This window comes from Haemorhous mexicanus, chromosome 12 (assembly GCF_027477595.1).
Source record: "Haemorhous mexicanus isolate bHaeMex1 chromosome 12, bHaeMex1.pri, whole genome shotgun sequence".
NCBI lineage: Eukaryota > Metazoa > Chordata > Aves > Passeriformes > Fringillidae > Haemorhous > Haemorhous mexicanus.
The window spans coordinates 13,821,618-13,882,565 of NC_082352.1; the positions used below are offsets into that span (position 1 = coordinate 13,821,618).

Genomic DNA, 60,948 nt, shown 5'->3' on the forward strand with positions numbered 1-60,948 from the left:
TAGCAGCTAATTAAAAATATTTAAATTGCAATGTTTTTGCATACTGATTTTTGCTGAGGTCACAAAGCAGCAAAGTGATATTCATGGTAACTGCACTTATATAATGTCCCAATGAGGTTTCCTTCCTTTCAGGCCACAGCTACAAAAGAAATGTTCAGCACAGCTGCAAGTGCACTTTGTCAGTGTTAATAATTAACATTCAAAAAGCAGCTATAGCAAGAACTCAGCCAGAAAGGTAACTAAATCTATTACTGTTAGTTATGTGGAAGTATAAAATGGATTAATATATGTTGCAGTGACATTTTAAAAGCTGGTCTGCTACTGCATAGAAACTTAGCAAACCAAAAATATGCAGTTTGTGGTTTATATCTACTGGGTGCAGCTATGTATACTGGGGACTTAGAAATTAAAATTTAAAAGTAACTGAGATACTAATGCATCTGAGTCTTGTCAACCAGTGGCTCCTTCTGGGAGGGTTTTTGAGGTGGCAGCTAAAGCCACCTACCACATATTGAAACCTTTCCATTGAAGCAGGCTCAATGAAGCTGTTCTTAACATCTGCAAGCATCATGTTAATGAGGCTGAAGTATAGAAAGGTGGATGAGAGCAGAAAATCTAATTAGGAGTTGCTGCATAACAGCTGTTACATCAAAACATAGCACAGATACAGGAAAAATACGCAGATGAAAGACACTAATTTTGTATGGTAAATGTATATTTTGTGTGTGATGCACATAATAGCCTGTCTTGGATATATGTCTGATACAGTCTGTCTTGGATTGCCTCATTTGCATAGTAAACTACTTCCCTGTGACTCCATATGAAGAAGGAATTCCTTGAGCAATTGAGCCTCACCCCTTATTTGTCTATAAAATTTGACTGTGAAAGCCCTGGGAGTTGTAACTCTGACTTAACAAAGATTTTCATAGCCTCAATCCTTTCTTGTAAAACCTTATGAGTTAATTAAGCTGAGGAAAAGGGTCTGGAGTTATAAGTTACTAAAACTTACTCTTTTCATGTTTTTAAAAAAATCCCTTGACCAGATTATATTTTTCAGGTTGTAGCCTGTAGGGGTTGAGCATTGATCATGGTATAAAAGTGATGAACTTTTCCCTTGAAAATATCCATAATCATGTATCAACCCAGCAGAATTTTTCTTTTAAGCAAAAAAACCTTTATCTCTTGTCTTACATCCTCAGTTTTGGATTTCTGTGGGTCTTTTAGAAAATGAATTGCATAATGCCAAATTCTCCAGTTGGAACTGAAGTGAAACTCCTGTTGCCACACAGAATGACCACTTGACACTGTTCTTGAATGCCTGCTGATACCATATTAAAAAGAACTCTGTTATATTAGTGATCCAGCTGGAGGAAAACTGTTTTTTCACAAAAACATTCACTTGCTTGTATTAGCAAATGAACTAAGTAGGCCTCAAATGTAACACACTTGTAAAACAATATGTATAAATTAACTTCCTGAAGAAAGTAATGCCACTTTTGCAGCTATGTTAATGGGAAGAGCCAGGAAACAATGGGACATTGCAGCTACACGAGTCCTGAAATTAAACTGAAATTTTTAGTTAGTCCCTAACTAGTGGTTAAAGCAAAGGGTTTTGATTGTAAATCACAGAAAATCAGCTCACAGAGGATACTTCAATCATGCATTGTCAGGCAGAGCACTTGGAATCATGATTTAAGTGGTAACTCTAAGTATGGCATCTACCTACCTTGCACTGCACAGGAAATGACCTTGGTATGCTGATGCATAAGTGAGGCCACGTCTCTGGATTAAACCCATCAGCCTGTCTGAATGAGGAAGTTACCCACCTGACTGGAAGTGTGCCTCATGAATATTAACTCTCACTGCATTGGGAAAATACAGAGCAGATTACAACATCGAGTAAATAAACAGATGCCTTCTCTTTAGCATGTGTTACCCCTTATCCACTCCCCTTTTTTCAGGAATGTTTTCACAAGATTGGCACTTGGCTTCTCCTGTGGTGGATTAGTTTGTCAAACAAAGAGCAGAAGCCTGGGGTTTGCAGCTTGGTGGTGGCTGTGGTCGTGTGCTATCTTCATCTGCTTTCTGCAGCCTTCAGTCCTGGAAGGTGGCCTTCAAATGGAGACTGTTTGTCCCCAAATGAGCCTTGATTTGCAGAGTGAAAGGAAAAATCACAGTCAGAGTGGGCTAAAAAGGAGCTGTGCACAGTTGATCCTAATCCAGGGCTGGCAGCAGAGATTGTAGTAAAAATATTACCAGCTGTATGACACTGGCAGTGGGGGTCTCTCCCAGGAATCTCTTTGAATATTTAGTCAGTGCAGCAGAGTTGTGTGATCAGGAGTTCCCAAGATGGTAACGAAGTCTGTTGAGTATCCCCATACAATTCTAAAATCTGCGAATAAACTTGGCCTTGCTTAATTACTGCCCAAGCAAAAAAAAGCTAGAGTTGAACTATATAGCTGAGAAAAAAATATTAAGATCTCTATAATATGCTTGTAATTCTGATATTATGGGAAAATGATTCTGAGTTTTCCTCTGATGCTGCTTGACAGGGATCAGTGCTGCTTGCTTCTTTGCTTTTGCTTTTAGGAAAGCTGTTTGGGTCATCCCTCTTAGCAGATCTTGACAAAAATTAAAAATTCCCCCAACTGAATATCTTATGTTGATGTTGGTACTGGTAAGGAGGTAGCTGTACTTAATGAAGCACCAAACTCTTCAAATTATTTATTGTTTCCTTTTGAGAGGCATTGTCTTAGTGCCAGTGCTTAAAGTTTCCTTTTGTTAATGTTGGTTGTCAGAGTACTTGGAAATTTTATGTAATTGTCACTCTTTAATGCTGTTGAATGTGAAGAGTGTAGTGACTGAATTAAAAAATTTAAATCATGGTAATGCAGCTCATCCTGAAAAAAGTGATATACAACAGTCTCCACATAACCCGTTGGCACATGGGGTAGGTTTGGTCCCAACATACAAGTATTTCAGTGTGTTTGATAGTGATAGAATTGTTTATAATGTAAATTTATTAAACTGGAGCTTTATATAGCAACCTATCAAAATATACATCAATAGCTAAATTAAATATGAATTACTGTAGTGGAGAAAGAGAGAAGAAAATAAATAATGAAAAAATAGTGAGAGTAAAAGCAATGTTAAATTTGGATGCGAGAGCTGATGAGTTAAGAGAATGCAGAACACAAAGTGATTAAGGTAAGGAGAGGAGCAGTTCAAGTGCAATCACATACAGTGTCTCTGCCATAAAAAGAATGACAAATAAGAAATGTTTTCAGACATTCTCTGCTTTGTTTAGGGATTTTCTAAAACACTTTGGCATGAATGCACAGAAAGTGGAAGTGACCTTTGCAAAAAAAAAAAAAATAAGAGCAACAACATTTCATCTGAAAACTCTTCTCAGAAGGTTTTGTGTCGGTGTCTGTTATGGTGTGAACTACCAAGGAGAGCTTCTGCTGAGGGGTTTTTCTCCTTTATGTTACAGATTTTTTCTTATATTCTTGTTTTCTTTTCCCTGAAGCTTATGCTGTGCAAGTGTTTGCAGGCACAGATTGGCAGCCAGGCATGCAAGGTTCAGTAATAACAAATAATAATGGCATTTGACCTCTTTTGTCTGTACTGAGATAGCAACTTGTATTCCATTAGCACTCTGATTGCAGTGCTCTTGTCAAGATTCCTGGTTTTTGCTGCTGGATTCTAAAAGCACTTGATCAGTTGATCTTGGAAAGTGCTGAGCTTTTTCCCAAGGTCTTTCATACTTGTTTATAATCAGGTGAAATTTTTAGCAATTTAATTCTATCTGTAAGTAGAGATGAATGAATCAATAAATGTTTAATGATTTTCATTGAACTAGAGAATCAGGAATACATATGTAAGAGAAATTTCCTCTTTCTGCAGTATTTTTTTGTAAAATTAGATGAATAATACAAGGATCTCAATAGGACACTGGGAGCTTTCCTTGCAGTTACTAACTAAAAGTATATTTTTTTACTTTCTGGAGAACTTCCTGTACTCTATGCCCTGCACTTACTCAATTTTTAAACTTGTATGGATGGGAGGCTTGTACTGTGTGAGTCACAGGTTGTTTATTTCTTTGTATTTTAACAGTGTGCATTTTAAATCTGTTTGTAATAGCACATTTTTTCATATATAAACACGTGCCTAATTCTACTTATAGCATCACCATAATATAAAATATTGAAAAGGGGAACAAATATGATAGGAAAAGCCAGTGAATTTTTGAACTTTCCAAAATGTGAAAGCCTATCAGTACATGGTGTGAGATCCTAGTTCAAATCTAGAGTTGCAATGTGACAGTTCCAATCTTTGCAGCTGGTGCTTATCTGTGCGTCTGACAGAGCAAAGCTTGGACTTCAATAACACACACACCCTAACAATTCAAGTGTTATTTAGTTTATAGATGCATTAACAAAGACCCTTTGCAGTTGGAGTCATTACTTTGCAATCCTTTTAAGGAGAACTGTGAACTTGCTGGTTCTCAGATCTTTATCCTATCCCAGCCTAATAGGGTAAGAGTAGTTGGGTAAATGACAGCAAAAGCCTGCTAGCAGCCTTAAATAAGAATCAGTCCAGATATGAACAAAGAAAAAAATTAGAGAAAAGCTGTGACATGTATTTTGGAGAACCTGTTGTTACACCTTTGTTCAGTTTTCTGTAGTTTGGGGCTAGGAAGCAGGGACCTCCCCTCTCTGTAAGTGCCGCTGCTTTAGTAAACTCCTCTATCCAAAGTAGGGGATTTTGCTTCCTCCTTGCCTGTTTCTCTGAGTGGTTTTACTGTCTTCTGCTGCATTTTGGAATTGTTTAGACTAATATTCTCGGGCAGTGCTGTATACTGAAGAGGTTTGGGTTAAAATTTCCTTGATCTTCTAAAGGACAAAAAGCTAACTGACCATGTTGATAGATCAGTGGGGGAAGTAGGGAAAGCAAACAAATCATTAAATAAATTACTGTTGTGGGCTGATACAAGAGGATTTAAATAAGAGATGCTTAGAAGAGATCGTTTGAAAAGACAATGATGCAAGCTCTGTGAACCCTGCAAAGCAAAGATGGAGACTTATTTAAGCTACTGACTTCTAAGGAGATGAGAAAATCCCACCTTCAGTGCTTTGTGTGGGGGGAATTCTTAATTACAAGAAACTTGTTGCTCTTTCTGTAGAGGAGAAACAAAGGGCTGACTTGTAGGGTTGGAAAAGTCAGAGCTGTAACACTAACTCACTTCCCTGGTGGCTTTCTATCAAAGACATTTTTAAAGGCATTTGGGAACCAAGCTGTTCTTTGTGCCTTTGAAAAATCCCTTGTGTGAAAGCAAGGGTGATTTAGAAAGGTTTATCATTTGGAAAACCTTTGATAACACCTCATACTGGTTTCACAAGTTCAGAACAAACAATCTTAATTAATTCTTAATAGGAACCTGCTTACAAACTCACGCCTGCTCTCTCAAATGCATTCTTAGTAAAGAGATGGTCAATGTCTGGACACCTGATGTGGGTCCCTGAAGAGGAGGAGATGTGAGCAGTGTACCCTGAAAGAAGTGCCTGACACAGAGCAGTGCTTCAGATCCTTCTTGACTGTTGCACAAATGTGTATTAAATGTTCCAGACTGCATCTCCATATTTAATGCAAACTGGATTTGCTGCTGGTGCTTTCCTTCATGTTTCCTTCCTAGCTTATTCCTAGCTTCTAAACCATGCTGCCTTGGATCCTTGCTGAAGTCATTTATTTCCTTGGCATCACATCTTAGTGCTGGTTTGGTGTAGTCAGGGTTGTCTGTCAGGTTGAAAGTTCTTATCAGTCTTGAGCTGCATTTCACCACATAGCTTCCATGAAGGTTATTCCATGGAATATGCACAGGAACAAACGCTGCTCCTGAGCTACAAACTGAGTTTCCTAGCAGAAAATCAGCTGTGCTGTTTCCTCATGCTGGATCCATGAGGGGGGTCCCTGTGAGGCCAATCCCTGACTGCCACCCTGATGGGGCAGTAAGAGAGTTTCTGCAAAAAGGTGTAAAGCCTTTGAAGACAAGATGTAGATCATATCAACAGTGATGGGAAGTGCTCTTCATGTACTTGTCAAATACCCATCTCCACACAAAAATACATCTTGGTGACTATTTTTAGGACCATCACATCCAGTAAAATTACAGGTTTTTCTGTATTTCATTTATTTTCAAAATCCTACTTCTGCTGCTGCAGATCTGAGGGAGAGATGCTGCATTTATACCTTTGCTTAATGATAAAACTAGCTTAATTTTCTGATTTCAGACCGTGTTAACACAAACTGCATTTGAAAATGGTAATTTTCCTTTAGTGAAATGGCATTAATGGGGCTAAACTTGCTTGGTAGCTGCATGACATTTTAAAGAATTTTGTGATTTTTGTGTGCCATGTGGCATCAGTTTACAGTACTCAGTGTCCTTTTTAAGGAATGCAAGACTAGAAGGTACCATCTGGGTTATCAAACACAAAGCCTCACAATTTCAGGCAGAGAGAAACAGACCTGGTGCAGAAAGGCCCACTGAGTAGTTTTCTTTCAAGTATCCTCCCTTGCCAAATACAATAAAACCTTACAACAAAGTAAAAAATATTTTTAATTAAGGAGAAAGAAAACTATTGTGTCAGGTTTTATCAAGGCCAAGAAGAAAAGCTGAAGTGTAATGAATTGCATACAAGTTGGGAGAAAAGAAAGAGCACTTACAATTAACTGAGAACAGGATTCAGAAGAGTCGCATTTTTTTCCAGTTTACTTATTGCCAAGGGCATTTCTAAAACCAAAAATGGGCCCTGCTTGGCACACAGGTTGTGTATAAACCTCTTACCAATTTGGAAGGGACACCAAAGCTATTGAAGAATGTTTGTCCAAAGCACAAGGAACTATGATTCTGAGATACAAGGAACATTTCATTTTATGGTATAAATTATCTTTATCTTTGAGAGAAATATAAACTAACAATTATGAATAGATAGTCTAGCAATGCAGCTATTCATTGTAAGCAATTTTTAGTGGGTTGATTTAAAGTTAATTTTGAAAACCAGCATCTTTTGTTCAGGGAAAGGAACTGCATGTGTTACCATAACATTATGCAGATCAGCTGCCATTACAGGAGCATTTATTTTAATAGGAGGAGGTTTTCCTGCTGTGAGGGGGACAGGCAGTTTTTTAGTTCCTTCTTGAGTACAATTCTTTTTTCTGTCCTAGTGTCTCTTGGAAGAGATATCCTTTTTTCCATATCTGTGAGACAGTGAACAGGTGTATGTACACTTAATATATCTGGAGTTTCTTAATCCACGGGGACATGTACTATATTGAATTAATCTCCAGAAGAGAATATACAAGGGAAATTCCTCTTCCCTGTCCCTTTCTCCTTCTCTGTACACAGAAGAGAGAGATATTCCTAGAAGAGAGAGATATTCCTACTGAGGATTAAGTATTTTTTATTCCTTGCATGTTATCTGTGATTACTTTAAATTCTTTTTTGTTGCTTTTAGGAAGATTTTGTATCATAAAAAAAAAATAATACTGTGAACTGGCAGTGTTGAACATGCACCACAGTGAATCCACCAGTTCTTCCCTACAGCTTTTACAGGAGTGATGATAAAATAGCTTAACAGTTCTGCTTATCAATATTAATATATGCAAATACATCCAGGAATGTTGGTGAAGACCTACATGCTCATCAGTTCTTAGAGAACAAGTCTTGGATGAGTAAAGTCAGGAGCGTGGTTAGCATGGTACAGAGTAAGTTCCCTCTTGAGGATGAATTTTCCAGTGCTCCTGGCTGGTTTTTGACAGGTGTCCCAGCTCTGCCTGTGACCAGCTCCTCTAGCTCTTATTTAGATATAGTTTAGGTAAAACTTTACTGATTTGATTAGAAATTTTGCCTAGCAGAGATTGAAAGATTTGTTTCTCTGTGTCGTGATTACTTTATATAGTACCAATACTTAATTCAATTTACAATATTAACAAATTACCTAAAAACTTTAAAAATGCTGCCCTACAATTAGAGCAGCAGGAAGGAAAGTTATTTAATAACTTTCTAGATGGAAACAGAAATTTTAATTAAAATAATTAATTAAGGGGGTTATACCTAATGTTTCCGTAAAGCCAAGGCACAATATAGGAAGTACAGAACACTAGATAATACATTCCAGAATGTTAAGAGGTAGAAATTAAAAAAAATATCAGAATAAATAACAAAAATTAAAAAAAAAATCCCTCTGTATTTCTCCAGTGTTTGTGGAGCTCTGATTTTTTTTCTTCTTAGAGCCAAATGTTTCTGCCAAGGCAGGTTCTTTCCAAACCCATGCAAAGAAATAGATTTAGATTCTGTTTCATCTCTCATGCACTGTGTAACTTCAATACCGATAGGGTTTTTTTGCCTGTTACTATCTACATCTGGTTTAAAAACTGTTCTGTGGGAGAAAAAATTCTCGTTAGCATTTCCAGCACAAACACATAAAACAAAAAATCTGATAAACAATGCACACTATTGAACATTTTAAAAAATGCTGAAGAACATTTAACACAGAATTTCTGAGTGGTATTGTAACAGCATTATTCCTGTGAAAGGCAGCAATATCCTGCTGGTTAAATAAGCAATATTACTGCTTTGTTGGGAGCTTCTTGCATTATTTTTATGAATATAATATTGCTTGGGTTTTTTTTTCTTGTTTCTCATTGTTTCATGTTGCTTTGCTATTTGCATGCCAAGGGTTATCTCTTGCTAAGTTCCCCTCTTCTGTCTGCAGGAGACAAGGAGCAGCTTTCAAGAATCCCTTTGACATCATTTAGTAGATTGTACTGAGTGATAATGGTGCTTTAAATTTTATCTTCTGTATCTCAGGGTGTGATACTAAATAAGAGCTGAAGAGTTTCAGCACACTCAGACTGAACAAACCTTCTCTGGTTAAAATGAAAACCCCAGAAGTGACTGAGAAGCACCTTTGAGCAGACAGAGCCCTCTGCCTAGCAGATAACAGGGCTGGGTTGAGTTGACTCTAACATTTCTGTTTTCCCTCAGTAAGATAAAGAATTTGGAAGAATTAATTTCTTTTAATTCCTTCTTCTATTTACTATATTCCCATGTGCAATTAGATAGAATTAATTTTGAAAGAGTCATTCTGGATCTCTGCTTTTGCTCAATGGTCTCTGTGCTCCTTTGGTAGCTGAACTGTCAGCTGGCTGCTTTTGCTGAGAAGCTGGTGAAAGAGGCTTCAGTTACCAGGGACATTATCAATCAAGGGATGATGCAATTCTACCTCAAGGGTCTGATCTTTCTGGGAATGCATTTCTAGGAAGGCCTCAAAATTTCAGGCTGAAAGGTGAAGATTGCCCTACAAGAGACAAAGCCTAGCTGAAGGAATATGAGAAATAATTGTAGCCCTTACACAGCAGCAGGTAGCTGCTGCATGAATCTTTCCCTTAGCCCTTAGGTCATGGCAAGAGAAGCTCTTCAATCTGTTTCTAATGACAATTCACTGGAGGATTCCTGTGTGGGTCTTTACAGTGAAAAATATGAATATGCTGAACACTTCCAAATGGTTCTTTGGGGTATGTGTACTTATTTGCTTTGTCAGAATTTGTTTTGAAGGGTGGGACTGGGAAGCTGAAACCAATGCAAAATAAAGTAGATAACAGTGTATGTCTTTAATGTGAAATATTATGGCTGCTGTGAGCTGCTGCTCTTGGTATGAGCCTTCTCTATGATCCAAGCATAGCATCTGTCTTCCCTGTATTCTGCATTTGCACTGACATAATGATTCTGAACTTAGGATCAATAAGCTGAGAGAATTAGTCATTATATATGAGTACTGTGTTTTTTTCCCTGGGAATTTAATCAGTAACACCATACACAATTAATTTGAACAAATCTCAGCAGGGTACAATGGGATCAGGAGCAAGAATATATTCTTAAGAGCTAGGCAACACCTACAGTAACTGCTCAGATTAAAATTAGAATTTGAATTAAAATTCAAGTGATAGCCATTTGCCTTTAACGAATTTCTTGGAAATAATCACTGCTGAAGTACATCTTAAGCCCTTTCATTAACCTCAGAAAGAATGCCTCTAAGTGTTGCTCCTTGGCTGAGATCTTAATATGCTAGTCATGCTGATGACCTGTTCACAAAAACTGAATTACCAGCTGCATTTGCATTGATCTACAGATGCTATTTCAGAGCTGTGGTGTTCTCCAGCTACAACTGTATACAATTATTTTAGTGATCATACAACAAACATTAATTATGTTGATGAAAATGCATCCATTTTTAATATGATGAGTATGAAATATATGATTTTATATATTTGATGGGAAATCTTATACAATGAATAATAATTTTTTCATCAAAGGCACTAAAATAGACAGTTACTGCACTCATAAAAGGTTATAGTGAAGGGGTGAGACACAGGGCAAGAAATTGACTGATCTCAGTGGGGAGAGTAGCTTGAGTAGCACTGCACAGCTGATTGTTGCCTCAGAAAATAAAATTGCCTATTTTCAGAGGACAGCTTCTCTTCTGATGTGCTGACTAGCTGAGGTTCACAGCTCATAGGGTCCTGACCAGGGAGGTGCCTCCCTAGCAAACTGTGCCTAAATCTGAGGTCTGTCACAGCACAGAGCTCAGCAGGGCTGGCAGAGGGGGCAGAGAGTGAGCAGGGGCACACAGAGGCTCAAAAGCTCCTGGAGGGGCAGGTGGCAGATGCAGGAGCAGAACTTCCCTCTGCTGTGTCTTGCCCCAGCTCCTGCTGCTGGCTGGGAAGTTTCTGGATCACTGTGTGTGCTCGTGGTGTGCAGTGGGCAAGGGGGCAAAGGCAGGGTCTGAGCTGGCACTGTGGGTGACACAGATGTCAGAAATGGTGAAGCACATCTCCAGGTTTCTGAATCAGTGCTTTGTCCTGTACTGGCTGCCATAACCTGGTCATTGCTCTGGCCATGACTTTTATCCTCCTGAAACAATAGAAGAAAATAATGCAAATTATGTAAAGTTACAGTGTTGGGTTACTGTGGAGAGGTCACCCTTTGTTCTGGATGGCAGTCCAATTAATAGCAATGATGGAATTAACTGTCTCTGAGAGATGAAAGCTAGTGATGAGACACATCTCTGGTGCTTTCCTGTAATATTTCTCTTTAATTTAGCATATTTTGAAGGTAGAGTTTTAAGCCTAAAAGGAGGTAGAAGTGATATGTTGAAAGCAGACATATGCTGAATAAAGACAAATAAGTAGAAACCAGGTGTATTAACAGTACTCATATCTTTGAGTGCATTAAAAGAAAACCATGAAACAGAAAATGTTAGGCAGAGTGAAAAAGACAGGCATCTTGTAAGATTTGGGCTTCCTTCTGCATGAATGGCAAAGTATTTTGTTGGTGATTAGTTTTTCCTTGTGTAGTTATACCTAACGTGTTCCTGTTGGGGGAATTTTCCTCAAGTAATAGTAATAATAATAATAATAATTCAGTTATATACCCCAAATATGAAGAAATAGAAATAATTCAAAGGATTTTTATAATGAAAAAAGGATGTGGTCACAGCCCATAGGGGAAAAGAAATGGGGACAAATATGTTTAATACCTAGTAAATCACTAAAAACTGGGGCCAACATGTTTGTATCATACAGCAAAATAGTTGAGTCACATATCTTGTGTTGTGATTGCTTTTAGTATTTGATGGGAAAGTTTCCCAAATTATCTATTTATAAGTAAGTTTTTTTCCATTGAATTAGAGTATAAAGTCTGTCCTAGCCTCACCATATGAAACTGAAATGGCAGAAGTTAACCCTCAACAGCTTCTAGCCTCCTTGTACGAGGCACTGTATCAAATAATCTGCAACTGTTCCTTGTTCAGTATTAAAGTCCTTTACTCTGAGATTTATCTTAAAATATGGCACTGCAACTGATGAGTGTTAATCTGCTTTTTCAAACATTTTTCAAAACATATCCCAAGATTACAAAAGAAGGTTGTCTTCTGGGCCCCAGGGGGGAGGTTGCTCAGAAGATCCATGCATAGGTAGAAAAAAGAAAAAAAATTATTAAAATTAAAAATTACTTTTAGAAAATTCCCCTCAGAAAGCCAATAAACCTTTGAATTATTTCAAATTTTCAAATATTATACTTAGCACAACATAGTAGAGAAATGGTTTGGGCTGAGCTCTGTCCTATAAAATAATCACTGTCTGTGCTGCCTGGAGTATTTTGGAGTTTGAGGTTCCTGATCTTTTTTCCTCTACCAAGTCAAGTTTTCCTTTGAAGTTCTTCTTTCACATGGCTATTGCCACAAATAGATAGTATGAGTTTCTTCAAAGACTGACACTGATTGTAGCTGATTTTGGCATTCTTGAAAAGCCCCAGCTACAATCTGAGAAAGGGTTAGGCCTGGCTGAATTGCTTGTTGCAAATCTGTTGTGTGGATTTGTGGGTATGAGCCATTGTAGGTGGACTTGGTGAAGAACTTTCAAAATAGGCTCCTAACTTAACATACACTGGGAACTGTGAAGTATTTTACATAAAAAGTCATGCATAAATATGTGTTACATAACCACAGCAAGCAGCTGCAATGGAGCAGGACAGGCAGCAGCCCCCAGCCTGCTGGAGAGATCAGTGTAAATTACAAAAGCAGTTGGTTCCTCAAAACTTGTTTGCCAGCGTTCTTGCAATTGAAAAGAGGGATGAATGTGATAAAACAAGGCAGCTATTTGGTTTCCAGGAAATATTCACAAACATAGAATTAGTGCTTTTATTTGTTGTTGCTCTGCTTTGTTTTCAGATAATGCTGCAGCACAGAAAATACTGGGTTGTAGAAAATGGAAAATCATTTAAGATTTTATTTTATGTAAAAGATGGAAAATTATTTAACCTGCATTTAAGTTACAGTTGACTTCAAAGAACACCTCTGATTCTGGAGGAGTGGGTTTGAAACTGAAGTGAATTTGCTTTGAATTTACTTCTATTCATGCCTTCCTTTATTCTGTTAGTTGCTTATAATTTCATTGATGTATCTACCAGTGGTGTATATAAAAACATGGTATGCTAATGACATAATTAATATGCCAAGCAGCACATGAAGGCACCTTGACAGGTTTGTGGTTTACCAGCACTGTTTTACAAGATTGGGCTGGAGCTCTCCAGCTGTCTGACTTGAGTTGTTTGCTCAGTCTCTCCTAAAGCTGAAAATCAAGTTGTTATCAGCTGAGTGAGCAGTAAAGTGTTGCCATCTTCAGTGCTTACCAGTTGGGCTTCTTTGCCTTGGTGAGCCAGTCATAATTTTCAATTAGTTTAAGGATAATAAATTCAGAGAGCAATTTTGATCTCAGCTACAAAATTACTTGTTTAAATGCTTAAGACAGTTGGAGGTACAAAGGAAAAATTATTCATACATAGAAAAAAAAAGCCCAGAACAAACTTTTTAAAATTTAGTAGAAGAGCTTTTTGTCTTTGGAAGATTGAAATGACTGTATCTTGCATGTAATGGCCTTACAGCTTTTGGCCAATAGTCCAGTCCATCCCAACAGATCAATAATCCTTTGAAGCAGAGTGAGCAGAGTAACCAGCTGGTGGTACCTGTGCTCAATGTTCTGTGCCAGCTCAGTGACCTCAGCCCTGAGCAGCCTGATAACCCTTCCTACAAAATGCAGCAGCAATATTTCAGGACTTTGTGGTGGTTTTAGCTGTAGGGCCCGAGGGTGAATTAATGTGGCATGTAAATGAAAGCCTTTTGTTCCCTAGCAGAAGGAGATTCATGTTAGAGTGGCTGTGTGCAGTGTGCTGTTCCCCAGGTGTCCCTGTGGTAGCACTCTGCTTCTCACAGCTAAGGCAGCTCTGTCTGCTGATCAGATTGCAAGTTGTTGTCCTTTTGGTGTGAAAGGTTTGCTGTTTAATTGCACAGACAGAAGTGATTTCTTGTCACCTGTAGCCAAGGCACAGTGGAATTGGAAGTTCTGCTGTGTTTGCTGTACAATATAATTTTATGTCACTTACACAAGGTCTCAAGTCCCCTGATTTAGAATCTTAACACCTGTCGGATTCATAGAACAAAGTCAGAATAAAAATTAATGTTCTCTTTTGTGAATTCCCGTCACTAGAGGTAATCCAAAGGCTTTATTTCTTCAGTTTTGCTGGTGCATTTACTGCACATAACAATAATTATCTGAGATAAAAATCTACTGTACTTTGACTCCCGTTGATAGTGAAGCTCATTACACCCCCATCATAATTATTACCCTCTTTATGTATACCTTGTTAAACACTTCAAAAGCTGGCATCCAGGGGATGCTGTTTTAAGAAACTATTTAAGTGATCAGGATGAATTATGTAAGATATTAACAGCATGTTCCTTCTACATCACTTCAAATCTTACAAAATTTGGGGTGCATAATAATCAGAATTATACAAATAATATTATTCTGTCTAACAGTTCTCTGACACTTTCCCAATATGCATTTGTTTCACTAATGCAAATTTATCTCTGGAAGCAGTCCTACTAAAGACAATATAGGAGTAAAAGCCATGGCTAATAAACAAAGGGTATCTCTGCCTGCATTACTCAAATAAATGTACGTCCTGAAAAGTGTAGCATAGGCTAGGGGCAGCCAGCAGAAATAGAAATGCAACTAATAGCTAATAAGGATAATTACAAAAACCCAAACCCCCAAACATTTTTGTTTTATCAGTGAAGCTGAACCATCCAAGACATGGACTCCTGGCTCTTGGTATGTGACAACTTCAGCTGTGTAGTGGGGATCAGTGAACCCAAAGCCACAGAGATTACCACTATCAGAAATGTTGCTTTTCACAATTTGCACCTTTTTCCTTGGCATTTCTTTGGCAACTGTTCTGTGACATGCAGGAGATAATGCAAACTTAGACTGAAATATGATTTTCATTTCAGTGCTGAAGAGCTTCACTTCCAAGAACACAGCATTCAATATATGAAAGCCTGCTTTTCTATTAAAGACAATTGAATTTTTAGAAATGTATTTCTGCTCTGCAAAATGACTCTTAAAAATTGAATTCTGAAGTGAATCATAGGGCAAAATGAGTTTACTTAATAGCAGGACAAGACTATGCTGGTTTGGAAAATGTAGCAAGAGTCTCTACAGTGCAGACATTGCTATTGACAGTTCTTCTGTGTGGATGCTGGACTGTTTAGCACTTTCATGAACCTAAAAATTTACACAGATATTTTACATGCCTGAGGATGCTCTTTGTAAATAATGGACTGCACAGTTAGTCCAAAGAATGAAACAAACTTGACAAATACATCAATGCAGGTCTTGTAAAACCAAACCCGTATTTAACTCACTGTGGTAGAATTGGTTGTGCAGAGTTAAAGTAAAACCAACCTTTTAAAAATAGTTTGTTTGTACTGTGAATATGCATCAGAGGTATGGTTAAAAAAAAAGGCAATTTAAAAATTTTTCTGACCATATTTGGACCAAATTTTAATGCACTTCATTTTTTACCCCCCTGGAATAGCCGTATATATCCCTAGTATATTTTTGCTGAACAATTGGAACAGTAAAGCTTACCTGAGTGAGTAAAAGCAGCAGTAAGATCTAGGATGTTTGCTTTGCATCCTGAAACTAATATTGAGATCAAGCTATTTTAGTTCAGGTAGGCCCAGTCTAATTTGGACTCATCACTTCTGATTCTCTACAGTTTTGTTATTTGGACTGAGGTCTTATTTAACTTGTCTTATATTCAAGTGTATGAAAAGATCCTGCATGGAATGCCATGCATGAAAATCTAATCTGCAAATACCACGCGTTCGTGCTCTCAGCTTCTGGTTATTTATTAAGGAGCAGCTGCTTCAATTAAACATTTTACTTTTGGTCACAATAAAAAAACAGTAATAGTTTGACTCAGTGCTGACATTTTTAAAGGCATATTAAATATTTAAACAATTTTTTTTTTTTTTTGCTGATGGCTGAGAGAAGCGTCTAGTTACTTCATTTGTGGGTGATCACATAAGAACACTGCAGAAGGTATTTTTAGATGGAAGCAAACACTCTGTCCCTCTTGCTTCTTCTGGATATAGGAAACTTTCTGATTTCATTCTAGTTCCAAGAATAAATAAAAAATGGTGTGTAAAATGAAATATCTTTATATAACCCTGATCTTTAAAAATGTATTTAATAACAGAAAAAACTGCAAACATTTGCTGTATTTTTAAGGAAATACAAGTCCACAGAATAGTGAGATGAACTTTGTATCCATATTTGCATACCCTACTAAAGTAGCTGCTCATTTGCACTCATTTAATGTTTTTATTCTTTTAGATTTTTGCCAGATTCTGTTACTGGGTTATGCTACTCTCTTGATTCAGAAGTGGTAGAATGTTGGGTATTTAGTATAGCTTCTTTTGTTTCTTTTCTAAATATGGACCACTTTGATTAACAGCAGTACAATTTTGGTATTTCAGGTGTGTTTTGGGTTAAACATACATTTTGTATACTACAAAAAATGAGATTACCATTTATTCTTGTTTTTCCACAGAGATACAAAAGCTTCTGGCTCAGAAATAAGATTTCCCTCTCCCTATCCCACCTCAAATTTTGTGTTCACTTTTTTCTACCAAGTCCTTTCCAAACTCATGCAAAAAAGTAGTGATGTCTGAAGAGTAGCAATCTCTGAAACCTGGAACCTGAAATGCTGAAAGTGTCAAGGCAGGAGCCAGGATCTGTTCTGCCAGCAGAAAATATGGGAGACTCTTGGGCAATTTAATGTACAATGCCAGAAACCTGGTTCTTATCAGGCAATGTCAGAAGACTTCAAAGGCTGCTTTGTGGCTGAACATTTCTTCCTGTGCTGTAACTGTGAGGCGTCCAGAATAGACTGAGCATGTGCTCGGTTTGTCAGGATGTCTTGGGAGGCAAAAAGGAAGGATCAGCATTTTCTGTGTTATGCAATGGTTAATAAAAAGTGAAGGAAGTTTTAGGACAAGTGGAAAACATATTGCAGTCCTTCTGGTTTGCATTCTTGTGAGAATCAAAAAGATTTTTTTCAAGAGTGCCATTTTGGTGGCAAACACATTTCCAAAAAACATTGCAGGGGAAGGGAAGCACCCAAGATTTGTATATGTCCATGGCTGAAAAGGAACCACAAATGTCAGAGGCTTTTAAAAAGACAGTTTTATTGGTAAATTATACACTTGGCATGGAAATTGGTATGTTAGTCCCTTATCTTCCTGTGTAAACACACTGGTGGATTCTGAATAAAGGGTAGAGTGGAAGAGAGAGGGAGAGACAGAAAGATCACCAGTGCTGGCTCCAGCATTGATCCAGCATCCTGGGATGTGCACACTGGGGCTTTGTGGAGGTAGGTTTTTATAGATAAGTTTTCCTTTCCCTGGAGGTAACTTTCCCACTTTCTATGCAAGCTTTACAATGTGCACTTCATTCTTCTTGTCTGGAAATGGGTCAGAGACCTTTGGGGGTCAGAGGTGGTCTTGTTTTCCCCCGCTGAGCTGGCCTTTGGTCCATGTCTGCTTCCTGTCCCCAACCCCATGGCTGTGCTATGCTGTGCTTATTCCCAGGACCCAGAACAAGGACATTTGTCCCAGAAAAGTACTGCCCTCCCTCCCCTGTGGCCCCTTCTCCAGCCCCATCCCACTGTTCTCACAGCATGTCCTTGCCAGCCACCCTTGTTGGCTCTGTGGCCATCGGTGTTTGAGACCTACAGTCAGCCCCTTGTCCCTGGCCTTCTGCAGGGGTGTCTGTACAGATGTGTAGCAGCAGAATGTGAAGTCAGCCAGAAGATTCTTGACATGGGTCTTTTTTAGAAATTCCTGCTCCCCCAGAGCTGCCCAGCCTAACAAGGAGGAGTGTATTACTGTGCAGTATCCAGCAAAGGCTTGGAGTTAGAACAAGCCATGAGGCTTCCTGGAATAAACCTGCACAACATCTTCTCTCTGCTTTCTCAGGGGTGGTTTTAAGACAAGTCACCACACAGATCTTGTGGTTTTAAATAATTCATTCTTGAGTATTTGAGAGATTAGTAGCTTTGTAATATCTGAGCTAAATTTAGCTATGCTTTATGTGAAGATGGCAACAAGTGGTCTTTTAGAGTGCTAAGTGATTGGATGGGATAATTAAAAAAATCACATATTGCTTTCTGTCTACTTTTATGTGTTACTCAGTAAGAAGAAAATATGAGAGGATTGGCACACTTTAGTCTACCAGTGTATTGCAGTGACATGAATTTACAAATAAGTAAATGTAATATTTTTGCTTGAATTTCCTATCACATTTGAAAATCTGCAAGTGTCAAGTGCTCTGGGTTGGTTTTTTTTTTTTTTTTTTTTTAATGACAATTTTAATAGATGTGTGTTTGGCTGTATGAAAATATGCAACAAAGGTACTCAGCCCATCTTGGAGCAATTTGATTGTAAAAAGCTTGATTTTGAATTCTTGCATTTTTGTCAGAGTGGCTTGAGATAGAAGCAAGTTTTGGGGGAAGGACTTGGTATTTATGTGTTGAGTTTTGAGCAATGCTGGGTTACCAGCATACAATTAGAGCTCTGGGTCCTGGGGAAATACCCCTTTGTCAGTAGAGCTGGAAACTGTGAGTTAAGGAGTCTAGTTTTGGGGTTTCCATGAAAACTTACCCAAATTACAAAGGCTCTGCTTTTCCAATTTTCAATAAGTGGAAAATGAATAAATGTACTTTAATTTTCTTTATAAGGGTAGCTGTGTTTTAATTCAGTTGCATTGTATTTTAATTTCCTTTATAAAGTATTTTAAGAATTGTAGGTAGGCATTTTTTATAGAGGAACAGATATTTATTGGCCGGAATTTGTCTTGGATTTGCTGTAGGTTAAGATAGCTTTTCTTTGGCATCTTTAAGAACAATTTCAACAGTATAAAAATATCCACTCTGGGGAAAAATGATTACTTTATACTTCTATTGAGCTGTCATGGAGTAACCAGAAGCCTGGAGGCTCAAAGTGCTGTTTGAGAAAGTACAGCTTTTCATTTTACAGGGAGTCTGTGCCCCTGCTAATTTATGGGCAAGGCATGGCTGTAGTCAGACCTCTATAGGATTTAGATGGTGAAAGATGAGTAGGGAAAATTTTATCTCCACTTCTGTCTCGTGCACCTAAAGCCAATATTGTTCCATCTCACTGGGTTTTGTTAAACAAACCATCTACAAGGATCAGATTTATTTAGCCATTATTGAATTACTCCAGCTCCTGTAAAATACGAGGTTAAAGCACACTAAAAGGTGATTTTGTAAATAAAGCCCATTCTGTTTCTCTTGTATAAACAGAGCTTAGTGTCACAGATTCATACTTTTGTAGGCTGCAGTTGTCTCACTACTGAAGTTCACCAAATAAGGTCTCAAAACAGAGAGTGTTTAGCTTTCCAGGTGCTGAGTGAGATCACCAAGTGGTCAGATTAACTTTTTTTTGTCTAAATCCTGCCTGATAGCAAAGCTTTTCTGAAACTTAGAGCTCTCTGTATTTGCAGTTATTTTCATCTATCAATATGCTATTGATTCTACTTCTTACCAGTTCCCAAGGCCATAAATAGGAATTGATAATCTGGAAATATGTGATTGTCCCCTGTACAAGAAGAGACAGTTTTGCTCATTAGGATTTTTTGGGTATTAATTCTGAAGTAGTTACTTTAACAATGCAGTCAAATTTATGTTTTAAAGTAATGTCCTTGCAGATCAGAACTGACATTGGTTGCTGTTACTTAGTTTGCATAACCATGATATTTTTAGAGGCATTCGTGGCATTGGCCCCTCTAAAATACAACAGAAACTGTCAGTCTGCTTCTATTTCCACTGAAATAAAAATAATTGAAGAAAGTTTATGGAGTCCAGATTTTCAGATGAGTCTTCATGCTCTCCAGTGAAGTACAACTAAATGCCCTTGTAAAAAGTTCCCACATGATTTGTATTTGATTAGTTAGCTGATGTTCACAGGCTGGTACTGGTGCACTTACAGAATGCACAGAGCTTTGGAGGTGTATTTCAGAATTTGGAGCTGTACTGGTGAAGTTTTCTGGGTTTGGGTCAGGCCTCCAGGGAGCAATTAGTAGAGCTGGTGTGTAAACACAGCATTCATTGTTGGAGTGCAGTTTGTATGTGTGAAGTAAAGAATAAACCTCTCGTGGGCTTGAGAGATGTGATGTGTCCCTTCTGCATTTATGACTCTGCATGTAAGGTTTGAGCAAGTATAATCTCTTGTGTCAGGGTAGAATCAGTGTTGCTGGCAGGAATATGAAAGATGACTGTTTTCTGCAATAATGCATTCAGCTTCAATTTTTCATCTATTTTGGAAGTAAAAAGGGACAGAACTGACATGTTTTTATTGCTTTTCAATGGGTTATAATTGTAAAGATCTTTTTTTAACCTGTGTTTCCACACATTAACATAATTGAATTTATATATTTTTTATTAAGTTTAAAACATAACCCAATTTATTTAGGTAGCAGAAGGTGTGGGGGTATGGTTTTTGGCCTAGGAATATGATCTGGGACTACCAAATTCAGATGATTTGCTTTTGGAAATGAGAATCTGCTGCCATGGCCCACTTAACTGTAAAGCTCAGAGCAAGTATTTCAGGGTGATCACAAACAACTTTTCAGCACTTTGAAAGAAAAGCTCCCATTTGGGGTGAGGAGGTACACAGGGCACCAGGCCAGCCCGGTTTCTCTGCAGCTGCAGCCAATCTTTTGTCAGATAAAGGAGGTGACTCCCACTCCCACTGTCCTTTGAGTAACCACAGGTACCTTGGGCACTGCTGATGCAGCTCCAGCACTGTGACCAATGGGCTCCAGCCCTAGTTCAGCTCCCTTCACCTGTGCTTAATAACAGCACCAAATCTCCTTCAGTCTACAGCTTTGGAGACATTCAGACAGAGGCATCACTGAGATTCCAAGCACTCCTAAAGAAAATTTAGCACCTCCTTGCTTCAAACACAGATTTCATCATCGCAAATCTACTCCCTGAATATGCCAGAGGCTTGAGCAGCTCCCTGGACTTGTGGGGGTGCTTTGGGGTTTTTTTACTGCAGACATGTGCTTAACTGCTGACATCTCTGCTATTCAGGGAGACTTGTAAATTCACACTTCTTAGTATTTTCTCTTTTACAGGTTAACTCAATTAAGTTAGACATCTTGTTTATACTGATTCGTGCCTGTTGGCTGCCCATGGACAAAGAGACAAGGTGCAGAGCAGCCTGGCAGGGTTTGATGACCTTCTTTTCAAAGGAGGGAGAGAGTTTAGGCAGAAACTGGTAAATGGATGTTACAATGGCAAGTCTGCAAAAACATTGTCCTCCTTCCCTTCTCCTCCTGCCAAATCCTTAGTCTGCTTTATTCATCAGTACCAGTGATTCACCACATTCAGCTTCTCATACCAAAGAGGATCCATGTTTTCCCTAAGTTTTTACAAAGATTTTCCTAAGCTGTAAATTGTTATTGATTTAAGTGGAAGTTAAGGTGAGCCAGTAAGTTCTGCTTAAATTCCCTTAGCCTGCATTGTGAACTCCTTCATGGACTGAGTCCCAACCAGGATGAAAGGATTTCAGTTAGAACATCAGGCTGTGAAGTGATCACAGGGGAACAAGGAAACATCTTCATTAGAGCCACTGATCCCTTGAGATGGCTGCATCTCTCTAATTACAGCCATGTAATCAAGCATGGAAAGCAGTTCATGTGGTTTTGGCCTTTTGGAGTGGGCTTTTTCCAGAAGGTTAGTTAGCTGTTGAACTAGACTCCAATTAAAAGCATGTATAAGAATAATCAGGGGAACAACACTGAATAAAGGAAGAATTTTATGAAGTGTGTCTGGGAGGAAAACCAGATGAGAACAATGAGGAAAGCAAAAATTATGTTGTGGTTTGTCTAATAAGCCTCAATGACGTGAGAGCCTGAGTGAGAATTCCCTCAGTTTCCTCAGATCTTCATTTCACCTGTGCTCAGTTACAAACACAAATTTTTGTGGTTTCACATGGTCTAGTGGGATCAGTTTTGTAAGACTGTTTTTTCTTTGATTGAAATTACAATGACAAGAAGGAAATCAAGGTAAAACCACAGCCTAAATAAACTGCTTTTCTAGAATTCATTTTTAGATAAATATTGCTAAAATCTTCACTGGGAACCAACTGTCAGGATTCAAGAAACACTAGTTTTAATGAATATATGTAAATTATGATGTGAAGTTATCCATAGGGTAATTTTCCAAATCAGTTAGCCACTTCAGCAGTTTTATTCTGTTTTTAAATAAATAACTGTTGTGCCAGTGATTTACTCATAGTTTTAAAGACACAGTTTACTGTAATTTTACCGTATATAGGTGATATCATTATCATTTTTGAAGAAAGTTTAGTTGTCTGAATTTGAAAGTGTATTTTAGTTTCTAAGCAAAAGGAAGTTGAAACTTTTCTGACCATTTCTAGACTGTTCTCATAACATGATTATTCTAAGATTTGTTATTTTTCTTCTGTTTCTCCTATCACTTGTTGACTTGTATTGTCCTTTATTTAGTTTGCAAGCAATGCTGGAGCTAGAAACATCTATTTTGATCTATGATGTCTCCACCATACTTCTGGGCATAATTATGATCATAAAAATCTTTGAAACCTTTCTGCCTGATGCCGTGTTATCACTAAAGTTGAGATGTTCTATACTGCCACCATAAAAAAAATTAAATAAAGTCTATTTTTAGCCTTCAAACACTCACAGAGTAATAAAAACCACCAAACAACACTGCCATTTACGTCTTTGTAGCATACAAAAATATCTGTTTCATTGCAATATCTTAAATTCTCCCTTAATCTCCCAAACCCCCATGAATAAAGCATTGGATTACCAAGTAATACCCTTCATCACAAGGAATTAGGCACTTTAGCTTTAGGCTCCATCTAAACCGTTGCATTAGGAGAGATGTGACTGACGTCATGTTTTCCAAGTTCCTGTTGGCTCACATGGTGCCTTCCCTCACCCCTTAAGATCTTGTTGAGATAAAATCTGTCTCTCATGACCCTCTTAATTCTCTTTTTTGGGGTGGCTTTGAGGCACTAGCATGCATAGGATTTTCTAGTAAGGAGTAGGAAACTTAGTTCCTGTTTGTGTGTGTGCCAGTGAGTCTGTGACAGAGCCTTGGCAAGTTCTGTGATTGCTTTCATCTGGAAGTTTAGTAAGTCAGGATAATCATTTCCTTGCAAGAAGAGGGTTTTTAATTAGGACCTTGACTTGTCTGTGTCTTCCGTCTGCAATATGCAAAACTTTAAAGGACATCCAGCTCTTCCCTTTATACCCTCTTCCCTTTTTTCCAATTATATTTTAAAGCTTGCTGTGGTACCAGGGTTTTTGTGCTTCTGTGTCATGAGTTGTGGAAATTCTATTAGAATTCATGGAATAAAATGCATGGAATACAAGTGTGTACTCAAATCCTTATTGCCTCCTCACTTCAGTAGGCTGGTAGTGAGAAATGCAGCTGGCACCTGGTCAAAAACCGTGCTGATTTTGAAAGATACTCTCCCTTTTTAAGGCAGAGGAAGTGTAGGAGTCACCAATGTGGCCTTGAACCATCATACAGCCTTTAATGTTTACAGAGAATCACGTTCTTGCTGAAAGTTGTTAAAGCAAGCCTCAGTCCAAACCAATCTGCTTGGGCTGTGCAATCTTATCCCATGGAAAGATTTGTGATTGCATTAATTTTTCTTTCATTTTTACAAATACACAATAGTATGTTGGATCTGCAGTAAGCATGAATTTTCGTTTACACAGTATGTCTCCACAATCTGGATAATGGCTTTTGTGAAGCTGTTTCAGTTGGGTGTTTCATGGTTTGCTGGACAGTTTTATCTTGTAGATTTATCTTGTAGATTATCGATACTGCAGTCCATATTAGAACTGGCAACAGTTGTATTGAATTGATTTTTTTTTTTTTTTTTTTTTTTTTTACTTCAGCACATCCCCAAGCAGGCATTGACTGCTCTATCTACAAAACTGTCCCTTGGTTTCATGGTCCCCAGGGAGTTGTAACATCCTGTCATCATATGCTCAAGGAAACACCTATTGAAGACCTAATTAGGCAATTTTTTTATGGATCCATTGAGTTTTGCATTTTCTTTTGGTCCGTTATTTTAAAATAGTAAAAGTCAAATTGACCTTATATTCTGCAACACTGCTACACCTTTCACCAGGAAGGCTGTCAGCCTGAAAGTTGGAATATAAGGCTTGCAGTCTGTCCTCACTTCACAGATCCCAAACACAACGTTCTGTTTACCCTTGGCACTGCTGTAAACAGGAATCTTTCTGGTCTGCTGAGTGATTATGTAAATAGGGCTTTAATAAAGCATTTTAGAACAGAATAACTTCTTTAGAGATTTTTCTTTTCTAATGGTAATTACATAATTGGATAGGTTTTAGGTTATTTTTTTCCTATCTGACGTGTAGATGCCAGAGTCACTTTTGAGCATTTTTACTAAAGAATCCAAAAATCATCCAGAAAAACAAATCTGCCAGGCTCCCCCCTATTATCAACATCCCAAAATGCCTTTGGCACTGAGTAAATGCCAAGCATTTGTTATTTGGCACTTGACTTGTCCCTTATTTCTTTGAACTCAAACATGTTGCATAAGATTGGTGAAGTAATGCTGAGCTAATAATTGAAACAAAACAAAAAACTCCCAAATCCTCCCTTGATCCTACCTTTCCAATTTCCATCTAAATACACTGTATGTAATAAGTCTTTAATTGTTGTGAGAAAAACTCAATCTGCTTTAAACTTCCAATAAGTGTTACTTAAACTTCCAATATGTTTTGTTTTTTGTTTCTGCAGGTTTCTGTTTTGCCTCTGGAGAATTTCATTATGGCAGCCCCCAGTGAACAATGACATCCTTTGACAAATACAGATGCCAAAAAGCCAGACGAAAACAGTGGCCTTGTTTCATTTTTACTCCAACACAGTGAAATGGTGCTCTTAAAGTTTTGTTATTGAATCTCACTGGGAAAAAACCCAACAATCTCCTGACCAGATCTTTTTTCCCCATCCCTCTCCCAGTGTTCTTATGGATGTTTGACACAGTGACATCATGTAGTAGGCCCTGAAGTGTTGTCATAACTGAGTTGCAATGGTTTTATACACTTCTCCATTTCCCAACAGCTTTCTGTCAGTTCTGCATTCTTTTTCCTGGGGCCTGATTTTCCCATGTTACTGGCTAGCAGACAGGCTCGTGGGCTCTTTTGTTCCAACCACCTATGAAAAACGTCAAAGAGCAGATGACCCATGCTATTTTCACGCACTCTGCATCATTATTACCACTCCCATCTACCTGGCACTCTTGGTGGCCTCTCTTCCTTTCGCTCTGATTGGCTTCTTGCTCTGGTCCCCGCTGCAGTCAGCCAGAAGGCCCTATATCTACTCCAGGCTGAAAGACAAGAACCACGCCAATGGAGCCACACTGCTCACTGAATGGAAGGCAGCAGGGAGTGGGAAAAGCTTCTGCTTCGGCAGTGCCAATGTTTGCCTGCTGCCCGATTCCCTGGCAAGATTTAATAACGTTTTCAACACGCAGGCCAGGGCTAAGGAGATTGGCCGGAGGATCCGAAATGGAGCAAGCAGGCCACAGATTAAAATATACATAGATTCTCCTACCAACACATCCATCAGTGCAGCGAGTTTCAGCAGCCTGGTCTCCCCCCAGGCTGGAGATAACCGCACTGTTAATGCTGGCATCAAAAGGACAACATCAATGGAGTACAAAGGAGACAACTGTGGCTCAAACAACGGCGAGGAGAGCAGAGAAGATAAAGGTGGAAGTGGAGAGCCACACGAGGGAGAAGAAAACACTTGCATTGTCCGTATCAATGGAGAGGAGAATGGCCACATGTCAGACACAGAAGCAGACCCCGTCAACGGCCACGCTCGTGCCAGTGGCCCAGCAGAGCCCTCACCGGAAGGTGATGCAGAGGTGTCAAAAACACCAAACCACAAACAGAAGGAAGGAGATTCTGGGAGTTTAGACAGCTGCTCTGCCTCACGAGAGTCCCTAGTCAAAGTCCGTGTTGGAGATGGTACAGTGGACCAAAGCACTGTCAACAACAAGCTCCTCTACAAAGCTTCAATCATGAAGAAGACTTCAGTGCGGAAAAAGAAACACACAGATGAGACCTTTGATCATGAGATCTCTGCTTTCTTCCCTGCCAACCTGGACTTCCTGTGCTTGCAGGAAGTGTTTGACAAAAGAGCTGCGGAGAAATTGAAAGAGCAGCTCCATCACTATTTTGAATACATCGTCTATGATGTTGGGGTCTACAGCTGCCACAGCTGCTGTAGCTTTAAGTTTGTGAACAGTGGTCTACTTTTTGCCAGCCGCTATCCTGTTATGGATGCTGCCTATCACTGTTACCCCAATGGAAGAGGAATGGATTCCTTGGCTTCCAAGGGAGCCTTGTTTCTCAAGGTAAGAGCCTTTTTGAAGCTGTATGTATTGACTCTGTATATGTGGCAAGTTATAAAGTTACATTATTTCCACATTTCTTTAGACCACAACAGAGGCAACATTAGGATTTAGATTTCCTGATATAACCTAATGGGTTATAGATATAATCTTTATGGGATTTGTAGCCTGAATACTGTGTTAAAATGAAGGATGTGTCTGAAACAATGAGGGACTTTTGGAGGTAGAACTCAAGTATAATTTCAAGACTCAAAATTTGAAGTGATTTTCACGATATTTTAATCTCTTTCTTTACAGAAATCTCTGTAAGAAAATGCATAAATTCTAAGCCTCATAACATGAGTACAGTACAATGAGCATCACTGTTGGAAACCAGCTTGTGCTCATTGTGTGTTTGTCTGGCAATCAAAAGACAATCAAATGTCTAAATGTCAGTATAATAAAACTGAAAGAATTGCAGTGAAAGGTATGGCTACTCTGCTCTTTTGCTTGCTAAAGAATTAGTAAGGAGAGATATGAAGAAGAATAAACAAGACAAACATGCCTGGGACATTGGGGAGCGCAGAGCTTTTTTGCGCTGTTAACACAGTTTACACAAATTAACTAATGGTAGAGAGAACAGGAAGCCTGGGGTTGTATGTCTGTAAATCATGAAAAGCAGAAAGTCTGCATTTGCTTTTCCAAGACCTAGTGGCTGTTCAGGCTTAACTCTTGGGAGTATCCAGCTGTGCTGTTTCTAACCTGGAAAGTGGGCTTTTCTAATTTGTGATTAATCAAGAATAAAAAATTTTTGCCCGAGATCCAAGTCCGTAGATCCTAACCTAGAAAGATCTGAAAATGTCCAAAATACTGAATTTCAGATTTTGTGATTTAGTCACAGTTTGGAATGGATTTCACTAACTAAATCCTGAACTTCTTTTCTAACATTGGCAAAGTACATCAGATGCTCAAATTATATGTATTTTCTAGTCACAAATCCTCAACAAAAGCTATTAACAGCCATTAAGAATATGGATTGTGAATAAGGATCAGTGGGAGGCTTTGTAGTTTTTAACCAAAGCAAAATCTTTTGGTACTTTGAGTTGTGTAAGAAACCCCCCAAATATTAGAATTTTGGTTCTGAAAATAGTTCAGTATTTCATGTACATTGACATAAACAAAAGCCAATCCCTATCTGAATACAGGTTTCCAAAAACTGGGTCTAAGCTCTCTATGTTGCACTCTTGTGTGTTAATAAACAGCAACAATTTATTTTTTTCATCACAAATTGCTGCAAGCAAAAAATAAACATAGATCTTGGGCAGTATAAATATTTCTGGGGTCACAAAGACTACCCTTGAACATATGCTTATATTGGGGATTAAGAGATTAAAACCAATCTGTAACTGCCCATTGCTGAGTCATTGATTTGCCACCCTGCTAGGCAGGCTGCAATGTCTCCATTTCTCTTGCAGAAAATTAAGCCTCTTTTCAAGATTCCACTGGGAAGATGAACTTAATTATGGAACCAAGTTGTTAAATAATGTTACAGTTGAGCAGGGAATAGAGGCCAATTATTATAAAGTTCCAAAGATGACTCCATTCTTTTGAATATAATAGAGTTCTGCCCAGCCATAGGAGCCATGTTTTTCCTCCTGTGTCATTCTGATATACTTTTTTGCATGCCTAAAATATCTTTCATTCTAAGTCTATCTTAACATGAATTTACTTTCTCTCTTTAATTGTATATTAAATAACCAATTGTGCACATTTAATTTCTTTGATGCCAGCACCAACATAGAGTAGGAATAATCATTTCATATTGTCTTTGAAATAAAGTCGTTTTAGAGGCTGTTTTTCTTGATGTGGTGCTTAGTCAGCAACTGGATGGGTGTGGACTCCAGAGACAAAAACTACATGCAGTAAGTGAAAGCCTGGTTTGTTTGTGAAGTCAGCAGGAATCAGTGCAGTAAGTTCAGAAGCCTCGAGCTGTTCCACCAGGCAGCAGGTGCTGGCAGAGGGTACCAGAGCTCTGGGTGGCAGGTGCTGTTCTGGCCAGCACTCTGCCATCCCAAGGGACAGCTCATCTCCCTGCAGCCAGGTGGGACTTTTTCTGGCCCTTACAGAATTCTGAATGCCCATAATACCAGCCAGTCCTACACAGAGTTTCTCTGGTTTCAAGGAAAGTAAGAGAGCCTTGCAGAACAGGAGTGGCCTAACTGCTTCCCTCTCCACAGGGGCATGGAGCTGAGCCTCTGTCCTGTGCAAACCCTGAGTTTTTAAGTTCCTGACTCCTGTGTAATGCAGTGTTCCCATTTCTGAAGTAGAAAAGGCATCAGCTGAGGTTTGTTTTGGAAAGATACTTGTGAAGACTGTTCCCCTTGCACAGCTTCCATCTCTGAGTAAAGGAGCAGTTGCTCTCTGTGTTGGTTAGAAGCCAAAAGTTGTGCAAAGCAATTGAGGGGAGAAGGCTCATATGTTTGAAAATATGGATAAAGCCAGTTACTGTTTCCACTCATGGAGAGAATGAAGCCTTTCTTCCAATTATTCTGAACCTTAAGAAACACCCAACATCTAATTTCAGAAAAACGTTCAGAGAAAGAGTCTGATTGTTTTTTAGTAAGTAGGATTGTCTCCTTACTACAAATAGAGCTGTTAGGGAGATAAATTAAAGGTCTCAGAACTAAATATTTAAAGAAAGTTGAAATAATTTGAAAATGACAAAACTGCTTTGGGGGACTCTGACATAAAACAGATCCCTACTGCCCTGGTACAAGTGTTTTGCACATTTTTTCATTTTAGAACGGGTTCTGTTTCCCATGAATAAGAAATTATTTTCCATTGCCTTTGTCTTCCCTGCCCTGTCTTCACTATCTAGATTGTAAAGTTCAGGTAGAGATTTGGAAGGATTTGGGAGATTTGCTTAGTCATACAAAATTATTTTACCTGAGAGACTTACAGAGCTCAAGGATTATTATTAGTAGCTGTAATAACAATCAGCTCTTACCCACTGCTTTTCATTGCTATGTCTCAGAGTGCTTAATGAAGAAAGGTCAATATCTGCTTCATAGAAGGAGAAACTAAAGTACAGGAAGGTAAAGTGATTTGATTGTGGCTTAACACCTAGGGTGTCACAACCAAGGAGCCAAGTTGGAAGTAAATTACAGAGGCTTTTAGCACAGTTTCATGCTACCTAACAGCTATCTGGAGACCTGTGCAAAGGAAGTCTGCTTCTGCTCTCCTCCTAAGGATGTCTGCCACAAAAGGTGCTACTGCTGGCATTTTCCTGACAGAGACCAGACTGGCTTTTCCATCTCTGGTGGCTGCTGCTTTCCAGGGCAGGATGGAGACACAAGGATGACGTAGTTGTGAGGAGCCCTTGTGTGGAGCCCATTTTCTGCAAAGAGGACTAATTTGCATTTGGCACTTGGAACTCTTCAAACTCTACCAGTGCTTTTGTCCCCAGTCTGAGGGTCTCATTGGCATGTAAGAAAAACATGAAAAAAATAGCAAATATGAAGGGGGAAAATGTCACAGCCAAGTGATAGTTTCATGTCTGAAGTGTTAAACCATTGTTCCTAGTTGCCATAAAGACTCAGAGGAGAAGTTAGCAAATACATAAATCAGCCAATCCATTTTCATACTTTGACAGTCTGGGCCCTTGGGAGACTCTGCTGAGACTCTCTGTTCCAGCATGGCATTTCACATTCATTTAAAATGCTGAAGAGAAGAGCCCTGGAGTCACTTTGTAGATTTTATAACTTCCATTGTCTCTGCTGCTGCTCAGCTGCAGACAGGTGGGAAGGGGGCCTGGCACAGCCCCTGTGCTGGTGACTGGCACTGAAAAGCTGGCTTGGACAGGTCTGTCTGGAGCATGGTGCAGATTACAGCAGTCTCAGCTCCTCTGCAGCTGCAACTTTGGCTCACACGTGATGTTAATGCACTGTAGTTTTGATGGATTTAAAGGGAATTATAAAATATACATCCTTTTCAGAAACTGGATGCTGATTTTACAAATCAATATTGTTAAATCAAGTTTAAAAGGTGTCAGTGAGTGCTTTTGTCCATATTTTTCCAGTGTAGCAATCTAATAAAAACTCACTTTTGCTGACAAATTTCATCTCTCTTATCCTAAATTGTAATATTTGTAGCAATAATGTAAATCTAAGCTAGATTGTAGATGCACAGTCAGAGTAGGGAGGTGAGTGAAAGAGGCATCATTCTCAAAATGGCTGTTGACTGAGAGAGAGGTTTTTGGAGGCTTCTTGCTCCCAATGGGACTGGGAGATACAGATGGTGTGTAGAAGGCTGTGCTTCCTACTGTTCCTAGCAGGAGACTATTCTGGGTTTTGGCATCTGCCAAAGGAATCAATTTTAGCAAAAATAAGAATTCTAAGTTATAACAGAGTAAGTGAGCAAAATGCAAAACTGCAGTCTGATGTGGGAAGTTTGAACAGTTAATAGTATTCATCAAAATCAAAAGGAAAAAGAATGTCTTGTGGATTTTGCTAGATTTCTGGAAGAAGTTGTAGTTAATTAATATTAATTCCTAAGGTTATTAACAGATTTACTTTTCAAATTCTCTGAAAATGATGGCTGTTCTCAGGGAGTACAGTAATTGTGCAGAGAACATGTTATTATTCATTGCTTAAAGGAAACCTAGCAACCTTTGCTCTGAGTGCAAAGCTCAACTTGTTTTTCAAAGAGCTGACATGGTGGTAACAGATGGTTGAAGGAGCAGCAGCTCTGATTGCAAAACTGTTTCGAAGCACAATTTTTACTGTTTTCTCCTCTCAAGGAGCCTGCTTTGTGTGAGAAAATGAGGGTTCCCTAAATTCACCTCTGTGAGTCTCCTTTTTGATATTTCTGATGCAGATGCATTTCACCTGGGTAATTTAAGCTGCCTTTGCTGTCCAAGCCAGCCCATGTGAGCTGTGCCTGGAGTGCAGGGGCAGCTGCTGCAATTCCACACTGGGTTGAGGGGAACATTTTGGACCTCAGGATTGCACAGAAAAGGGGAATGGCTCCTTTCTGCCCCCAGCCAAAGAACATCTAGTTTCCAGTGCATAGATTTTCTTGTCCTTGATCAGTTGGCCAGTACCTACAGTTATCCCAAGATGTATAAAAGTGCTGCTCATGAATTTGTTTAGATGACTCTAAAGCTGTGCCATTTAAGGCAGGAGGGTAACCTAAACATTTTCCACATGCTGAGTTTCTGCTGTAAAATGTTAATGCAGGAATTGGATGGAGTCCAATAAACTGAGACTTTCTTAAAAAAAGAACAAAAAATCCCGACTCTACCATAGCACTGTACCATGTTCCTTCACTTCGATGTAATTAATGTTATTAATCATGGTCCTTTTCCCTTTCATTAATGGGGATAAATAAAAACTGTTGTGCAGAATGAAATACAGATTTGAGAAAATGTGAGTCGTGGGCTTTCCTCTTCAGAAGAGGAAGAGCCCTTCATTAGTGGCACCAATTTACTGCCACTTTCCCTCATATATATGTTTAATGAAGCTTTGCCAAATAACAAATTCTCTGAGTTCATGGAACAGTAATTGTTGCACATGGCAGGTGGGAAAAAATTTAGAAATATTCTGGATTCTGAAATAATCAAGTGCAAGTGTAGGTAGAAAGAATTGCAGAGCACCACACAATTTTGAGCTGACTTCGATAACATTTTAAACTTCTTTAATATACTTAAAAACATGTTTATAATAATAAAATTATTATAATAAGAAGACATAACTAATGTGTCTTCTTTAGAAGCTGCAACATATTTCTGAAGGCAAAAGGCAGAGCTGGTAAAGGACAGAAAATAAGCTACATCTTTTTGCACCATGTCTCAGCTAACCAAAAATACACCTTTCTTGGGAGTTATGACTAATCTAAGTCATCTCTGTGGGACAGGAATGTTTGAAGTGGGAATGGGAGGAGCTGCAAGTTCTCCTTGGCATCTTCTCCTAGCAGTAACAGGAATGAGGACTGGGACAGTTTGGCTGTCCCAGTTAGGTTCTTAATGCTGCCTCTCCTGCTTGTATTGGAAATTTGCTGAAATGGGAAAAAACTCCAGGAGAGGTTGATACAATTTGGAAGATTACAGAAATGTTGTACTGGAAAGAAAACAAATTATGTTTTCCATTTCTTTCTTTTCCCTTCCTCACTGCTAACTCATTATAATTGCATTGGGTTACATAATGACATCCCCACTGCAGTGGAAGAGGGAGCACAGAGCACATCTCAGGGCACCAACCCTGCAGTGTGTGTGGAAGTGCCACTCTCTGTGCATGTGCACCTGCTTTATCCACAACAATCCTCTTGAATCTCAGGCTCTTTTTAAGGGAGCTTCCCCTGAACTCAGACAATATTGGCTACATATGGTAAGATGAATATTTCTGGGGGAGTAAGTCACTGTCACATCGACTGTAAATTCTGTTTCCGTGCCCTGCCCTCACTCTCTCTCTGAGGTGTTTTATTTTCAACACAAAGAGTTACTCAAGGCCCCTGTGTAGATGATGTTCTTTACAAATGCCATGTTCATACTTCTGCTTTTAGAGAGAGAGGGGTTTTTTCCCTCCCCAGAGCATGCAGAGGTTCTTTCAGCCTGGTTAGTTTATCTTCATAGCATGACCATCATTAGTGTGGTTCCTGCCATGACTGTGAATTCATCTCCTGGAGAGTTCTGTACTTTGGTGACTTATCCTCTTCAGAAGAGCAATGCAGGGAGCAGCACTATGGTTACATTTATTTCAGTGGCAAAATTGACACCTCCATGGTCACCTAAGTGGATGAAATGGAAGGTTTTGCTCATTTACAGCCCAAGATGAGATTAAGCTATACTGGTTGAGGCTGGAGCTAGGCTGTGGAGATCCCAATTTACCTGAAGAAGTCTCAGTGCTACAGGCAGTTTATTTACCTTTCCCAGCCCTGGCTTTGTTGGCCACATGGAGATTGTGGGGTAAAAGACTTTGTGAAGAACTTTTTCCATGAGTATGCCAAAACTTTAGCTCTCATCTGGTATGCATACCAGGATTTGCTTCCCCTGAAGGGAGAGGCAACCACATGTGCTTGGACTTGTATGTTAATAACTCCTTTGTTTTGGAGGGTACACATTTAAGAAACTATTTTATTTTTGAATGGCTCCCTCCTGGCAAAGTGAAGCTTCTAGAAAATGTCACTAAAGATTAAGTTCTCCTCATAACAAATGTTTTGCTTTTGTGTACAGTATTTGAAACTCTAGATTGGGTCTTTAATCAAGTGAGATTTCTCATGCACAATTCAAATTTTTAATCATTAAAGAGCATTTTCTTCAGAGCACTTGATGATTTGCTAACACAGCAATGACCTGTCTGAAGCTGTTTTTCAAGGTAGTAAAGAAATGCCCCAGTACTGAAGTAGCATTCTCATGGGTTTTGTTTAAGTATCTGTTGATGCTTTTCTTGACATCTATCATCCAGATGTGACAGAATTGTTTTGCACTGCTGGAACAGATGTGTGTAAATATAAACTCTTAAGAGACAAGGTATTTGTCAAGTTTGCAGCTTTGTATACTTACTGTGCCAGCATATGGGAAACATGAGATGTGCAAAATTTTCCAGGTAGCCCAAGAAATTCCCATGATAGCAAGCAGTGTGATTAAATTTCAAGTTATTTTCCCTTTCTGTAGCTCTAAAATTTCAGTTCTTGCTACTCATTAGGTTTTTTTCCTGTCAACAGGAATCTTTCTGCCATGACCTTGTTGCCTTGATTTCTTTCATGAGCCATTTCTTACCTGATACCACTCTCAGTGGAGGACAGACCACTCCTCAGTCATGTAGAACAAACTTTTGCAAAACAATTCTAGGAATAGTCCCAGTCTTGCACAGTGCAGTCCCAGTGTGGTGTCTCCAACAGATTGTAGTAATGTGCTGTGGCATTGAGATGAAATCTTTTAATAAAATGTACTTGATGTCAAGTACTTTTGTAGTGCAGCCAGTACTTGGAAAACAAAAATTCAGAGCGGTCAGTTTTGCACTTTCTTATTTCATTTGCTGGTAGGAGGCAAATGTAAACATGCAGCAGAAGAAAATGGCATTTTGGATTCCAAACACACCCTTAGCAGGATTTACCCCTTAAGGGAAAAGTCTCTTTCCTGTCTGTAATGAGATTTTTATGGCCCCCTCCCAAGAGCAAACAAAATGTAATGGTCAGTGGAGTAATAGGGATCTGAATCCACTTTTAACTTCTCAATGTTTGACTAATTTGATTATTCCAAATTTAGTGAGAATTGGAATAAAGTTTGCATATTTCAGCATAATTGTGAAAAAGGCTAATTTTTAATGTGCAAATTATAGAACTGGACATTTTATTAAACCACAAATAGGTTCAGTCAGTTTTAATTTTACTCTAGAGTTTAACAGGTTATCACATACCTTTTTCCTCCTGTGATCATTAAAAAATAAATATTTTAAAACATTGGGACCTTATATTTAGATATTTTCTCCCTGTACATTTCCATTCACAAAGAGGAATGGTTCGTGGCACAATCAAGACTGTATGATGATTTTTAGAAAGCAGTGCCTGGAGTAGGTCCCTGCAGAAGGGTGATTCAATAAATGTCTTCTTGACACACAGCTACCAATGTAGAGCAGCTGAGGTGAGCTTAAGTCAGGCTTATGGTGACAGAGCCACTCTGGCTTATTTATTTACATCTATTTCCTTTGTAAATGTGACTGTAGATGTTTTTTCTGTGTTAAGCAGCTAAAATTATATTTGTGAAGTGCTGATTTGGTGTGGTGGAAGCAGAGCCCTCCTGCCAAGGTCCACGTTGGAGGCTGAGCTGGAGACTCAGCCTTGTCCTCCTGCCACGTCAGCAGCATCCAGCACAGCCTGGAAAATGCAACATCTGAAATAGCTCCTTGGCCACACAAAAGAATGCTTTCATGTAGAATTATAGGGCATGTAATATTTCAGAGGTCAAGTAGGTTTCCTGTCTGCACAACCCACAGTCCTTGTCCATCTGTGAAATACCAAATTAGTCTGAATAAACAGACTTTTCTTACTATTTTCCTTCAGATTTAATACAGTAATGCCTCTACTGTAGCTGGGAACTGACTAGGAAGATGCAAAGGTATTTTATTTACTCCTCTAGTAGTTGTCACAAATATTTGCCTCCATTATGATTATATACCAAATATACTCAGTTTAGTGGTTGCCATCAGTACTCCCTCTCAAAAGAAACTGCAAGCCCCTAAAAGTCAAAAAAGCTGGAGGAAATGTGAAATCTGGGAGACAAGCTGCTTTGGATGTACTTCCATGCTGGAATTTTCCAAGGGAATTCTAATTATGATAATATCTTTAGCTCTTGTTTTTGAGCTTTATTTTTTAATCAGAGAATGTTTATGAAAACCCCTCTCCTCTGCCCCTGGGACTGTGTGTTCCAGCAGAGCCCTGGGGCACCTTCCCTGTGGGCATTTACTGTGCTCAGCCCCTCCACAGAGCACAGCCAGGCTTCATCCTGGGCCATTTCTTACAATTCTTTGAGAGCAAAAGATCCTGAGTCCATCTGAGCACAGATGAGCCCACTGAACAGCACACATTTATTCATGATTCGTGGAAATCAGTATGGTCCTATGCACAAGTTGGTTGAGGAGTACAGGGCCTTGTCAGGCACTCCACCAAGGCTGCACAGGAAATTCTAAAGCCAGTTTGAGCTGACTCTTTTTCTCAGTTGGGCTATAATTTATGTTTGGATGTTCAGCTTTTACAATTAAATCTTTTCTGGTTTTTGAATAGAAACACTGGCATGATTCCATCTGCTTTGGTCAATAAGGGGATCATAAGGAGCACATTCCTGCTCTAAGGCAAAACTCTTTATGTGCAGTGTTCTCCTTCCAGAGTGGTGACATTGAAAGGTGTGTGACATCCACACTTGTCCTCTACTGCAAGAAACACTGCACATTTGCAAACAAGTGGAGTTTATAGTTTAGGGGTTTTTTTAATAGCATTGAAGAGAAACCCAGATTTTGAGTTACAAAGTTTGGAAGAGATGGTTCATTCACATGCCTGTCCTAGACAGCACAGGAAATGAACTGTTTTCCACTTTTCTACTGGAATGGCTTATGTTGCATAAAAAAGTTGGAGAGAAAGCTCCTTATGGTTCAGCAGTGACCCTGAGATGTCCAGGCAGGAGGGAGAGGTGTGTGCAGTGCAGCTCCTGCAGCAGTCCCTGACAGCCATCCAGCACAGCTGCCCATCCTCAGGCTGCTGCACTCTTGGGAGCTCAGGAGAATCTCCTCCTCTGGGGGTGGAAGCAGCAGTGATTGCCTGTGTTTGCTTTGGCTCCCTCTGCCTCCCTGGAGCAGGTTAGCTGAGTGGGAACAGCAATAAGAACAGCATCAATATCCATTTGTAAAACTGTCTGAAAAAGGACTGAACAGACTGAGGACAGAATAATGCCAGTTGTTTATTACCTACTCCCCTGGCTGGCACAAACCCTCAAAGTTAACAAGGCATTGTTAAGTACAAATGACTTCTAAATTCACTTACTGCAAAGCTGCCTTTTCAGTTATAAAATATATCAGCTGGTTCTTGAATAGCTGAAAAACAAGAAAACCAACCAAGCTGACAAAATTGTGTCCACATGAAATGAAGCTCTGCTTGTTATTTAGAGGTGTCAGATAAAATTTGAGCCTAGCCTTGTGAAGTAGAGTCGTTTGTGGTGGTGTTTTCTGAGCTCTGGGTACAACTTTCCTCTGTGGGCATTTTCTTTAATTCATGCAGTGCTGCCACAGAAACTGTTAACAAGAAAACCATAGACTCAAACTAGTTTCTTGCCACAACACAAAACTTGTCCATTTTTCATTTGGAATTTTGATTTGCAGCCAAGTCCTGAACTGCCAAATTTACCAATAGAGTTGAAATCCTAAACCAGAAGTTGATTAAAAAAAAATCAGAAATTTATTCTAAACCAGAAATTTATTTTAATTTGCTTGTGTGTCTACCTGCAAGTACATTTTAAAGGATTGTAGCTTAAGCTATAGATGAGGAATTATATTACATTCCAGTTTCCCTGGAAGCTCTTCCTCTTCTGTGTGTAAGAACAGGGTCCCATACTGTGTTTTTTGTCTGCTTGACAGGCATGGGGGCTGCTGCTGTGAGCTGAAGGCTGCAAACACTGCTGAGCCACACCAAGGCCCCCAACACCTTTGCAGAAGAATGTAAAAAATCCATCAAAATCCAAAACTTACTGTGGAATGGAGAAAACATGATCAAACTCAATATCTGTTTAATATTTCATCCTTTTTCCTGGCATTTTTCCTTTTGCGTTCTAGTCATACACAGGCAGCAAGAACCAGGCTGCTGGTAATACTGGTTTATAAGGCACTTGAGTGGTGGGCCTGAACTGTACATGGGAATGAGAGCTGGGCCAGGGAGCCAGTGGGACAGCAAAAACAGGAGAAAGGAACATTTTTTATGTGTGCAGATCAAAATCAAAACAATGAACATGGTGATGTGCAAAGGGTCAGTGTGCTGGCCACAAGCCCCAGTAAGATCAGGGAGCCTCAGTGTGTGTCTCTGGCAGTTTTTTCTGGTTTCAAATTGGAACTGGCTGGAAAGAATGGTAAAAAAGGCTGCACAGATGGGCTTGGAAGTAGAGTTGTATGAGCTCTTCCATTAATCACCTTTTTATTTCTTCCCTTCCAGGTGCAAGTGGGAAGTACACCTCAGGACCAAAGAATTGTGGGATACATTTCCTGCACTCACTTGCAAGCTATTGCAGGTACTGTCCTAAGATTCAGATCTTTGTTTGTCACTGTTTCCAGGGGTGGTAATTTTATGCACAAGAGCAATAGTGCAAAGAAGGGTAGACAGGTATCCCCAACCCTTCACATCTTCAGTCTCAGTGTAATTATTATGGGGCACAAACAAAAACTACCCCTTCGTAATTCTCTTTGCTCCATCTTAACCAAATACCGGTATTTTAGAAATACATTACTATCATTGTTACTCAACAGCATTTAACAACCCATACCGTGACTATCAGCATATAAACAAAATTTTATTTGTACATAACTGGGGATAATCAGAAGTTACATGAGACAGTAATTTTAGCTGCTGATTTCTGGTGGAAAAAGCCAAAATTCTCTGGCTTTTGACCTGCAAATTTCATCCATAAATGACCAGAAAGTTAATATACTCCTGGTATATTCTTGGAAAATTCTCCTGGTCATATGTTTTAAAGTTCTGAATTTAGAGTAGGTGTAGTTATAAAAACCAAATCTACAGACCTTTACTTGGAGTATGATCAGCATTTTATTTAGCCAGAGGGTTGGATACCCTTCCTTCATTAGACATGGCTGTGATTCTTGTGCTGCTGGCAGCAGGACAGCCCTGGCAGAGTGGCTGCTGCCAGCCCATGTGCTGGGACCTGGGCGAGCCAGGGCTGCAAACCCCTGTGTGAGCATTGGGGCTGCTGCAGCCTGCCTCAACCACACACGGACCTGCCAGCAAAACTGCCAGTCCCTCAAGTCCATTAGAGACACTGCATGGCTCTAAAAAAGATTAATGAATATTTCAGCTACTTTTTAACAATGTAACATCCTTCTCTACTTTTCTTTTTTTAACTTACGGTAATGTACTGTGAGATTGCTGAGATTTATTGCTGTTCCAGTTTAGTTTAGTTTTTTGGTTTTGTTTCTAGTTTTCAGTCCTGTTCCTTTCTACTACCTAGTTCTGTATTCTCAGTTAGTACTTGTTAACCACATTATGAAATCCCTAAAATATTAAAGAGGAAGAGGGGGGAGGGAAGAAGAAAGGGGAAGTAATGTTCTCTATTCGAAGTCAATCTAAAGCTTGTTCAAGGGTAAAACACAACCTTTTATTTTCCTGCTTTGTATTTTTAGGCTTATCTGGTTCAAACTACATTCAACTAGAGCAGACAACGATTTAAGAGTCTGTCCCTAGATATATTTATTTATGTAGTGAAATGGAAAACTAAAGTTCGTAAGTTCGGCAGAGCTGTGCTTTCTGATTTGCATCATTTGATTCGTAACATTCATGCATTAAACAAATTATCCAAAACCCCAGTTTAATGATGTAAAGATGTGTATCTATAAGAGCAAGCAGTGTGTAAAAGGTCAGCCATTTAAATAATCTTGTCACACATGGCTGAGTACAACCTGGTTTCCCTTCTAGGATACGTAAACTTACACTTGACAGTTCTGATACTTACATAAGTATAAAGTGAAATGATCCAACTGCTTAAGATCAGGGACCAGCTGCTAATGCTTTTCTCAAGGTATATGCTGGCTCAACTCTGTTCTGAGCAATTACTATTTGTTCAGACCTGACCCTCAACTTTTCCAAGAAACCTTAGAATTAGATGTAGCTTTTCCTCTCAGATCTCTGCCTGGTTGCTGCTATGAAGAAGCTCTTTATTTCCATTGTGGAAATAGCTGCATTTCAGTGACAAATGAAGGGATCCTTTAATGAGATTTGATGTAATTATTTTGCAGGGCTGTTAATTTTACATGGTTCTTTTATGTCTGTTGATTAGTCAGTGATTAATGTTCTGGCCAGGTTTTGCTGCCTTGAATCCACCCACATCCTGAGTGCCGTTGTGTCACGGCTCTCAGACACCCCACCAAGGCATCAGCCCCAGCTGAGGGGATGTAGCCTGCTGGATGCTATCTCAAACCTGCTCACATCCCTGTTCTGCAGTTAGTGTGAATGTAGCCATTGGCAGCCCAGCGGCTGGAACCCACACTTCTCCAGCCCCAGTTTCAGGCTCCCAAGCCTGCCCAGAGCTGAAGCAGAACTGAGAAAGCTCTCTCAGTGTTTGAAGCTGTGGTGGTGCAATCAGGAGTAGCTCCAGTGCTGAGTAGATTCAGGCAGTGATCCCACAGATGTTCCTGAAGGAGCAGAGCCTGAGTGTCCCCAGAAGGGCAGCCTGTCCTTGCCCTCCTCTCAGCTGTGCCACCCCAGCTGTTGTAGGCTGTGCTGCACTTGGCTGGGGACCTGACCCAGCTGAGAAGGAGCCCAGCAGAATAAAAGGGCACTTTGTTCCTTTGGGTTTTAGGTGGTGTGTTCTTACTTTGGTTTATTCTATTTCCTCAGTCTACCCTGGATTAAGTGTTAGAAGTACAGGGGTCTGCACGCAGTCAGGTGTGACTTAGCCTGTCTTGCAGTGAACTGAAGCCTTTGGTTTGTGACTAGGAAACAATTTTTCCTTGTGATTAGGCTTCACATCCTACACTTTGCAAGTTTTTTTTGCTCTTCTTCCGCAGGTTCCCTGCCAATATATCCCATTCTGCACTGCCTCCACTAGATTTTTTAATTTCCTGTGACTAGGCCTGTATGTGCTTTGTCCTACAACCACAGTGCTCCTTCCAATGTCTTTCAGAATAGGATAGAACAGTCAGTGTATAATTCTTGCCTAAGTTCTAACTGCAGCCAGGGTTTCACTCAAAGTGAATGGAAAGGGCAAGTATGATTATTCTACAATGAACAAAGGTGAAGTATTTATTTATGCTGGCTGAAGTTTCCCATATTACCCTTTCATCCTTCTACAGAATTTGAAGCTGAAAGGAGCTTTCAGAGAATTCAGAAATGCTGACTGCAGGAACCCGTCACGACACAATTATGTGCATTTTTCCAGGCCAGTTACTGAAGAAAAGAGTGCAGAGCAATTAGCACAAATCTGTATTCTTTGGCTAATCCCTGGTGGCAGAGAGATCACTGATTCTATCTGAACATTTAAGAAGTTGAACCTTTGCTGGGAGTTACTACCTAGTTCTCTTCTGTCACTGTCTGTTTCCCTGAGTGCTGGATGCAACTTTGGCTTCTCTCCTACTTGGGTGTCTGATGAGTTTACTTATCTTCATCTCCAAAGTTATTGATCATTGGGAGATGCTGAGACTGGGGTCTGAGTAGTACCTTTTGCATGTGGATACGTGCAGTACCTGCTGAGAGCTGCAGTGAGCTGGAGAATATTAATCTTAGAAAACAATTACATTCAAGTCATTCATTAGAGGGATTCATTAGAGAGATCCCATCTTGTGTCCTGGAAATGGAGCTATGTGCCCCTGCTCCCAGGAGTGCCCTGAAGAGCAATTACTTCTATGACCTCTAGTGGGGATAGCCAGGGATGCTGGGCTGTCATAAGTGCACACTTGGCTAAAGACAGATGGAAGTCATGTTCCCAGAGCTCCAAGGTTTACCTTTTCAAGCCCTGAGGTTAAAAGCTGTGCAGGGCTGTTACCAAGGCTCAGCATCCTCAGAGAGAGGTGTATGTCACAATGTAGTTAATGCTTTTCTAGTAACAGCAATGCATCTTATCAGACACAACATCATTTTGCCTGTGTCTCTTGTTATTCTCAAGATTTTTCTGTTGGAGAACTTTACCTTTTTGTGTTTCAGTTAAGTGGGTTTGCTGTATTTTTCATGCTGATCAGGGACAGGTTGCTGCCTGAGTTTTATGCCCATGTGGTAATGGGCTTGTTATTTTATTTCTCATTTGGTGAAGCCATGCCAGATGGATAATTCACAGAAAATGAGTGAAGCATCCTTGGCCATTCAGGAATGTAAAAGCACTTCTTAGAAAATGAAGCAATTTATGTAAATGGGACTTTGTGGGGAATGAGATTTTATTGCATTCTTGTCAACAAGCACCATGCCTTAAAGTTCCTTATGAGGAAACAATGGCAGGTCAGAAAAAGTACAGCCTAAGGAGAGGAGACAGGAGAGGCAGATTCAGATGCTGCAAAAGGAGGACAGTCCATGAATTTGAATGAACTTCACCAGGAAAGAGAAAGCTGGGACAGCTTTGGGAGGAGAAAGCTCTTGTCCAAGTGTGAATACCTGATGGGAGGGTGCAAGGAAGGTGGAGGCAGCCTCTCCTCACTGGGGTCCAGTAATGGGACAAGAGGCACTGGGCACAAACTGAAATGCCATTTAGACACAGGAAAATGGGTTTTATTGCAAGGATGATGAAGCTCCAGAACAGGCTACCCAGAGGTTATGGAGTCTCCAACTACAGAGATTTTCAAGACCTGACTGGACATGGTCCTGAACATCCTGGGTAGGTGATCCCTGCTTGGGCAGAAGGGTTGGACTGGATGATCTGCAGAAGTCCCTTTCACAAGCTCAGACATTCCATGAATCTGTAATTTCTGCCCTATCTTTAGCCAAGCAGGAAGGATCTGTTAGTCACGCACACCTTTTGTAGTGAGTGTCACCTGCTCCAGGCTCCATTTGTTCCATGTGACCTATTTCCTGTGCTTTTGTTTAGCTCCATCTTCACTGTGGGGCTTTCTTGTGCTGTCATTGCAGGGGCTTTCCCAAGCTGAGTAGGGCACAATGGGAACCTGAGGTACAAGGAATTAGAAACTGTAGGTTAGGGAATAGATCTGGGAAACACATCTGCTTTTATATTACAGCCCAGCTGGTAAAGGTTCCTTAGAAGTTACACAAACATAAGAAAAAAATCAAGTTTATGCTGTTGGAATTACCAGCCTAAAGAGATGAGTCAGTGTCAGAACCCACTTAAAACCCTCTTTCCCTAGTCATGGTTTTTTCAATATATCTTATAATTATTTAGCATCGTATCAAATAATCCTTGGTTGAACATTTCTGATTCTGTTTGTATTTAACTATTGATTTAACACCTTCCTGCTAACCCCTGCCCTGAGATGATGTTGAAATTCCAGCCTTTCACAGGGCAGCAGTGGTAGGAAGGTGAAGCCCTAGTGGCTGGAGCCTATGTGGGCTAATGCAGTGACAGTGCCAATGCTGCAATGCTCACTTTCTAAGAGTCTCTAAAGAGTCCTGGTGACAGCTGCAGTTGAGATGAGTGATTATTAAACTGTGAGGGTGCAGAATTAAATATTCATCATCTCCACAGTGGCCTCTGAAAGAAGCTCTGGACATACATAACTAAACAGGTTTTACAAAGTAGTAAATTATGTCAAAGTAAAATTCTGCTCAGATTAATTTTGGGCTTGCTGCTTTTCCTTCTGATTCTGGCATTTGAAAACAAATCTTTTATTTTGAAGAAAAGTAATGTTGTTCTGACTTGACATATCTTTAAAAGTCTGAAACAAGCAAAATTATAGCTGTTAACTCTAGGGACAGTGTAAACAAAAGGAAAGACAATATGGTAAATAATTGTTTCTAGAATGTATCTTTCTGCTCCTTTGTCCACATCAAAATGATTTGCTGTAATCATTTTAAGGGAGAGACAGTAATCATTTCTTGTTAGACTTCACATCACCTGATGTGCTTGAAGTTAAGTGTGGTTAGTTGCTGTAATTAAAGAGCTGTTTTGTGTGTCATTGGTTCCATTTGGCAACCAATCAATCTCAACCCTTCCATGCAGAACAGGGCACATCCTGGTGCAACTCCCCAGAACTGGTGAAAAGAATCCTGTTCTTTATTTCTGGATTTCTGCCTACCTAAACCTGTTTCCAACATATACCTTTGAAAATATGAAAAAATACTTCCAGTTTAGGCATCCTCCTCTTGACCATAAAGAGAACCCTTCCTCAGGTGGACTACTACAGTATAAGGAAGCTGAATGGACCATTGATGTACATTTACAATTTACACTTGAAAGCTAAACTTTTCCTTTTTAAAAATTAGAAAGCAAAGCAATATGAAGTGATTTACCCCAGAACACACTGTCTAGTTCTGTCTGAAGTAGAATTTTAACTCTGAATTCCTGATTAAAAACACAGTACATCAGATTCTCCTATGACAAGAAACCTCATTGTTCTGGGTGCTTGTCTGCAGCACAGGGAACTTGTCCTGTCATTTCTTCAGATGTGCCTGGTTCCAGAAGAGACACTTCAAATCACCAAAAGGTGTGAGTCCTGATGGAGCTCCTAACAGGCTCAGCACTGCTCACCATTTCTTATCTTGCAGCCTTTATCTCAGGATGTCTGCCAATAGCTCAGCACCTCATATGTGGCAGAGTAACATTCTAACAAGAGGTCTTACTCCTTGTTTTGTTGTTTGTTTGTTTGTTTGTTTGCTACAGGAGACACAACTGTTCGATGTGAGCAACTGGATATGCTTCAAGATTGGCTGTCTGAATTCCGAAAATCTACCTCCTCCTCCAGTACAGCCAATCCAGAGGAGCTGGTGGCTTTTGATGTACTCTGTGGAGATCTCAACTTTGATAACTGCTCCTCTGGTAAGACAAGGTTTGCCTTTTCCTGGTGTCTAGCAGTCCTGAAAAGGAATAGGAATGTTCTAGATCCCTGTGGGTTCTAGCAGTATATGACTATATACTAAATTATGACTGCCTTTTGCTAGGAAAAACTTAATTGCTGCAGACACTTCTAAAATAGGTTTGAGCTTTGAGTGTGAGCTGCTCCCTTGGCTCATGCCATGAGGTCTGTGGAATTATTAAGCATGATGGGTTTTAAGGCACAAAGAGCAATAATTTGTGACTTGTGGTAGCAATAATGAGTACAGATCCAGTGGTTTAGCTTTACTTGAATTAGGTAGACATTTACTGTTCAACAGTTTTAGTTACCAACGAGAGATATGTATGGGATTTTTGTGGAGAAAAAGTAGTAAATTCATGCAGTTAAAAATAATTTGGTAGTACATATATGCAGACATAGGAGACTAATGCTGCAGAGAGAATTCAACTTTGCTGAATCTGTCTTGGAAAAAAAATTAACTGATGTACTTCTGAGTTTTTTTTTTTTATTTTAAGAAATTTGGTTTTTTCTTTTAATTGGATGCTGAGGGTACTAGAAAAAGAAATCCACAAAACCATAATTAATGGGTGGTGAGCTCACAGAGATGGAAGCTTTTTCCAGACATGAATATTATGCTGTGTAACAGTTAAATTGCCAGTGTGGAGTGCAGAGTGTTGTATCAGCATCCTCTGTGCCTCCCTGCTCTGTCCAGCTCAGGCACCCAGCAGAGCTCCCTGCTGGGCTGGAGCTGGCACATGGATCAGAGGCTGGGGCTGAGGGGCCACCACTGAAGTGCTGCCACCCAGAGAGCACAGAGCAGGCACAGGGACAGGCTCAGCACAGGGACACTGCCCAGGGCAGCTCAGGCTGCTACCCAAGGGGATCCAGCAGCTCAGAGCAGGATTTGTGGATGAACAGGTGAATCTGGCAACAGCACCCAGTGGATTCTGTAGTTTTTATAAGAAGTCTCAGGTAACTGAGATAAGAGCAACACCTGTACCAGAAGCAATTTTAACAAAAACCATTCTCTGATCTAAAAACCCCCAGACTGTTATCTCTAACCTCATTACTTGTATCAGACATATGAAATGGGGGATTTTAGCAAAGTTTGGTAGAAAAGACCACCAGCCCCAACCCCAGCCCTCCTCTCACTCATTTCTAGCTCATATGTACAGGCAGGAAATCCATCACAGGCTTGGCTCCAAAGGGAACTCGGAATGCTCCCAGTGCTGGCAGTGCTCTCGCTGCTGAGGGGAGCAGTGAGGGGCAGTGGCTGCACAATGCTGCAGCCAGACAAACACATCTTAGGGGGAAGAACAGTGCAGCAGAGGCAGTGAGGTTTTGAGGGAATACAGGAAGGAAATGGCCAACACCAGCTCTCCATGTGCCCAGGCTGCCCCAAGGCCGAGGAGCTGCAGCAGTGCTGGGCAGGGCAGGCAGGGGCTGGGACACAGACACACACATCTGCTGTGATCTGACCATTTCACTTCATTTTCACTGTTGGCTGCATGGAGTGGCCTGGAGGCAAAGGTGTCCATCAAGGAAATAAACAAGCTGCTGCAAACTGAATGGGAGGCTGCCCAGTCAGATCACAAATGGAGAGTGAATGGGCTCTGCAGCACGAGGAGAGAGAGATGGGAGTGGAGCTGTGAGGTTGAACATATGGTCAGGACTCTCCACCTGAGAAGTGTTGGCACTCTACCCAAGATCTTTCACAAGAAGCACAGAGCATAATTAATGCAATTCTGAGCTGTCTTTTTAATGACAAAGCAAAAATAACGATTTGCTTTTGCAAATAATAGCTGTAAACATTGCAACTGCTGCTACAGAGGATTGGAAAATGGGGTATAAAAATTAATTTTATCTTTGCTATCTCTGACGCCTATTTACATCACCCTCCCCTTTAAAATGCACCCAGCCTGGAAACTGGAATTAAGCTGGCTATTCTTTTTTTTATATTTTCAGATTGCTTCCTTTCCATATGTACTAAGGAAGATTAATGCAATGTTTTAAGGTTCTCTCCTCCCTCTTTACATTACTCATTGTTTTAGGGACATTTGTTAGCATTATAGGTTAATTGAGTATCTTAAGTTTTTTTAAAGCAATAATTAGCTTCCTGTAATTCTCTTTGTGATTTTCTGTATCCTTCCCCACTCCACAGACTGATACAACAGCTAATTAATGTTTCAGTGAATACCAAGCTTCTATTTTTAGTTATATTGACAGTACAGTTTTCAAAGATCTTTAGGTCCATGAGTGACCTTATGCTTATGACAAATTTTCTGCAACTCAGTTTTCTCCTCCAGCTTCACAGAACATTATGGCAACATTTGTACAGGGAATTCACACTTAGTGGGAATGTTATCAGAAAGTTCCTTACTTTTATCAGAAAGTTCCTTATGTTGCTTTCAACCAACTTGTGTAAAAGTCTATTATGTGTTTAAACCTTTTGGAATAAGAAAAAAAGCCTTCCAATCAGATGGGCAAAGTTTTGTGTCATCAGCTGTGACTTGTCATGGTCAGTCCCACAGTTGTAAATTAGTATTTTTTAATCTATCTTGGTTTTGAGGGAGATTTTGTAGACATATGATACAACAAGGGAAAACCTGGAGAAATGAAAAATGGCAAAGATTTCATCTTCTACTTTTCCATAAACATTAAACAAACCAATTGGCAGCTCAGACAGAAAGAACAATTCTCCGTGTTGCCCATGTGGCAGAACTTTGGAAGACTGACTGACCTTCCCTATCATCTGCTACAAGCCCAGGATTCCCTGAAAAATTAGTTTTTCAATCTCCTTGTAGTTCTGAGGATGTTGTCAAGACTGAGAGCTAGCTGGGAAGATGTAATGAGCCTGATGAACTGTCAGTCAGCTGAACTAAAGACTCTGAATAACAAAATGGCAAATGAGCCAACAGCTGTGAGCACAGCACTGCTTCACTCCACCTTTTTGTTCAGCAAGAGATCAGCAGCTCCTTCCTTGGCAAGAGCAGCATTTTGCATGAGGAGATTTGATGTGATCCTTGGTGTGTGAGCTGGGCTCTAAGAGACACAGCTCACAGTTCAGAGTTTTGCTTTGGACTTTATTTCCCATTTTCACACATGCTCTTGGCACAGACAGTGACAAATACACAACAGCAGCAGCAGCAGCTCCAAACTCAGGTGAATATTCTCCCAAGTGAGAGCCTTCAAGTGTTGCTAAGGTGTTTTAGCCTTGTAAAAGCTGTAAGTGCTGTGAGGAAGTTTTCAGGAGCTGTTTGCAGTTTCTTTGCCATTTAACAGTGGAATTGCAGCCATTGGCACTTTCAGGTTCCAGTTTCTTTCCCAGCTATGGTGATTGTGTTGATAAGCAGCACACACAGAACTGGAACCTGCTGGTTTGCTCAGGGTCTGAAATGCTGGTGTGTGCAGTTTTGTGGCATTTCTTACCAAGTGATCCTTGGAGCTTTATGTGCTTTCAATGCAAGCAGCACAGTAGGAACTAGGAATAATTTAATTTAAAGTTTGATAGTCGTGCTGATTATGTTTAGAATGACTTTAAGGCTGTAGATAACATCCCAAGCAAACTATCAGTTGCCTGTACTTTCTCTGATCTGTTATAGCTCGGAAAACATTCAATCAGTGAATTCTTCTGGAGCAAAGAAAGCATAAGGTTTTATCTTCAAACTTACTGAGATGTGTGAATATGCCCACAAACAGGCATTTCCTTTGCCATTGGGAAGCCAGCCCAGCTCTCCTCTGGGTGTTCTATCTCAACAAGAGTTTTGTTCTGTAAAAAACTGTTTTACTGTTGGCAAACAATGGCAGTGGCAGAGAGAGGAGATACACTGAAAAACTTTCACTTCAGTTTAGAGCTAAAAACTACCAAAAATATCTTCCACTGAAAAGGCTTTGTAAGAAAGCACAGGAAAGCACTGTTAATAGCAAGCATTTGCTGGAATTTCTGACAGAGGCTAGATCCTGCTGTGCAGTAAAGCTGTGGCTGAAGTGACTCAAATCAAACCTTTGTATTTAGGATTCTCCTGCTGAGGAAAAACGAGGGCTTGGTGTTGCTCTTGTGGCAGAGCACAGAGCTGTGCACAGGTTCACGATCAGGAGCTGATGTGCCTTTTCCTGGGCTTGTTCTTTCCCTGCAGAGGACAAGCTGGAGCAACAGCACTCTCTGTTTACACACTACAAAGACCCATGTCGAGTTGGTCCTGGGGAGGATAAGCCTTGGGCAATCGGTAAGAGTTCTCCAGCCCTCAGTGTGGGGACACCTCCCTTCTGCCACCCAGAGCCTGCCCCAAGCAGCAGCTGCTTCAGCTGACCAGCAGTAAGAGTTTGGTGGAGGACAAATATTTATAAGGGGGATTTCTATACCATAAATTTTATATAACTTAACAATATCTCGTGGAATGATAATTAAGAACAGAGACCTTGAGCTGCATTCCACATTCTAGAAGTCATGCATCGAGCTACCTGAATGCCTTCCCCATATATTCTACTTTTAAAATAATCTCTAGATGACCTGGAGGGGAAGGCAGCCAGTTTATTGTTTCTGTACTTTGTGCATGCAGTGAAAGCCTGCAGCTTCTGCTCAGTGTTCCATTTGGTGCTCATAAATAGTGAGGATGTAACAAAGCAAACCAACTCCACAAATTTGTAAGGTTTGTGTTATAAAAGATTTCCTGGAACTCTGAGATATTAATGCCTGGTGAGACTCAGTTGAACTCACTGAAGTTTTAGAACTGGAGTTAATACTTTCCCCAGAGGAGCTTTAATAACTGTGAAGGTACTAAAGTTAAGTAGAACTTTTTAATAATGAGGTTTTACTCTGTGGTAGGAGAAAAACAAATTAGAGTCATGGGGGCTGAGAAAGTGGAAGTGTGGAGACATTTGCAAGGTGTCAGGTAGTAGGGGTGTCTAGAGAGTGGTGAACACACCTCTCTCAGAGCAGTCCCCTTCTCCCACACACCTGAGCCTCTGCAAGCTGCCCAAGAGGCACATCCCAGGAGCTATGCTGGGACACTCACATCTCCCTTTCTGTTCACAGGTACCCTGTTGGATCCTGAAGGATTATATGATGAAGAAGTGTGCACCCCAGATAACCTACAGAAGTATGCAATTCCTAACCTTTCCACATCTTTTAGACAGTTCTGTAAAAAGCAAGTTCATTTCTTGCTGTTTAACATTTCAGATGTTCAGACTGAGAGGTATTTTATGGACTGAAAACAAAACAAATAATCAAATTTTTATCCAGGGGTGTTTGGGGAAGAGGATAAATGGGGCAGGAAAAGAGGCTGGTTCTCTAAGTCAAATGGAGTTGGCTTCAGTGGGTAAAAGATGAGAGAGCTGCAGGCAGTATCTGTCTGTCTCCAGAGCTGGTCCTACCTGGGCAGACCCATGGCACAAGAAACTCCAAGCACTCCCAAAAAGAGTGCATGGACAGCTTGTCTGAAATTCTCTGCAGGCAGCCAGTTCTGAGGTCACAGCACTGCAAAGGGCAGCAAAAAGGAAATGCAGTTTTCCTCAAATGAAAACCCCAGAAAGTTTAAAAGACAACCCCCAGCCCAACAACCACTGAGTTACCCATTCACTGCAGAGCTCAATACACCTAAAACACCAACTCACAAACACAGACAGGAATTCAACTGCACAGCAGGCAGAACTGGGAATATGGCTCAGGATCTTCCAGTGATACTAGTGCAGCATCACTCTAAAGAGTGTCTGATACTGAGAAACAGCTGTCTGTGGTTTGAGCTAGGGCAGTTATGAGAAATACAAAAAAATCTTCATTAACAGAAGTATTAAGAAAAATTTCTTGAATACCTGTTTGTTAAATAATATGCCAGTGGAGAGAAATTAATAAGCTTTTGTACATTTTAGAGCAGCACTTAATTAATGTGGCAATCCTTTCATCACCTTCTCTACCATGAAGGCAAGTTTACTGTGCTAAATAAATACCTCAGCATCATGACTAACTATAAAAGATGTTCTAACAATGCATTACCAAAATATGCTACAGAGGTAAAGTTATTTAAATTAAGAAGTCAGTCCAGATGTTTCTGTTGACACACATAATGGAAATGGTAAATTATAGGAGGTTGATGTAATTACTCACCAAGCACAGTACACTTCATGGCATAGCTGGACACTTCATTGAATGCATTATGTCAGGCCACACCCTGAAGTTTTCTTTCAGTTTTGAACAAAGAAATTGAATTCTAGGCATCAGGTTTGGCTTTAGTTTACATCCAAAATAAATTTTTTTACAGCGATTCCTGCTTTGCATATTTGAGACATTACAAATTTTCCAGACATTTCTATTCACACATTAAAAACATGACTTTAATACATGTGAAAGGGATTTCTGGAAAGCAAAAATAAGGTAATTTGGCTCTACAATCAAGTTTGCTAATGCAAATCTATATATGGGTATAACATATTTTATGCCTCCAAGAGCAGGTTTGGAGCATTTAAAAAAAACCAAAACACCAAAACAAAACCTAACCCCCTTCATCCCCTAAGAAAACCAAACCAAACCAAAGCCCAAACAAACCCTGTGTTTTAAAGTGGCCTTTTCAGACAATGTGTCACAAAATTCCTTTTAGGGTATTATGTTTTATGCCCTGAAGAGTTACTGGTGTTCAGCAATTATGTTCCTCTGACAAATACATGACTGATTAAATAGGGAGCCATCAAATAATCAATAACAAATTAAGAATATTACTTCTGCTACCTCTGGGCATGCAGAGCACCTCTGGCTGTGACAACTGAAAAACAGCCTTGAGTGCTGGGAGCAGAATATACATGAGGCTTCTTGCCTGCTAAGTTGGCTTTCAATTTTCTGCAGTGTGTAATAGTTCTTTTGCACTGATGAAATAACCCTCTAGGAGACTGTAAACCCCCATGGCTCTTTCTGCAGCTCTGCAGGGACAGGGCTTTGCATATGTGCATTCTGTGGAGTGCTCATGCATTGGAGAGCCATGGTTTCCATGAGAGGCTGAGGGAGCCTGTCCTGCTGTCTCTGCAAGGACTGGCAAACAGGGAGTTTGCAAGGAAATTCCAGGAAATGTAAAGCAATTAATGGAATCTGGGCTTTAAAGCCATTTAAATGCTAAATAGCACAGTGGCTGTGGGGCACTATCCAGCTAACAGATATTGTTCATATACACAGCAAAGCAGGGTACTGCCTAGAATTGATCCATTCTCAAATTTTTCGGTAATAAACCTTGATAAAGCTTTACAGACATTTAAATTGGCAATGTCAGCTATCCAGAGAATTATTTCTTCATCAGCACTCTTCTCTGGTTTATAAATAAAATTAGGTATTTCACATCACTAAAATAAATAGGCCATAAAAGCAGCAGAACAACTCGTTCTTAACTATGTCATTTGTGTTAAGCACAGTGCATGTAAAACATCAGACTAGAACAACAGACTTGGTACAAGTAATGAGCAAGTCATTTATAATTATCAAACAATTCATTAGCTAGATGTAGCAACTTGGGCCCTGCCACAGTCCTTGAAGCCACACACGCTTCTGCTCAGAAAGGCTTCAAGAAATGCACACAAATAATCCCATCTCACAGATATGATTTTAAGTTAAGCCCTGGAATAAAGCCAGTTTTATCTCTGAACCCTGACCAGAGGTAGGCCTAGGAGAACACATTGCAGCACAGCTAAGAAAACATTTAAATGCAATTTTTCCCTCTGCTGGTCAGGGGCTCACAGTTCTGGGCTAAAGGCTTCAATACCAGTGAGAAAAGTCTTCCCTAGCTCAGGTGCTTCTGGCCAGAATGAGAGCTGGTCCCTCGAGGTCTGGGATGAGGAAGTTTTGCTTTCTGGCTCCCTTGCAGTCACTGCTCTTGGTGCTCCTCAGCTGCAGCTGGGCCAGCACCACACAACCAACCAACACACAGGGATGGGGCTTTCTCACTCCAGCTCTGGGGTATTTGGGGCTGAAACCCTGTCAGGGAAAAACAAAGTTACAATTATTTCATTCCCCCTTCTTTGTAGGAGCGCTCAGTCATGATTAGAAAGGTTCCCTCAAATTGTCAGGGTTTAACTGCCAGCATGGCTGAGCAGCTGTCCTGGAGAGACAAACAGCAAAGCCCTGTGCACAGAGAGGTGCAAGTTCTCAGCAGCAGCACGTGCATGCACATTTACAATTTGCTTCCCTCATGTATTTGACATTAATATATCCCTTCAATCAGCACTTGTGCAGTTCAGTGAATACCTGTACTCACAGACTTTTAAAAAGACATAACTGAAGCTGAAACAAATCCATCTTAAACTAAAGCAAATAAGTTTTTTTTTTTTGCAGTAGTGCTGCAGAGCTAATCAGCAGTTTCTTCTATTTTGTTACTTAATTAGCTTTGCCAAATATAAATACAATTTTTGAAAGAGGTCAGTACCATCAAAGAACTTGTTTCCTTGAACCAAGAAAAACAATCTAAGGAAGTAAATCATTTGCAAGAGCTCTTTGGAAAATCAAAATGGGGTGCAGACAATAAGCTAATTTAATGTGAGATTATTAAAACCAAGCAACACATAAAAGAAAGTTTATTTTCATAAACTGATTACAGTAAGTTCTAAGAACCTTCAAAACCTCCCTAAGTCCAAAGGGGAGTTAAGAAAAGTTCTGATCAAATGACTACATGATCAGTTTTGTCATTGTTATCTGCTGCAGCACAAAAAGTACACCTTTAAATGTACCAATTGACCCAAACTTAGAGATTATAACACTACTGAGACCTAATCAGCTGTAGATAATGCTGGGTCCCCTCTGCCACCATTCAGGTCCTTCCAAAATCCCAAAACCTGACAAAGCAACCACCTGAATCTCACATATTAAAACATACCATGAGTGCTTTTCCCTTGTTTTTCCTCCATTCTGTAGTCCCACATATGTGCATTAAAAAAATTCCTGAACCCAGCCCCATAAAACCCATCCAAGTCAAGTCTTAAAAACCAGGTGATCAAAAAGATCTTATTTTTCTCCAAGGTGAAATTAAAGGCTTTGTGCCTGCTAGGACCCAAGTCCATGGCTCAGTGTTTCTCCTGCAACAGTTGATGATGCAGCTTAATGGCATTATCAACCCTTGCAAGGGAAAGCACAGAGCCCTGAGCTCAGGTTTGGGCAGGTGAGTAAAGAAAGAGATTTTTGAGGAGGTGGTTTTGAAAGTTTGTGTTTTAAGGCAAATACAGCAAAACCACAGCCTGAGCAGCCCCTGTCTGTGTGGGCTGTGCCACTCACCTGTGCTGGAGTTGATGTCACCTGGGCACAATCCCCGGCACGGGCGGGTCCCAGCTTTGCTCGCACGGCTGGGGCTGTTCCCCTCGCTGCTCCTTTGGCAGAGCTTTTAAATAGAACACAGGAGAGTGAAACAAGTTTCCCTCCAAGTCCAACAGAGCAGCAAAACAGCACAGAACAGCACAGGATTACTGTAAGAACAGAGTGTCAGGGACCCTTGTGGGGTGTGTGGTCCAAGGTCATGTTCAAAGCTGGGCTCAGTTCAAAGTTAGATTGAGTTGCTCGGGACCTTAACAGTCTGCTGCTTAAAACCTACAGGTAATGTTTAAGAACCCAAAATAAGTATTTTAATGGGAGAGCAGCGTCTCATTTCCTGGAACACAAGATTGGTACCTAGAAAACCAATTCTCAGTTTTGAGTGGTTCTGTATGTGGCCTTGGGCTGGGTAATCTCCTTGCAAGGTGGGAGGGCAGTGCTAACACACCTGCTGAGTAACTCCTCCATGTGGAGGAGTTTGCAGTGTCACAGACAGGAATAAAGTAAATTAGGCTGTCATTTCTAGTGAAGGAAAGGCTTGGGGTCCAAGACAAGTAATCTGATGCTGAAACCTGCTCAAAACCACCCACCATGTGCCCAGATGTGGGTTCCTGCAAATCAGTTCTCACCCATACCCTGTCTGTAAGGCTGGATGTTGTTAATTTCAGGAGTTGGTCTGATCAGAATGGAGAGGTTTGTATCAAAGTGCTCAGGCTTGTACTAAAGAAATCCAGGAAACAACTTCCTCCTCTGACAGTTTCAGCAACACTGGAAATCAACAGAGGGGCTGTGAGCTGCCTTATGGCACTGATAGCTGGCTCCCCTCTCAGTGTTTGTTCTCCTGGCTTCAAGGGAGCTCTAGGGCAGCAGCAGTGATACCAAGCCTGCCATGAGGCTTGAAGAGCACGGTCAGCAGTTAGAGCAGCCTCATACTGGAAATCACATTTGGAAAAAGATGTGCTTTACAGGTTTAACAGTCCTTTGGGACTGGGATTATCCTTACCAGGGATTTGGAGAGAGCCCTGGCTAAGGCGTAATTGGCCAGGATGAGCAAACATTTAAACACTAAAACTTGCTTTGTGTTTTTAATGAAACAGGGTGCTGGAAAGTGAAGAAGGAAGGAAAGGATACTTAGTCTATCCCACCAGCAAGAACCATGGTTCCAGTCAGAAGGGGAGGAAGGCATCACTGAAGGGAAATGGGAGGAGGATTGACTATATGCTCTATACAGAAGAAGGTCTTTACCTGGAGTGGAAAGTGGTGAGTTTCAGAGTTGCCAAAAAGGCTGTAACTTGCACAACACACTTCCATGAATGGCACTGCAGCCTGTTCTGTTTGGATTAACACCCATACTCCTGGGAGGACCTGCTGCTTTGCTGTTTTCCACTTCTGCATGCAGGTACCATGTTTGTAAAGCTACTACACAACAAAGTTGAGTTTGAGGATTCCAGCAGCAGCACTGGTAGATGTACTGCTCTTCTAAAACAACCAACCAACCTTGATTTTACTCTTTTTAAGCTTTTGCCCAGCTGTTTTGCCTGATGCTTTTCCTGTCTTGCAATCTGAATATTTTTTAATGTTTTCAAGTGTCTGGATGTTCTTTTATGCCTATATAACCCTAAGTTACAATTCTGCAATATGTATGAAGAAGATGACATGAGGGCATATCCAGAGGGAGAACTTGTAGGATGCAGTCTGCTTCCTAGTGTAGGGCCTTGCCTTACAGAGTTCCATGATGAAAAAAAGGAGCTCATCCACATCTATATTTACCATACCCTGCACATGGATCACCTACTGCAGCACTGCAGACGAGTCTGTCTGGAACAACAGAGATGTTACTGTAAATGGAAAGAACAAGTGCAACAGATTTCATCCAGACCAGCTCAGCTGCATGAGTGGCTCACCTCACCCTCTGCAGCACACTGCCATGCCCTGGGGGGCAGCTCTCCATCAGCCCAGCCAACCAGGGTGCTCCCACACCTCTATAATACAATTAAATAAATACAATTTTTACTAAGGTAGTGCAAAGAGGCTGAGTTCTGATGTGTGGAATGACAGACTGATTTTTCACCTCCTTATCTTACTTTTGTTCTCCTTCTGCAGGAAGTGGAAGAGTTCAGCTTTATCACCCAGCTGGCAGGCCTGACTGACCACCTTCCAGTAGCAATGCGTCTCATGGTGTCTACGGGAGAGGATGACCCTTAAAACTGACCAGCTCGGAGAGATTAGAGAGGGAAACACGAATGATATTTCAAAAATATCAGAGGATAAGAATGAACTATTCTGGTGCCACGTTAGGAAAGATGACCAGACCTGACCTGGGCTACTCCCAGAAAGTACCAACAATGTGGATCTAAAAAGGGAAGAAATGGAAGGGGCTGTGGCCAAAAGCCACTGTCACAAGTGACTCAGGCAACAGGGCAGGCCTGCACTACAATGCTTTCACTGTGGACCGAACGGAACCGAGATGGAAGTCCTAATTCCTTCTGAACCAGTGCCATTCTTACTAAAACATGTTTTTATACTAATATATAGCACAATTTAGTTTGTACTTAGTCTGTGAGTTAGTGCTGCTCAATGGTTTTTTGCATCATTTCTTTGTCTAACTACGAAGCCGCAGCTTTTTCTCTTTCTTTAGCCTGTGACAGTTGTAGTTCGTGCTCGCTGCAGCCGCATGCGCCCGCACTGCATGCACCGAGAGGAACCGGGCAGAGGAACCTGGCAGCAGGCAAGGGAGGGCACAAAGCAGGCCCAGCCAAAGCCTCCTGGGACTGGAAACCCTTCTGTCAGCACAGGTAGACCTTAAACCAAACAACTCTCTTCAATTTGCAGACCGGTATCTTCCTGTCTGATTGAAGGATAATTAAAAGATTTGGAATTGAGACTTCAAGAACACAGTCCCACCCTAATTCCAGCTGTGTTCCCACTGAAATTATGAACTCTTCTGTCTGAATGATGACTCCAGAATCAGGCCTTCAGCTTTCTAAACGCAACCTATTCCCTTAAGAAGAAATAGTTTCCCTGTAATGTCTTTTTTTCCCACGTGTGGGACAGTTCTGAATTATGGTATGGGATATGTATGTTACAGTAGAGTGAATAGATTCCTGTAGTACCATTGGTAACACCAGAGCCAACATTCTGCCTTAGCTAGAAAGGGTAAGTGGGAAATGAATTGTAAAATGCATGCTAGATATAGAGTAAAAAATAAAAATAAGTGACATTTGGGGGGAAAAAGGTGTAGAACAGTGTATGATTGATAAGGCAGAATCACCTGACCATTTCCTAAAGGAATCAGTACACTTAAAGGGGAAGTGGAACGTGGCCAGAAGGAGAGTAAAGAATAGAACTGTGACTCTTGGCCTTAGGTAACTGCTTCCCAGGAACAGAGGCTGTTTTGATGTCTGTGAGACACGATTCTTCATTTTTTGTGCACCCACAGACTTGAATGGGGGTCTTGCCACCTGAATCATAGTTCTTTCCATTAAAGCTCCTCAAATGTGGGGCTCCCCTCTGCCATCTTGTCCCCATGACCTGACCTACCCAGCCTCTGTAACCCTAACAAAAATAATGAAAACCTGAGAATCAGGTCCATAATGAGACTTGGTATTTTTTAGGGATTTAATTTCAGAGGGTTTGTGTTGTTGGGAGAACAATGAGACCCCTTCTGTTTTAACCCTCACTTAGTTTCTTCTGCCTATTTCCTGTTCTAGTTTAGTTTTATTTCCTCCTGCATTACAAATTCCCCGTGTTAAGAAGAGCTAACCCAATATTAGATGTACTCCATTAAGTAACCTGTTTTAGTTATGCTGCCCACAAACTCCTGAGGACGCTCTTGTTTTGGTTTAGTTTACACTTGCTGTGAATCAGCTTGAGCTAAATCAGAATAGATCTAAATTAGAAATCTCAGTCTGCACAGCTTCCAGTACTTGCTTAGTTAGCTACAGTAACCAACAGAACTTGTACTTAGATCTGATTTTGCAAATAGAGAAACTCGTAGTAGTCATGAGAGTACAGGACTAACAGTATTGGCTAATTCCAAGGAGGCAGCAAGGCCACTGCTCACACTGTCCCTCTGCACCTGGTCTTGACTCATTTGATGCCTCTTTTTCCAGTCCTGGGGTTCCTTCAGCAGAGACTGCCTCTTAAAAGTGTACTGTGCCAAACCAGGGGTAGTCTGAAGTGTAACCCATGGGGACTCAAAAATGGAACCAGACTCAGCTCCCCTTTTTATAAAATTAGGAATTCAAGTTTACAGAATCAGAGACTTTAGTGTACTACCCCAGTGCACCACCAGTTTCCCACTTTGTATGTCTGTCTTTATACAGAGGGTGCACATATGTGCAATGTGTTTTTCGGGTTTCTTATTGCTCCAGTCAATTCAGAGAAACTTGTACCCAAACCAATGCTTTTTAATCCTGTTTTCTACCTTGCTTGTATTTTATTAATCTTTTTTAAAAAACCCAAACAGTACCAGTAGCAATTTGTGTGCTGTCCAGCAGATATTTCTCAGTAGTAAGACTAACTACAAGGTACAGTATTTTTAATAGTTTTCCTAACAATGTAAATTAAAATTTGATATCAATTTCACCAAGTATCAGTTGCAGGAGCTGAATTTGACACTGTGTGGGATACAAACACAAAACTACTGCCAAACAATGTTACATTATTTACAGTAAAACTACCATGGTCTAAATTACTTTAAAATTTGTTCTGTGGCTCTGTGCTGACTGAAAAATCAGCCACTTTCATCAACTTTTCGAGATATGCTGAGAAATGTTTTTTCAAATTTGAAGGAAACTGGTTTAGATTTTGATGTTCCTAATTCCTCAGTGCTCAAGAACTGGCTAGTTGTAAAATGTTCTCTTATACAATGCACACACATTTAACCAGTGTAAGTAGTTCTAATTTACTGTCCTGGGGATGTGGCTTTGCAAGGGAGTGATGCTGGGAGGTTCAGCATTGTGGCACCACTGTGCAGATGCTCCTTGGTTTTTGCATTGATCCTGTGCCTTCTGCTGCCTTGGCAGTGCTTGCAGGGGTCAGAGAGTGTCTGTAGCAGTGAGCTGGAATGAACAGGCTTCCCCTTCCAGGACAGAGAAAAATGAATTTTGCCTACACCACTCCAGCCACCACAGTTCCATCCAACACCCCACAGAGAATCCACTCAGACAATGCCTGTACTGGCACAACAGCAATCATCACAGGCCTTAGGCAGACACTATAGAATAAAAGATTTGCATTAAAAAATAAAGGGGGGGGGGGGGGGCAGGGCTGGGGGTAAAGAGACCACACCCAGGAGAACAAACCCTGGAAAGCTGTTTCAGATGTCAATCCTACTTTGCTTATGGATAGCATGACCCAATTTATAAGTAGACTATTATAAGAAATCAAGTTAAGCTTACTCTACTCTGCTTATCCCACTTTGTACTGGGATTTCAGGCATCTCCAAGAAGTGACTAATAAGACTATGCTTGGTTTATTACCTGCCCCTCACCAGAGATACTGCAGATGAAGTGAAATCTTTTTATAAAAGCTAGATAACATCTTCTGTTTCTCATGTTCAGTTTGCATTTTACAACAGCACTTCTAGAACAAGTGAACAAAAGGCCCAAAGAGGACCTGAAATCCAAGCATTTCCAGGAGTTTTGAAGGTGTCAGGTACTGACAAAGTTGGTAACTTTAGATCACCTCAAAAATGCACCCTGGAGTTGGAGCCACTGAGCCCAGGGAGGAACACCCAGCCTCATGCTGGGGGAAAGGCATTTGGCTCATTCCAGTGGTGCCCAGTTTTACTCCATCCCAGCCTGGACACTTGGCAGAAGCTGCCTAAAGCCCCCAAACAGAAACTACCAGAGCCTGGCTCCAGGAGAAGCCTGCAGCCCAAGAAGGGGTGTCCTGCTGGCTGCAGAAGGAGCTTGCCTGCCTTGTGCCAGTATCCTGACAGTTTTATCCCAGAAACACTCTCAGCTAGTCTGGCCAGAGCCTCAGGCCTACTTGTTGGGTAAGACAGTAAGATTTAAGGAACACACAATTCCAATAAGGGGTTTTTTTAATGGCCTTTGTTTGGTGGTCAGCTGAAGCCAATCTGACTGTCCCCAGTTTGGTGTGTGAGCTACCCTGGCTCACACAGCAGCACAGCAGTGTCAGCACATATCATCAGCTCAGAAATGAAACAGTTTTGCCTCCTCCTGGCACTACAGGATGAGGAGAGAAATACAATTCAAGCACTTTGAAAACCTCCCAATTTTATCCATTATGAGGGTCAAATTGTTACTGAAGGTCTCACTTTTCCATGCCATTTTATTTTAAATATAATCTTGATGCTTTTAAAGACTTGTATTATTGCTGAGGTTTAGAAGTCCTGTAACAAGAATAACCTTTTTTTATTTCAATGATTTTTCGGTATTGTATCCTTCTGGAACCTAATGTTTTTATATGGTAAGCACACACCTTCTGACATTTTGTTATAAATGTATTAAAAAAAAGGAAAAAATTAAATATTTTCATTGGTTTCTTTACCTGCAAGAAAACCACAATCACAGACCTGATAAAAACAAGGTATTTTAAACAATATGGAGGGGTTTTTGTCTTTTATTGGTGCTGAAAGGAATAACTGGTTGATGCAAACAAGATAATAAAATTTCAAGGCTCAAATGATTCTGTGCTGTCACTTTCTCTGGTTTTGTGATGTGGAGTCTGATGTCACCAACACAGATCTGACTCCAAATCACAGTCTGGTGGGTGGGTCAAGTACAGCTCACTGTGCTACACCTGTTGTAGTGAACTTGCAGAAAACACAGAATGAAAGAAATGAGTCCTTTTAACTCCCCCTCCAGTGCCCCAAGAGCCCCTGAGCAGTTTTGCAGGGGTGCAGCCTTCCTGCAGAGCACTCCCTGTGCATCTCATACCATGTCCCTGCTTTAGGGACACAGCCCTGCCCTGGAGCCTGGGCCCAGGTGCAGAACAGGGCAGGCTGCAGGAGCATAGCTGGGCACCAGGACAGTGACCTGGCCCCTGAGCTCAGGGAGAGCAGTTGTTTATCTCTGTGCTGCCCAGCCAAAGA

The 60,948-nt window shown here is 40.4% G+C and overlaps 1 protein-coding gene across 1 annotated transcript; it reads left to right on the forward strand.

Moving 5' to 3' along the window:
- Positions 1-24,822: 24,822 nt before the first annotated feature.
- SMPD3 (sphingomyelin phosphodiesterase 3) lies at positions 24,823-60,542 on the forward strand. The gene is made up of 7 exons (XM_059857152.1): positions 24,823-26,444; positions 38,109-38,184; positions 44,440-44,595; positions 48,748-48,837; positions 49,647-49,710; positions 54,983-55,145; positions 55,989-60,542. Exons 1-7 carry the CDS (start codon positions 25,113-25,115, stop codon positions 56,088-56,090), a joined length of 1,983 nt encoding a protein of 660 aa, XP_059713135.1. The 5' UTR covers positions 24,823-25,112; the 3' UTR covers positions 56,091-60,542.
- Positions 60,543-60,948: the final 406 nt, after the last annotated feature.

Coding starts and splice junctions, on each gene's coding strand:
- SMPD3 (XM_059857152.1), top strand. CDS start 25,113: ATGGTTTTATACACTTCTCCATTTCCCAACAGCTTTCTGTCAGTTCTG. Junction 48,838..49,646: donor GGATAAGCCTTGGGCAATCG/GTAAGAGTTCTC, acceptor TTCTGTTCACAG/GTACCCTGTTGGATCCTGAA. Junction 49,711..54,982: donor ACCCCAGATAACCTACAGAA/GTATGCAATTCC, acceptor TTAATGAAACAG/GGTGCTGGAAAGTGAAGAAG.